Here is a 72,089-nt window from a genome sequence, read left to right as displayed (position 1 = left end):
ACATGAAGAGCCTGAAAAGGTGTGAAAAATACGAAGAGCTTCAAAAGGTGTGAAAAATATGATGAGCTTCAAAAGGTGTCAAAAATGAGAGGAGCATGAAACGGTGTGAAAAATAAGAGGAGCATGAAGCTGTGTTGAAAAACATGAAGAGCCTGAAAAGGTGTGAACAATTTGAAGAGCTTCAAAAGGTGTCAAATATATGAGGAGCATGAAATGGTCTGAAAAATAGGAGGAGCATGAAGCGGTGTTGAAAAACATTAAGAGTGTGAAAAGGTTTTCAAAAACATGAAGAACCTGAAAATGTGTGAAAAATATGAAGAGCTTCAAAACTTGTGAAAAATAAGAGGAGCATGAAACAGTTTGAAAAATAGGAGAAGCATAAAGCGGTGTTCAAAAACATGAAGAGCCTGAAATGTTGTGAAAAATATGAAGAGCTTCAAAAGGTGTCAAAAATATGAGGAGCATGAAACGGTCTGAAAAAACGGAGGAGCATGAAGCGGTGTTGAAAAACATGAAGAGCCTGAAAAGGTGTGAAAAATACGAAGAGCTTCAAAAGGTGTGAAAAATATGAGGAGCATGAAACGGTCTGCAAAGCTGGAGGAGCATGAAGCGGTGTTGAAAAACATGAAAAGCCTGAAAAGGTGTGAAAAATATGAAGAGCTTCAAAAGGTCTCAAAAATATGAGGAGCATGAAACGGTCTGAAAAATAGGAGTCGCAAGAAGCGGTGTTGAAAACATGAAGAGCCTGAAAACGTGTGAAAAATATGAAGAGCTTCAAAAGTTGTGAAAAATATGAAGAGCTTTAAAACGTGTCAAAAATGAGATGAGCATGAAACGGTCTGAAAAATAGGAGGAGCAAGAAGCGTTTTTGAAAAACATGAAGAGACTGAAAAGCTGTGAAAAATATGAAAAGCTTCAAAAGATGTCAAAAATATGAGGAGCATGAAACGGTCTGAAATATAGCAGGAGCATGAAGCGGTGTTCAAAAACATGAAGAGCCTGAAAAGGTGAGAAAAATATGAAGAGCTTCAAAAGGTGTCAAAAATATGAGGAGCATGAAACGGTCTGAAAAAGAGGAGGAGCATGAAGCGGTGTTCAAAAACATGAAAAGCCTGAAAAGGTGTGAAAAATATGAAGAGCTTCAAAAGGTGTGAAAAATATGAGGAGCATGAAACGGTCTGCAAACCTGGAGGAGCTTGAAGTGGTGTTGAAAAACATGAAGAGCCTGAGAAGGTGTGAAAAATCTGAAAAGCTTCAAAAGGTGTCAAAATGTGATGAGCAGGAAACGGTCTGAAAAATAGGAGGAGCATGAAGTGGTGTTCAAAAAATGAAGAGCCTGAAAAGGAGTGATATATATGAAGAGTTTCAAAAGGTGTCAAAAATATGAGGAGCATGAAACGGTCTGAAAAATACGAGCAGCATGATGTGGTCTTGAAAAACATGAAGAACCTGAAAGGTGTGAAAAATATGAAAAGCTTCACAAGGTGTCAAAAAAGGAGGAGCATGATACGGTTTGAAAAATAGGAGTAGCATAAATTGGTATTGAAAACATGAATAGCCTGGAAAGGCGTGAAATATTTGAAGAGCTTCAAAAGGTGTGAAAAATATGAAAAGCTTCAAAAGGAGTGAAATAAATGACGAGCATAAAACTCTCTGAAAAATATGGGGAGCATGAAGTGGTGTTGAAAAACGTGAATAGCCTGTAAAGGTGTGAATATATGAAGAGCTTCAAAAGGTGTCAAAACTATGAGGAGCATGAAATGGGCTGAAAAATAGGAGGAGCATGAAGCGGTGTTGAACAAAATGAAGAGCTTGAAAAGGTGTGAAAAATATGAAGAGCTACAAAAGGTGTCAAAAATATAGGAGAATGAAACGGTCTGAAAAATAGGAGGAGCATGAAACGGTGTTCAAAACATGAAGAGCTGAAAAGGTGTGAAAAATATGAAGAGCTTCAAAAGGTTTCAAAAATATGAGGAGTATGAAACGGTCTGAAAAATAGCAGGAGCATGAAGCGGTGGTGAAAAACATGAAGAGTCTGAAAACGTGTGAAAAATATGAAGAGCTTCAAAAATGTGAAAAATATGAAGAGTTTTAAAGGTGTGAAAAATATGAGGAGCATGCCACGGTCTCAAAAATAGGAGGAGCATGAAGCGGTGTTGAAAAACATGAAGAGCCTGAAAAGGTGTGAAAAATATGAAGAGCTTCAAAAGGTGTCAAAAATATGAGGAGCATGAAATGTTCTGAAAAATAGGAGGAGCATGAAGCAGTGTTGAAAAACATGAAGAGCCAGAGAAGGTGTGAAAAATAAGAAGAGCTTCAAAAGGTATGAAAAATATGAAGAGCTTCAAAATATGTCAAATATGAGATGAGCATGAAACGGTCTGAACAATAGGAGGAGCATGAAGTGGTCGTGAAAATCATTAAGTGCCTGAAAAGGTGTGAAATATATGAAGAGCTTCAAAACTTGTGAAAAAATGAGGAGGTTCAAAAGGTGTCAAAAATATGAGGAGCATGAAATGGTCTGAAAAATAGGAGGAGCATGAAACGGTGTTCAAAAACATGAAGAGCCTGAAAAGGTGTGAAAAATATGAAGAGCTGAAAAGGTGTGAAATACATGAGGAGCCTTAAGCGGTCTGAAAAATAGGAGGAGCATGAAACGGTTTTGAAAAACATGAAGAGCCTGAAAAGGTGTGAAAAATAGGAAGATCTTCACAAGGTGTCAAATATATGAGGAGCATGAAACGGTCTGAAAAATAGGAGGAGCATGAAGCAGTCATCCAATACATGAAGAACCTGAAAAGTTTTGAAAAATATGAAGAGCTTCAAAAGGTGTGAAAAATATGAGGAACATGAAACGGTCTGAAAAATAGGAGGAGCATGAAACGGTCTTAAAAATAGGAGGAGCATGAAACGGTGTTGAAAAACATGAAGAGCCTGAAAAGGTGTGAAAAATAGGAAGAGCTTCACAAGGTGTCAAATATATAAGGAGCATGAAACGGTCTGAAAAATAGGAGGAGCATGAAGCAGTCGTCAAAAACATGAAGAACTTGAAAAGTTTTGAAAAATATGAAGAGCTTCAAAAGGTGTGAAAAATATGAGGAACATGAAACGGTCTGAAAAATAGGAGGAGCCTGAAACGGTCTGAAAAATAGGGGCAGCATGAAACAGTGTTGACAGACATGAAGAGCTTCTAAGGTGTCAAAAATATGAGGAGCATGAAACGGTCTGAAAAATAAGAGGATCATGAAATGGTCGGAAAAATAGGAGCAGCATGAAACGGTGTTGAAAGACATAAAGAGCTTCAAAAGGTGTCAAAAATATGAGGAGAATGAAACGGTTTGAAAATAGGAGTAGCATGAAACGGTCTGAAAAATAGAGGCAGCATGGAATGGTGTGGAAAAACATGAGGATCTTCAAAAGTTGTGAAAAAATGAGGAGGTTCAAAAGGTGTCAAAAATATGAGGAGCATGAAACGGTCTGAAAAATAGGAGGGGCTTGAAACGGTGTTCCAAAACATGAAGAGCCTGAAAAGATGTGAAAAATATGAACAGCTTCAAAAGCTGTGAAAAATATGAGGAGCATGAAACAGTTTGAAAAATAGGAGAAGCATGAAACAGTGTTGAAAACATGAAGAGCATGACAAGTGTGAAAAATATAAAGAGCATTAAAAGGTGTCAAAAATATGAGGAGCATGAAACGGTCTGAAAAAAAGGAGGAGCATGAAGCGGTGTTGAAAACATGAAAAGACTGAAAATGTGTGAAAAATATGAAGAGCTTCCAAAGGTGTGAAAAATATGAAGAGCTTCGAAATGTGTCAATAATGAGAGGAGCATGAAACGGTGTGAAAAATAGGAGGAGCATGAAGCGGTGTGCAAAAACATGAAGAGCCTGAAAAGGTGTGAAAAATATGAAGAGCTTCAAAAGGTGTTAAAAATATGAGGAGCATGAAACGGTCTGAAAAATAGGAGGAGCATGAAACGGTGTTGAAAACATGAAGAGCCTGAAAAGCTGTGAAAAATATGAAGAGCTTCAAAATGTCAAAAATATGAGGAGCATGATGCGGTCCGAAAAATAGGATCAGCATGAAGCGGTGTTGAAAACATTAAGAGCCTGAAAAGGGGGGAAATATATAAAGAGCTTGAAAAGGTGTCAAAAATATGAGGAGCATGAAACGGTGTGAAAAATAGGAGAAGCATGAAGTGATGTTGAGAAAACTGAAGAGACTTAAAAGGTGTGAAAAAAATGAAGAGCTACAAAAGATGTGAAACATATGAGGAGCAAGAAATGATGTGAAAAATAGGAGGAGCATGAAATGGTGTTGAAAAACATGAAGAGCCTGAAGAGCTGTGAAAATTATGAAGACCTTCAAAATGTGTCAAAAAAAAAGAGGAGCATGAAATGGTGTTCAAAAACATGAAGAGCCTGAAAAAGTGTGAAAAATATTAAGATCTTCAAAAGGTGTCAAAAATATGAGGAGCATGAAACGGTCTGAAAAATAGGAGGAACATGAAGCACGGTTGAAAAACATGAAGAGCCTGAAAAGGTGTGAAAAATATGAAGAGCATTAAAAGGTGTCAAAATTATGAGGAGCATGAAACGGTCTGTAAAAAATGAGGAGTATGAAGCGGTGTTGAAAACATGAAAAGCCTGAAAATGTGTGAAAAATATGAAGAGCTTCCAAAGGTGTGAAAAATATGAATAGCTTCGAAATGTGTCAATATTGAGAGGAGCATGAAACGGTGTGAAAAATAGGAGGAGCATGAAGCGGTGTGCAAAAAGATAAAGAGCCTGAAAATGTGTGAAATATATGAAGAGCTTCAAAAGGTGTCAAATATATGAGGAGAATGAAACGGTCTGAAAAATAGGAGGAGCATGAAGTGGTGTTGACAAACATGAAGAGCTGCAAAGCTGTGAAAAATATGAAGAGCTTTAAAAGGTCTCAAATATATGTGGAGCATGAAATTTTCTGAAAAATAGGAGGAGCATGAAACGTTGTTCAAAACATGAAGAGCCTCAAAAGGTGTGAAAAATATAAAGAGCTTCAAAACCTGTCAAACATTGAGGAGCATGAAACGATCTGAAAAATAGGAAGAGCATGACTCAGTGTTGAAAAATATGAAGAGGCTGAAAAGTTGTGAAAAATATGAAGAACTTCAAAATGTGTCAAAAATATGAGGAGATTGAAACGGTCTGAAAAATATGAGGAGCATGAAACGGTGTTGAAAAACATGAAGAGCCTTAAAAAATGTGAAAAATATGAAGAGCTTCAAAACGTGTCAAAAATATGAGGAGATTGAAACGGTCTGAAAAATATGAGGAGCATGAAACGGTGTTGAAAAACATGAAGAGCCTTAAAAAATGTGAAAAATATGAAGAGCTTCCAAATGTGTCAAAAACAGGAGGAGATGAAACGGTGTTCAAAATCATGAAGAGCCTGAAAAATTGTGAACAATATGAAGAGCTTCAAAATGTGTCAAAAATATGAGGAGCATGAAAACGTCTGAAAAAGAGGAGGAGCATAAAGTGGTGTTGAAAAACATGAAGAGCATGAAAAGGTTTTCAAAAACATGAAGAGCCTGAAAAGGTGTGAAAAATATGAAGAGCTTCAAAATGTGTCAAAATATGAGGAGCATCAAACGGTCTGAAAAAACGGAGGAGCATGAAGCGGTGTTGAAACATGAAGAGCCTGATAAGGTGTGAAAAATATGAAGAGCTTCAAAAGGTGTCAAAATATGAGGAGCATGAAACGGTCTGAAAAATATGAGGAGCATGAAGCGGTGTTGAAAAACATTAATAGTCTGAAAAGATGTGAAAAATATGAAGAGCTTCAAAAGGTGTGAAAAATATGAAGAGCTTCAAAAGGTGTCAAAAATGAGAGGAGCATGAAACGGTGTGAAAAATAAGAGGAGCATGAAGCTGTGTTGAAAAACATGAAGAGCCTGAAAAGGTGTGAACAATTTGAAGAGCTTCAAAAGGTGTCAAATATATGAGGAGCATGAAATGGTCTGAAAAATAGGAGGAGCATGAAGCGGTGTTGAAAAACATTAAGAGTGTGAAAAGGTTTTCAAAAACATGAAGAACCTGAAAATGTGTGAAAAATATGAAGAGCTTCAAAACGTGTGAAAAATAAGAGGAGCATGAAACAGTTTGAAAAATAGGAGAAGCATAAAGCGGTGTTCAAAAACATGAAGAGCCTGAAATGTTGTGAAAAATATGAAGAGCTTCAAAAGGTGTCAAAAATATGAGGAGCATGAAACGGTCTGAAAAAACGGAGGAGCATGAAGCGGTGTTGAAAAACATGAAGAGCCTGAAAAGGTGTGAAAAATATGAAGAGCTTCAAAAGGTCTCAAAAATATGAGGAGCATGAAACGGTCTGAAAAATAGGAGTCGCAAGAAGCGGTGTTGAAAACATGAAGAGCCTGAAAACGTGTGAAAAATATGAAGAGCTTCAAAAGTTGTGAAAAATATGAAGAGCTTTAAAACGTGTCAAAAATGAGATGAGCATGAAACGGTCTGAAAAATAGGAGGAGCAAGAAGCGTTTTTGAAAAACATGAAGAGACTGAAAAGCTGTGAAAAATATGAAAAGCTTCAAAAGATGTCAAAAATATGAGGAGCATGAAACGGTCTGAAATATAGCAGGAGCATGAAGTGGTGTTCAAACACATGAAGAGCCTGAAAAGGTGAGAAAAATATGAAGAGCTTCAAAAGGTGTCAAAAATATGAGGAGCATGAAACGGTCTGAAAAAGAGGAGGAGCATGAAGCGGTGTTCAAAAACATGAAAAGCCTGAAAAGGTGTGAAAAAGATGAAGAGCTTCAAAAGGTGTGAAAAATATGAGGAGCATGAAACGGTCTGCAAACCTGGAGGAGCTTGAAGTGGTGTTGAAAAACATGAAGAGCCTGAGAAGGTGTGAAAAATCTGAAAAGCTTCAAAAGGTGTCAAAATGTGATGAGCAGGAAACGGTCTGAAAAATAGGAGGAGCATGAAGTGGTGTTCAAAAAATGAAGAGCCTGAAAAGGAGTGATATATATGAAGAGTTTCAAAAGGTGTCAAAAATATGAGGAGCATGAAACGGTCTGAAAAATACGAGCAGCATGATGTGGTCTTGAAAAACATGAAGAACCTGAAAGGTGTGAAAAATATGAAAAGCTTCACAAGGTGTCAAAAAAGGAGGAGCATGATACGGTTTGAAAAATAGGAGTAGCATAAATTGGTATTGAAAACATGAATAGCCTGGAAAGGCGTGAAATATATGAAGAGCTTCAAAAGGTGTGAAAAATATGAAAAGCTTCAAAAGGAGTGAAATAAATGACGAGCATAAAACTCTCTGAAAAATATGGGGAGCATGAAGTGGTGTTGAAAAACGTGAATAGCCTGTAAAGGTGTGAATATATGAAGAGCTTCAAAAGGTGTCAAAACTATGAGGAGCATGAAATGGGCTGAAAAATAGGAGGAGCATGAAGCGGTGTTGAAAAAAATGAAGAGCTTGAAAAGGTGTGAAAAATATGAAGAGCTACAAAAGGTGTCAAAAATATAGGAGAATGAAACGGTCTGAAAAATAGGAGGAGCATGAAACGGTGTTCAAAACATGAAGAGCTGAAAAGGTGTGAAAAATATGAAGAGCTTCAAAAGGTTTCAAAAATATGAGGAGTATGAAACGGTCTGAAAAATAGCAGGAGCATGAAGCGGTGGTGAAAAACATGAAGAGTCTGAAAACGTGTGAAAAATATGAAGAGCTTCAAAAATGTGAAAAATATGAAGAGTTTTAAAGGTGTGAAAAATATGAGGAGCATGCCACGGTCTCAAAAATAGGAGGAGCATGAAGCGGTGTTGAAAAACATGAAGAGCCTGAAAAGGTGTGAAAAATATGAAGAGCTTCAAAAGGTGTCAAAAATATGAGGAGCATGAAATGTTCTGAAAAATAGGAGGAGCATGAAGCAGTGTTGAAAAACATGAAGAGCCAGAGAAGGTGTGAAAAATAAGAAGAGCTTCAAAAGGTATGAAAAATATGAAGAGCTTCAAAATATGTCAAAAATGAGATGAGCATGAAACGGTCTGAACAATAGGAGGAGCATGAAGTGGTCGTGAAAATCATTAAGTGCCTGAAAAGGTGTGAAATATATGAAGAGCTTCAAAACTTGTGAAAAAATGAGGAGGTTCAAAAGGTGTCAAAAATATGAGGAGCATGAAATGGTCTGAAAAATAGGAGGAGCATGAAACGGTGTTCAAAAACATGAAGAGCCTGAAAAGGTGTGAAAAATATGAAGAGCTGAAAAGGTGTGAAATACATGAGGAGCCTTAAGCGGTCTGAAAAATAGGAGGAGCATGAAACGGTTTTGAAAAACATGAAGAGCCTGAAAAGGTGTGAAAAATAGGAAGATCTTCACAAGGTGTCAAATATATGAGGAGCATGAAACGGTCTGAAAAATAGGAGGAGCATGAAGCAGTCATCCAATACATGAAGAACCTGAAAAGTTTTGAAAAATATGAAGAGCTTCAAAAGGTGTGAAAAATATGAGGAACATGAAACGGTCTGAAAAATAGGAGGAGCATGAAACGGTCTTAAAAATAGGAGGAGCATGAAACGGTGTTGAAAAACATGAAGAGCCTGAAAAGGTGTGAAAAATAGGAAGAGCTTCACAAGGTGTCAAATATATAAGGAGCATGAAACGGTCTGAAAAATAGGAGGAGCATGAAGCAGTCGTCAAAAACATGAAGAACTTGAAAAGTTTTGAAAAATATGAAGAGCTTCAAAAGGTGTGAAAAATATGAGGAACATGAAACGGTCTGAAAAATAGGAGGAGCCTGAAACGGTCTGAAAAATAGGGGCAGCATGAAACAGTGTTGACAGACATGAAGAGCTTCTAAGGTGTCAAAAATATGAGGAGCATGAAACGGTCTGAAAAATAAGAGGATCATGAAATGGTCGGAAAAATAGGAGCAGCATGAAACGGTGTTGAAAGACATAAAGAGCTTCAAAAGGTGTCAAAAATATGAGGAGAATGAAACGGTTTGAAAATAGGAGTAGCATGAAACGGTCTGAAAAATAGAGGCAGCATGGAATGGTGTGGAAAAACATGAGGATCTTCAAAAGTTGTGAAAAAATGAGGAGGTTCAAAAGGTGTCAAAAATATGAGGAGCATGAAACGGTCTGAAAAATAGGAGGGGCTTGAAACGGTGTTCCAAAACATGAAGAGCCTGAAAAGATGTGAAAAATATGAACAGCTTCAAAAGCTGTGAAAAATATGAGGAGCATGAAACAGTTTGAAAAATAGGAGAAGCATGAAACAGTGTTGAAAACATGAAGAGCATGACAAGTGTGAAAAATATAAAGAGCATTAAAAGGTGTCAAAAATATGAGGAGCATGAAACGGTCTGAAAAAAAGGAGGAGCATGAAGCGGTGTTGAAAACATGAAAAGACTGAAAATGTGTGAAAAATATGAAGAGCTTCCAAAGGTGTGAAAAATATGAAGAGCTTCGAAATGTGTCAATAATGAGAGGAGCATGAAACGGTGTGAAAAATAGGAGGAGCATGAAGCGGTGTGCAAAAACATGAAGAGACTGAAAAGGTGTGAAAAATATGAAGAGCTTCAAAAGGTGTTAAAAATATGAGGAGCATGAAACGGTCTGAAAAATAGGAGGAGCATGAAACGGTGTTGAAAACATGAAGAGCCTGAAAAGCTGTGAAAAATATGAAGAGCTTCAAAATGTCAAAAATATGAGGAGCATGATGCGGTCCGAAAAATAGGATCAGCATGAAGCGGTGTTGAAAACATTAAGAGCCTGAAAAGGGGGGAAATATATAAAGAGCTTGAAAAGGTGTCAAAAATATGAGGAGCATGAAACGGTGTGAAAAATAGGAGAAGCATGAAGTGATGTTGAGAAAACTGAAGAGACTTAAAAGGTGTGAAAAAAATGAAGAGCTATAAAAGATGTGAAACATATGAGGAGCAAGAAATGATGTGAAAAATAGGAGGAGCATGAAATGGTGTTGAAAAACATGAAGAGCCTGAAGAGCTGTGAAAATTATGAAGACCTTCAAAATGTGTCAAAAAAAAAGAGGAGCATGAAATGGTGTTCAAAAACATGAAGAGCCTGAAAAAGTGTGAAAAATATTAAGATCTTCAAAAGGTGTCAAAAATATGAGGAGCATGAAACGGTCTGAAAAATAGGAGGAACATGAAGCACGGTTGAAAAACATGAAGAGCCTGAAAAGGTGTGAAAAATATGAAGAGCATTAAAAGGTGTCAAAATTATGAGGAGCATGAAACGGTCTGTAAAAAATGAGGAGTATGAAGCGGTGTTGAAAACATGAAAAGCCTGAAAATGTGTGAAAAATATGAAGAGCTTCCAAAGGTGTGAAAAATATGAATAGCTTCGAAATGTGTCAATATTGAGAGGAGCATGAAACGGTGTGAAAAATAGGAGGAGCATGAAGCGGTGTGCAAAAAGATAAAGAGCCTGAAAATGTGTGAAATATATGAAGAGCTTCAAAAGGTGTCAAATATATGAGGAGAATGAAACGGTCTGAAAAATAGGAGGAGCATGAAGTGGTGTTGACAAACATGAAGAGCTGCAAAGCTGTGAAAAATATGAAGAGCTTTAAAAGGTCTCAAATATATGTGGAGCATGAAATTTTCTGAAAAATAGGAGGAGCATGAAACGTTGTTCAAAACATGAAGAGCCTCAAAAGGTGTGAAAAATATAAAGAGCTTCAAAACCTGTCAAACATTGAGGAGCATGAAACGATCTGAAAAATAGGAAGAGCATGACTCAGTGTTGAAAAATATGAAGAGGCTGAAAAGTTGTGAAAAATATGAAGAACTTCAAAATGTGTCAAAAATATGAGGAGATTGAAACGGTCTGAAAAATATGAGGAGCATGAAACGGTGTTGAAAAACATGAAGAGCCTTAAAAAATGTGAAAAATATGAAGAGCTTCAAAACGTGTCAAAAATATGAGGAGATTGAAACGGTCTGAAAAATATGAGGAGCATGAAACGGTGTTGAAAAACATGAAGAGCCTTAAAAAATGTGAAAAATATGAAGAGCTTCCAAATGTGTCAAAAACAGGAGGAGATGAAACGGTGTTCAAAATCATGAAGAGCCTGAAAAATTGTGAACAATATGAAGAGCTTCAAAATGTGTCAAAAATATGAGGAGCATGAAAACGTCTGAAAAAGAGGAGGAGCATAAAGTGGTGTTGAAAAACATGAAGAGCATGAAAAGGTTTTCAAAAACATGAAGAGCCTGAAAAGGTGTGAAAAATATGAAGAGCTTCAAAATGTGTCAAAATATGAGGAGCATCAAACGGTCTGAAAAAACGGAGGAGCATGAAGCGGTGTTGAAACATGAAGAGCCTGATAAGGTGTGAAAAATATGAAGAGCTTCAAAAGGTGTCAAAATATGAGGAGCATGAAACGGTCTGAAAAATATGAGGAGCATGAAGCGGTGTTGAAAAACATTAATAGTCTGAAAAGATGTGAAAAATATGAAGAGCTTCAAAAGGTGTGAAAAATATGAAGAGCTTCAAAAGGTGTCAAAAATGAGAGGAGCATGAAACGGTGTGAAAAATAAGAGGAGCATGAAGCTGTGTTGAAAAACATGAAGAGCCTGAAAAGGTGTGAACAATTTGAAGAGCTTCAAAAGGTGTCAAATATATGAGGAGCATGAAATGGTCTGAAAAATAGGAGGAGCATGAAGCGGTGTTGAAAAACATTAAGAGTGTGAAAAGGTTTTCAAAAACATGAAGAACCTGAAAATGTGTGAAAAATATGAAGAGCTTCAAAACGTGTGAAAAATAAGAGGAGCATGAAACAGTTTGAAAAATAGGAGAAGCATAAAGCGGTGTTCAAAAACATGAAGAGCCTGAAATGTTGTGAAAAATATGAAGAGCTTCAAAAGGTGTCAAAAATATGAGGAGCATGAAACGGTCTGAAAAAACGGAGGAGCATGAAGCGGTGTTGAAAAACATGAAGAGCCTGAAAAGGTGTGAAAAATATGAAGAGCTTCAAAAGGTCTCAAAAATATGAGGAGCATGAAACGGTCTGAAAAATAGGAGTCGCAAGAAGCGGTGTTGAAAACATGAAGAGCCTGAAAACGTGTGAAAAATATGAAGAGCTTCAAAAGTTGTGAAAAATATGAAGAGCTTTAAAACGTGTCAAAAATGAGATGAGCATGAAACGGTCTGAAAAATAGGAGGAGCAAGAAGCGTTTTTGAAAAACATGAAGAGACTGAAAAGCTGTGAAAAATATGAAAAGCTTCAAAAGATGTCAAAAATATGAGGAGCATGAAACGGTCTGAAATATAGCAGGAGCATGAAGTGGTGTTCAAAAACATGAAGAGCCTGAAAAGGTGAGAAAAATATGAAGAGCTTCAAAAGGTGTCAAAAATATGAGGAGCATGAAACGGTCTGAAAAAGAGGAGGAGCATGAAGCGGTGTTCAAAAACATGAAAAGCCTGAAAAGGTGTGAAAAAGATGAAGAGCTTCAAAAGGTGTGAAAAATATGAGGAGCATGAAACGGTCTGCAAACCTGGAGGAGCTTGAAGTGGTGTTGAAAAACATGAAGAGCCTGAGAAGGTGTGAAAAATCTGAAAAGCTTCAAAAGGTGTCAAAATGTGATGAGCAGGAAACGGTCTGAAAAATAGGAGGAGCATGAAGTGGTGTTCAAAAAATGAAGAGCCTGAAAAGGAGTGATATATATGAAGAGTTTCAAAAGGTGTCAAAAATATGAGGAGCATGAAACGGTCTGAAAAATACGAGCAGCATGATGTGGTCTTGAAAAACATGAAGAACCTGAAAGGTGTGAAAAATATGAAAAGCTTCACAAGGTGTCAAAAAAGGAGGAGCATGATACGGTTTGAAAAATAGGAGTAGCATAAATTGGTATTGAAAACATGAATAGCCTGGAAAGGCGTGAAATATATGAAGAGCTTCAAAAGGTGTGAAAAATATGAAAAGCTTCAAAAGGAGTGAAATAAATGACGAGCATAAAACTCTCTGAAAAATATGGGGAGCATGAAGTGGTGTTGAAAAACGTGAATAGCCTGTAAAGGTGTGAATATATGAAGAGCTTCAAAAGGTGTCAAAACTATGAGGAGCATGAAATGGGCTGAAAAATAGGAGGAGCATGAAGCGGTGTTGAAAAAAATGAAGAGCTTGAAAAGGTGTGAAAAATATGAAGAGCTACAAAAGGTGTCAAAAATATAGGAGAATGAAACGGTCTGAAAAATAGGAGGAGCATGAAACGGTGTTCAAAACATGAAGAGCTGAAAAGGTGTGAAAAATATGAAGAGCTTCAAAAGGTTTCAAAAATATGAGGAGTATGAAACGGTCTGAAAAATAGCAGGAGCATGAAGCGGTGGTGAAAAACATGAAGAGTCTGAAAACGTGTGAAAAATATGAAGAGCTTCAAAAATGTGAAAAATATGAAGAGTTTTAAAGGTGTGAAAAATATGAGGAGCATGCCACGGTCTCAAAAATAGGAGGAGCATGAAGCGGTGTTGAAAAACATGAAGAGCCTGAAAAGGTGTGAAAAATATGAAGAGCTTCAAAAGGTGTCAAAAATATGAGGAGCATGAAATGTTCTGAAAAATAGGAGGAGCATGAAGCAGTGTTGAAAAACATGAAGAGCCAGAGAAGGTGTGAAAAATAAGAAGAGCTTCAAAAGGTATGAAAAATATGAAGAGCTTCAAAATATGTCAAAAATGAGATGAGCATGAAACGGTCTGAACAATAGGAGGAGCATGAAGTGGTCGTGAAAATCATTAAGTGCCTGAAAAGGTGTGAAATATATGAAGAGCTTCAAAACTTGTGAAAAAATGAGGAGGTTCAAAAGGTGTCAAAAATATGAGGAGCATGAAATGGTCTGAAAAATAGGAGGAGCATGAAACGGTGTTCAAAAACATGAAGAGCCTGAAAAGGTGTGAAAAATATGAAGAGCTGAAAAGGTGTGAAATACATGAGGAGCCTTAAGCGGTCTGAAAAATAGGAGGAGCATGAAACGGTTTTGAAAAACATGAAGAGCCTGAAAAGGTGTGAAAAATAGGAAGAACTTCACAAGGTGTCAAATATATGAGGAGCATGAAACGGTCTGAAAAATAGGAGGAGCATGAAGCAGTCATCCAATACATGAAGAACCTGAAAAGTTTTGAAAAATATGAAGAGCTTCAAAAGGTGTGAAAAATATGAGGAACATGAAACGGTCTGAAAAATAGGAGGAGCATGAAACGGTCTTAAAAATAGGAGGAGCATGAAACGGTGTTGAAAAACATGAAGAGCCTGAAAAGGTGTGAAAAATAGGAAGAGCTTCACAAGGTGTCAAATATATAAGGAGCATGAAACGGTCTGAAAAATAGGAGGAGCATGAAGCAGTCGTCAAAAACATGAAGAACTTGAAAAGTTTTGAAAAATATGAAGAGCTTCAAAAGGTGTGAAAAATATGAGGAACATGAAACGGTCTGAAAAATAGGAGGAGCCTGAAACGGTCTGAAAAATAGGGGCAGCATGAAACAGTGTTGACAGACATGAAGAGCTTCTAAGGTGTCAAAAATATGAGGAGCATGAAACGGTCTGAAAAATAAGAGGATCATGAAATGGTCGGAAAAATAGGAGCAGCATGAAACGGTGTTGAAAGACATAAAGAGCTTCAAAAGGTGTCAAAAATATGAGGAGAATGAAACGGTTTGAAAATAGGAGTAGCATGAAACGGTCTGAAAAATAGAGGCAGCATGGAATGGTGTGGAAAAACATGAGGATCTTCAAAAGTTGTGAAAAAATGAGGAGGTTCAAAAGGTGTCAAAAATATGAGGAGCATGAAACGGTCTGAAAAATAGGAGGAGCATGAAGCGGTGTTGAAAACATGAAAAGACTGAAAATGTGTGAAAAATATGAAGAGCTTCCAAAGGTGTGAAAAATATGAAGAGCTTCGAAATGTGTCAATAATGAGAGGAGCATGAAACGGTGTGAAAAATAGGAGGAGCATGAAGCGGTGTGCAAAAACATGAAGAGCCTGAAAAGGTGTGAAAAATATGAAGAGCTTCAAAAGGTGTTAAAAATATGAGGAGCATGAAACGGTCTGAAAAATAGGAGGAGCATGAAACGGTGTTGAAAACATGAAGAGCCTGAAAAGCTGTGAAAAATATGAAGAGCTTCAAAATGTCAAAAATATGAGGAGCATGATGCGGTCCGAAAAATAGGATCAGCATGAAGCGGTGTTGAAAACATTAAGAGCCTGAAAAGGGGGGAAATATATAAAGAGCTTGAAAAGGTGTCAAAAATATGAGGAGCATGAAACGGTGTGAAAAATAGGAGAAGCATGAAGTGATGTTGAGAAAACTGAAGAGACTTAAAAGGTGTGAAAAAAATGAAGAGCTATAAAAGATGTGAAACATATGAGGAGCAAGAAATGATGTGAAAAATAGGAGGAGCATGAAATGGTGTTGAAAAACATGAAGAGCCTGAAGAGCTGTGAAAATTATGAAGACCTTCAAAATGTGTCAAAAAAAAAGAGGAGCATGAAATGGTGTTCAAAAACATGAAGAGCCTGAAAAAGTGTGAAAAATATTAAGATCTTCAAAAGGTGTCAAAAATATGAGGAGCATGAAACGGTCTGAAAAATAGGAGGAACATGAAGCACGGTTGAAAAACATGAAGAGCCTGAAAAGGTGTGAAAAATATGAAGAGCATTAAAAGGTGTCAAAATTATGAGGAGCATGAAACGGTCTGTAAAAAATGAGGAGTATGAAGCGGTGTTGAAAACATGAAAAGCCTGAAAATGTGTGAAAAATATGAAGAGCTTCCAAAGGTGTGAAAAATATGAATAGCTTCGAAATGTGTCAATATTGAGAGGAGCATGAAACGGTGTGAAAAATAGGAGGAGCATGAAGCGGTGTGCAAAAAGATAAAGAGCCTGAAAATGTGTGAAATATATGAAGAGCTTCAAAAGGTGTCAAATATATGAGGAGAATGAAACGGTCTGAAAAATAGGAGGAGCATGAAGTGGTGTTGACAAACATGAAGAGCTGCAAAGCTGTGAAAAATATGAAGAGCTTTAAAAGGTCTCAAATATATGTGGAGCATGAAATTTTCTGAAAAATAGGAGGAGCATGAAACGTTGTTCAAAACATGAAGAGCCTCAAAAGGTGTGAAAAATATAAAGAGCTTCAAAACCTGTCAAACATTGAGGAGCATGAAACGATCTGAAAAATAGGAAGAGCATGACTCAGTGTTGAAAAATATGAAGAGGCTGAAAAGTTGTGAAAAATATGAAGAACTTCAAAATGTGTCAAAAATATGAGGAGATTGAAACGGTCTGAAAAATATGAGGAGCATGAAACGGTGTTGAAAAACATGAAGAGCCTTAAAAAATGTGAAAAATATGAAGAGCTTCAAAACGTGTCAAAAATATGAGGAGATTGAAACGGTCTGAAAAATATGAGGAGCATGAAACGGTGTTGAAAAACATGAAGAGCCTTAAAAAATGTGAAAAATATGAAGAGCTTCCAAATGTGTCAAAAACAGGAGGAGATGAAACGGTGTTCAAAATCATGAAGAGCCTGAAAAATTGTGAACAATATGAAGAGCTTCAAAATGTGTCAAAAATATGAGGAGCATGAAAACGTCTGAAAAAGAGGAGGAGCATAAAGTGGTGTTGAAAAACATGAAGAGCATGAAAAGGTTTTCAAAAACATGAAGAGCCTGAAAAGGTGTGAAAAATATGAAGAGCTTCAAAATGTGTCAAAATATGAGGAGCATCAAACGGTCTGAAAAAACGGAGGAGCATGAAGCGGTGTTGAAACATGAAGAGCCTGATAAGGTGTGAAAAATATGAAGAGCTTCAAAAGGTGTCAAAATATGAGGAGCATGAAACGGTCTGAAAAATATGAGGAGCATGAAGCGGTGTTGAAAAACATTAATAGTCTGAAAAGATGTGAAAAATATGAAGAGCTTCAAAAGGTGTGAAAAATATGAAGAGCTTCAAAAGGTGTCAAAAATGAGAGGAGCATGAAACGGTGTGAAAAATAAGAGGAGCATGAAGCTGTGTTGAAAAACATGAAGAGCCTGAAAAGGTGTGAACAATTTGAAGAGCTTCAAAAGGTGTCAAATATATGAGGAGCATGAAATGGTCTGAAAAATAGGAGGAGCATGAAGCGGTGTTGAAAAACATTAAGAGTGTGAAAAGGTTTTCAAAAACATGAAGAACCTGAAAATGTGTGAAAAATATGAAGAGCTTCAAAACGTGTGAAAAATAAGAGGAGCATGAAACAGTTTGAAAAATAGGAGAAGCATAAAGCGGTGTTCAAAAACATGAAGAGCCTGAAATGTTGTGAAAAATATGAAGAGCTTCAAAAGGTGTCAAAAATATGAGGAGCATGAAACGGTCTGAAAAAACGGAGGAGCATGAAGCGGTGTTGAAAAACATGAAGAGCCTGAAAAGGTGTGAAAAATATGAAGAGCTTCAAAAGGTCTCAAAAATATGAGGAGCATGAAACGGTCTGAAAAATAGGAGTCGCAAGAAGCGGTGTTGAAAACATGAAGAGCCTGAAAACGTGTGAAAAATATGAAGAGCTTCAAAAGTTGTGAAAAATATGAAGAGCTTTAAAACGTGTCAAAAATGAGATGAGCATGAAACGGTCTGAAAAATAGGAGGAGCAAGAAGCGTTTTTGAAAAACATGAAGAGACTGAAAAGCTGTGAAAAATATGAAAAGCTTCAAAAGATGTCAAAAATATGAGGAGCATGAAACGGTCTGAAATATAGCAGGAGCATGAAGTGGTGTTCAAAAACATGAAGAGCCTGAAAAGGTGAGAAAAATATGAAGAGCTTCAAAAGGTGTCAAAAATATGAGGAGCATGAAACGGTCTGAAAAAGAGGAGGAGCATGAAGCGGTGTTCAAAAACATGAAAAGCCTGAAAAGGTGTGAAAAAGATGAAGAGCTTCAAAAGGTGTGAAAAATATGAGGAGCATGAAACGGTCTGCAAACCTGGAGGAGCTTGAAGTGGTGTTGAAAAACATGAAGAGCCTGAGAAGGTGTGAAAAATCTGAAAAGCTTCAAAAGGTGTCAAAATGTGATGAGCATGAAACGGTCTGAAAAATAGGAGGAGCATGAAGTGGTGTTCAAAAAATGAAGAGCCTGAAAAGGAGTGATATATATGAAGAGTTTCAAAAGGTGTCAAAAATATGAGGAGCATGAAACGGTCTGAAAAATACGAGCAGCATGATGTGGTCTTGAAAAACATGAAGAACCTGAAAGGTGTGAAAAATATGAAAAGCTTCACAAGGTGTCAAAAAAGGAGGAGCATGATACGGTTTGAAAAATAGGAGTAGCATAAATTGGTATTGAAAACATGAATAGCCTGGAAAGGCGTGAAATATATGAAGAGCTTCAAAAGGTGTGAAAAATATGAAAAGCTTCAAAAGGAGTGAAATAAATGACGAGCATAAAACTCTCTGAAAAATATGGGGAGCATGAAGTGGTGTTGAAAAACGTGAATAGCCTGTAAAGGTGTGAATATATGAAGAGCTTCAAAAGGTGTCAAAACTATGAGGAGCATGAAATGGGCTGAAAAATAGGAGGAGCATGAAGCGGTGTTGAAAAAAATGAAGAGCTTGAAAAGGTGTGAAAAATATGAAGAGCTACAAAAGGTGTCAAAAATATAGGAGAATGAAACGGTCTGAAAAATAGGAGGAGCATGAAACGGTGTTCAAAACATGAAGAGCTGAAAAGGTGTGAAAAATATGAAGAGCTTCAAAAGGTTTCAAAAATATGAGGAGTATGAAACGGTCTGAAAAATAGCAGGAGCATGAAGCGGTGGTGAAAAACATGAAGAGTCTGAAAACGTGTGAAAAATATGAAGAGCTTCAAAAATGTGAAAAATATGAAGAGTTTTAAAGGTGTGAAAAATATGAGGAGCATGCCACGGTCTCAAAAATAGGAGGAGCATGAAGCGGTGTTGAAAAACATGAAGAGCCTGAAAAGGTGTGAAAAATATGAAGAGCTTCAAAAGGTGTCAAAAATATGAGGAGCATGAATCGGTCTGAAAAATAGGAGGAGCATGAAGCGGGGTTGAAAAACATGAAGAGCCTGAGAAGGTGTGAAAAATAAGAAGAGCTTCAAAAGGTATGAAAAATATGAAGAGCTTCAAAATATGTCAAAAATGAGATGAGCATGAAACGGTCTGAACAATAGGAGGAGCATGAAGTGGTCGTGAAAATCATTAAGTGCCTGAAAAGGTGTGAAATATATGAAGAGCTTCAAAACTTGTGAAAAAATGAGGAGGTTCAAAAGGTGTCAAAAATATGAGGAGCATGAAACGGTCTGAAAAATAGGAGGAGCATGAAACGGTGTTCAAAAACATGAAGAGCCTGAAAAGGTGTGAAAAATATGAAGAGCTGAAAAGGTGTGAAATACATGAGGAGCCTTAAGCGGTCTGAAAAATAGGAGGAGCATGAAACGGTTTTGAAAAACATGAAGAGCCTGAAAAGGTGTGAAAAATAGGAAGAACTTCACAAGGTGTCAAATATATGAGGAGCATGAAACGGTCTGAAAAATAGGAGAAGCATGAAACAGTGTTGAAAACATGAAGAGCATGACAAGTGTGAAAAATATAAAGAGCATTAAAAGGTGTCAAAAATATGAGGAGCATGAAACGGTCTGAAAAAAAGGAGGAGCATGAAGCGGTGTTGAAAACATGAAAAGACTGAAAATGTGTGAAAAATATGAAGAGCTTCCAAAGGTGTGAAAAATATGAAGAGCTTCGAAATGTGTCAATAATGAGAGGAGCATGAAACGGTGTGAAAAATAGGAGGAGCATGAAGCGGTGTGCAAAAACATGAAGAGCCTGAAAAGGTGTGAAAAATATGAAGAGCTTCAAAAGGTGTTAAAAATATGAGGAGCATGAAACGGTCTGAAAAATAGGAGGAGCATGAAACGGTGTTGAAAACATGAAGAGCCTGAAAAGCTGTGAAAAATATGAAGAGCTTCAAAATGGCAAAAATATGAGGAGCATGATGCGGTCCGAAAAATAGGATCAGCATGAAGCGGTGTTGAAAACATTAAGAGCCTGAAAAGGGGGGAAATATATAAAGAGCTTGAAAAGGTGTCAAAAATATGAGGAGCATGAAACGGTGTGAAAAATAGGAGAAGCATGAAGTGATGTTGAGAAAACTGAAGAGACTTAAAAGGTGTGAAAAAAATGAAGAGCTATAAAAGATGTGAAACATATGAGGAGCAAGAAATGATGTGAAAAATAGGAGGAGCATGAAATGGTGTTGAAAAACATGAAGAGCCTGAAGAGCTGTGAAAATTATGAAGACCTTCAAAATGTGTCAAAAAAAAAGAGGAGCATGAAATGGTGTTCAAAAACATGAAGAGCCTGAAAAAGTGTGAAAAATATTAAGATCTTCAAAAGGTGTCAAAAATATGAGGAGCATGAAACGGTCTGAAAAATAGGAGGAACATGAAGCACGGTTGAAAAACATGAAGAGCCTGAAAAGGTGTGAAAAATATGAAGAGCATTAAAAGGTGTCAAAATTATGAGGAGCATGAAACGGTCTGTAAAAAATGAGGAGTATGAAGCGGTGTTGAAAACATGAAAAGCCTGAAAATGTGTGAAAAATATGAAGAGCTTCCAAAGGTGTGAAAAATATGAATAGCTTCGAAATGTGTCAATATTGAGAGGAGCATGAAACGGTGTGAAAAATAGGAGGAGCATGAAGCGGTGTGCAAAAAGATAAAGAGCCTGAAAATGTGTGAAATATATGAAGAGCTTCAAAAGGTGTCAAATATATGAGGAGAATGAAACGGTCTGAAAAATAGGAGGAGCATGAAGTGGTGTTGACAAACATGAAGAGCTGCAAAGCTGTGAAAAATATGAAGAGCTTTAAAAGGTCTCAAATATATGTGGAGCATGAAATTTTCTGAAAAATAGGAGGAGCATGAAACGTTGTTCAAAACATGAAGAGCCTCAAAAGGTGTGAAAAATATAAAGAGCTTCAAAACCTGTCAAACATTGAGGAGCATGAAACGATCTGAAAAATAGGAAGAGCATGACTCAGTGTTGAAAAATATGAAGAGGCTGAAAAGTTGTGAAAAATATGAAGAACTTCAAAATGTGTCAAAAATATGAGGAGATTGAAACGGTCTGAAAAATATGAGGAGCATGAAACGGTGTTGAAAAACATGAAGAGCCTTAAAAAATGTGAAAAATATGAAGAGCTTCAAAACGTGTCAAAAATATGAGGAGATTGAAACGGTCTGAAAAATATGAGGAGCATGAAACGGTGTTGAAAAACATGAAGAGCCTTAAAAAATGTGAAAAATATGAAGAGCTTCCAAATGTGTCAAAAACAGGAGGAGATGAAACGGTGTTCAAAATCATGAAGAGCCTGAAAAATTGTGAACAATATGAAGAGCTTCAAAATGTGTCAAAAATATGAGGAGCATGAAAACGTCTGAAAAAGAGGAGGAGCATAAAGTGGTGTTGAAAAACATGAAGAGCATGAAAAGGTTTTCAAAAACATGAAGAGCCTGAAAAGGTGTGAAAAATATGAAGAGCTTCAAAATGTGTCAAAATATGAGGAGCATCAAACGGTCTGAAAAAACGGAGGAGCATGAAGCGGTGTTGAAACATGAAGAGCCTGATAAGGTGTGAAAAATATGAAGAGCTTCAAAAGGTGTCAAAATATGAGGAGCATGAAACGGTCTGAAAAATATGAGGAGCATGAAGCGGTGTTGAAAAACATTAATAGTCTGAAAAGATGTGAAAAATATGAAGAGCTTCAAAAGGTGTGAAAAATATGAAGAGCTTCAAAAGGTGTCAAAAATGAGAGGAGCATGAAACGGTGTGAAAAATAAGAGGAGCATGAAGCTGTGTTGAAAAACATGAAGAGCCTGAAAAGGTGTGAACAATTTGAAGAGCTTCAAAAGGTGTCAAATATATGAGGAGCATGAAATGGTCTGAAAAATAGGAGGAGCATGAAGCGGTGTTGAAAAACATTAAGAGTGTGAAAAGGTTTTCAAAAACATGAAGAACCTGAAAATGTGTGAAAAATATGAAGAGCTTCAAAACGTGTGAAAAATAAGAGGAGCATGAAACAGTTTGAAAAATAGGAGAAGCATAAAGCGGTGTTCAAAAACATGAAGAGCCTGAAATGTTGTGAAAAATATGAAGAGCTTCAAAAGGTGTCAAAAATATGAGGAGCATGAAACGGTCTGAAAAAACGGAGGAGCATGAAGCGGTGTTGAAAAACATGAAGAGCCTGAAAAGGTGTGAAAAATATGAAGAGCTTCAAAAGGTCTCAAAAATATGAGGAGCATGAAACGGTCTGAAAAATAGGAGTCGCAAGAAGCGGTGTTGAAAACATGAAGAGCCTGAAAACGTGTGAAAAATATGAAGAGCTTCAAAAGTTGTGAAAAATATGAAGAGCTTTAAAACGTGTCAAAAATGAGATGAGCATGAAACGGTCTGAAAAATAGGAGGAGCAAGAAGCGTTTTTGAAAAACATGAAGAGACTGAAAAGCTGTGAAAAATATGAAAAGCTTCAAAAGATGTCAAAAATATGAGGAGCATGAAACGGTCTGAAATATAGCAGGAGCATGAAGTGGTGTTCAAAAACATGAAGAGCCTGAAAAGGTGAGAAAAATATGAAGAGCTTCAAAAGGTGTCAAAAATATGAGGAGCATGAAACGGTCTGAAAAAGAGGAGGAGCATGAAGCGGTGTTCAAAAACATGAAAAGCCTGAAAAGGTGTGAAAAAGATGAAGAGCTTCAAAAGGTGTGAAAAATATGAGGAGCATGAAACGGTCTGCAAACCTGGAGGAGCTTGAAGTGGTGTTGAAAAACATGAAGAGCCTGAGAAGGTGTGAAAAATCTGAAAAGCTTCAAAAGGTGTCAAAATGTGATGAGCATGAAACGGTCTGAAAAATAGGAGGAGCATGAAGTGGTGTTCAAAAAATGAAGAGCCTGAAAAGGAGTGATATATATGAAGAGTTTCAAAAGGTGTCAAAAATATGAGGAGCATGAAACGGTCTGAAAAATACGAGCAGCATGATGTGGTCTTGAAAAACATGAAGAACCTGAAAGGTGTGAAAAATATGAAAAGCTTCACAAGGTGTCAAAAAAGGAGGAGCATGATACGGTTTGAAAAATAGGAGTAGCATAAATTGGTATTGAAAACATGAATAGCCTGGAAAGGCGTGAAATATATGAAGAGCTTCAAAAGGTGTGAAAAATATGAAAAGCTTCAAAAGGAGTGAAATAAATGACGAGCATAAAACTCTCTGAAAAATATGGGGAGCATGAAGTGGTGTTGAAAAACGTGAATAGCCTGTAAAGGTGTGAATATATGAAGAGCTTCAAAAGGTGTCAAAACTATGAGGAGCATGAAATGGGCTGAAAAATAGGAGGAGCATGAAGCGGTGTTGAAAAAAATGAAGAGCTTGAAAAGGTGTGAAAAATATGAAGAGCTACAAAAGGTGTCAAAAATATAGGAGAATGAAACGGTCTGAAAAATAGGAGGAGCATGAAACGGTGTTCAAAACATGAAGAGCTGAAAAGGTGTGAAAAATATGAAGAGCTTCAAAAGGTTTCAAAAATATGAGGAGTATGAAACGGTCTGAAAAATAGCAGGAGCATGAAGCGGTGGTGAAAAACATGAAGAGTCTGAAAACGTGTGAAAAATATGAAGAGCTTCAAAAATGTGAAAAATATGAAGAGTTTTAAAGGTGTGAAAAATATGAGGAGCATGCCACGGTCTCAAAAATAGGAGGAGCATGAAGCGGTGTTGAAAAACATGAAGAGCCTGAAAAGGTGTGAAAAATATGAAGAGCTTCAAAAGGTGTCAAAAATATGAGGAGCATGAATCGGTCTGAAAAATAGGAGGAGCATGAAGCGGGGTTGAAAAACATGAAGAGCCTGAGAAGGTGTGAAAAATAAGAAGAGCTTCAAAAGGTATGAAAAATATGAAGAGCTTCAAAATATGTCAAAAATGAGATGAGCATGAAACGGTCTGAACAATAGGAGGAGCATGAAGTGGTCGTGAAAATCATTAAGTGCCTGAAAAGGTGTGAAATATATGAAGAGCTTCAAAACTTGTGAAAAAATGAGGAGGTTCAAAAGGTGTCAAAAATATGAGGAGCATGAAACGGTCTGAAAAATAGGAGGAGCATGAAACGGTGTTCAAAAACATGAAGAGCCTGAAAAGGTGTGAAAAATATGAAGAGCTGAAAAGGTGTGAAATACATGAGGAGCCTTAAGCGGTCTGAAAAATAGGAGGAGCATGAAACGGTTTTGAAAAACATGAAGAGCCTGAAAAGGTGTGAAAAATAGGAAGAACTTCACAAGGTGTCAAATATATGAGGAGCATGAAACGGTCTGAAAAATAGGAGGAGCATGAAGCAGTCATCCAATACATGAAGAACCTGAAAAGTTTTGAAAAATATGAAGAGCTTCAAAAGGTGTGAAAAATATGAGGAACATGAAACGGTCTGAAAAATAGGAGGAGCATGAAACGGTCTTAAAAATAGGAGGAGCATGAAACGGTGTTGAAAATCATGAAGAGCCTGAAAAGGTGTGAAAAATAGGAAGAGCTTCACAAGGTGTCAAATATATAAGGAGCATGAAACGGTCTGAAAAATAGGAGGAGCATGAAGCAGTCGTCAAAAACATGAAGAACTTGAAAAGTTTTGAAAAATATGAAGAGCTTCAAAAGGTGTGAAAAATATGAGGAACATGAAACGGTCTGAAAAATAGGAGGAGCCTGAAACGGTCTGAAAAATAGGGCCAGCATGAAACAGTGTTGACAGACATGAAGAGCTTCTAAGGTGTCAAAAATATGAGGAGCATGAAACAGTCTGAAAAATAAGAGGATCATGAAACGGTCGGAAAAATAGGAGCAGCATGAAACGGTGTTGAAAGACATAAAGAGCTTCAAAAGGTGTCAAAAATATGAGGAGAATGAAACGGTTTGAAAATAGGAGTAGCATGAAACGGTCTGAAAAATAGAGGCAGCATGGAATGGTGTGGAAAAACATGAGGATCTTCAAAAGTTGTGAAAAAATGAGGAGGTTCAAAAGGTGTCAAAAATATGAGGAGCATGAAACGGTCTGAAAAATAGGAGGGGCTTGAAACGGTGTTCCAAAACATGAAGAGCCTGAAAAGATGTGAAAAATATGAACAGCTTCAAAAGCTGTGAAAAATATGAGGAGCATGAAACAGTTTGAAAAATAGGAGAAGCATGAAACAGTGTTGAAAACATGAAGAGCATGACAAGTGTGAAAAATATAAAGAGCATTAAAAGGTGTCAAAAATATGAGGAGCATGAAACGGTCTGAAAAAAAGGAGGAGCATGAAGCGGTGTTGAAAACATGAAAAGACTGAAAATGTGTGAAAAATATGAAGAGCTTCCAAAGGTGTGAAAAATATGAAGAGCTTCGAAATGTGTCAATAATGAGAGGAGCATGAAACGGTGTGAAAAATAGGAGGAGCATGAAGCGGTGTGCAAAAACATGAAGAGCCTGAAAAGGTGTGAAAAATATGAAGAGCTTCAAAAGGTGTTAAAAATATGAGGAGCATGAAACGGTCTGAAAAATAGGAGGAGCATGAAACGGTGTTGAAAACATGAAGAGCCTGAAAAGCTGTGAAAAATATGAAGAGCTTCAAAATGTCAAAAATATGAGGAGCATGATGCGGTCCGAAAAATAGGATCAGCATGAAGCGGTGTTGAAAACATTAAGAGCCTGAAAAGGGGGGAAATATATAAAGAGCTTGAAAAGGTGTCAAAAATATGAGGAGCATGAAACGGTGTGAAAAATAGGAGAAGCATGAAGTGATGTTGAGAAAACTGAAGAGACTTAAAAGGTGTGAAAAAAATGAAGAGCTACAAAAGATGTGAAATATATGAGGAGCAAGAAATGATCTGAAAAATAGGAGGAGCATGAAATGGTGTTGAAAAACATGAAGAGCCTGAAGAGCTGTGAAAATTATGAAGACCTTCAAAATGTGTCAAAAAAAAGGAGGAGCATGAAATGGTGTTCAAAAACATGAAGAGCCTGAAAAAGTGTGAAAAATATTAAGATCTTCAAAAGGTGTCAAAAATATGAGGAGCATGAAACGGTCTGAAAAATAGGAGGAACATGAAGCACGGTTGAAAAACATGAAGAGCCTGAAAAGGTGTGAAAAATATGAAGAGCTACAAAAGGTGTCAAAAATATAGGAGAATGAAACGGTCTGAAAAATAGGAGGAGCATTAAACGGTGTTCAAAACATGAAGAGCTGAAAAGGTGTGAAAAATATGAAGAGCTTCAAAAGGTTTCAAAAATATGAGGAGTATGAAACGGTCTGAAAAATAGCAGGAGCATGAAGCGGTGGTGAAAAACATGAAGAGTCTGAAAACGTGTGAAAAATATGAAGAGCTTCAAAAATGTGAAAAATATGAAGAGTTTTAAAGGTGTGAAAAATATGAGGAGCATGCCACGGTCTCAAAAATAGGAGGAGCATGAAGCGGTGTTGAAAAACATGAAGAGCCTGAAAAGGTGTGAAAAATATGAAGAGCTTCAAAAGGTGTCAAAAATATGAGGAGCATGAAATGTTCTGAAAAATAGGAGGAGCATGAAGCAGTGTTGAAAAACATGAAGAGCCTGAGAAGGTGTGAAAAATAAGAAGAGCTTCAAAAGGTATGAAAAATATGAAGAGCTTCAAAATATGTCAAAAATGAGATGAGCATGAAACGGTCTGAACAATAGGAGGAGCATGAAGTGGTCGTGAAAATCATTAAGTGCCTGAAAAGGTGTGAAATATATGAAGAGCTTCAAAACTTGTGAAAAAATGAGGAGGTTCAAAAGGTGTCAAAAATATGAGGAGCATGAAACGGTCTGAAAAATAGGAGGAGCATGAAACGGTGTTCAAAAACATGAAGAGCCTGAAAAGGTGTGAAAAATATGAAGAGCTGAAAAGGTGTGAAATACATGAGGAGCCTTAAGCGGTCTGAAAAATAGGAGGAGCATGAAACGGTTTTGAAAAACATGAAGAGCCTGAAAAGGTGTGAAAAATAGGAAGAACTTCACAAGGTGTCAAATATATGAGGAGCATGAAACGGTCTGAAAAATAGGAGGAGCATGAAGCAGTCATCCAATACATGAAGAACCTGAAAAGTTTTGAAAAATATGAAGAGCTTCAAAAGGTGTGAAAAATATGAGGAACATGAAACGGTCTGAAAAATAGGAGGAGCATGAAACGGTCTTAAAAATAGGAGGAGCATGAAACGGTGTTGAAAATCATGAAGAGCCTGAAAAGGTGTGAAAAATAGGAAGAGCTTCACAAGGTGTCAAATATATAAGGAGCATGAAACGGTCTGAAAAATAGGAGGAGCATGAAGCAGTCGTCAAAAACATGAAGAACTTGAAAAGTTTTGAAAAATATGAAGAGCTTCAAAAGGTGTGAAAAATATGAGGAACATGAAACGGTCTGAAAAATAGGAGGAGCCTGAAACGGTCTGAAAAATAGGGCCAGCATGAAACAGTGTTGACAGACATGAAGAGCTTCTAAGGTGTCAAAAATATGAGGAGCATGAAACAGTCTGAAAAATAAGAGGATCATGAAACGGTCGGAAAAATAGGAGCAGCATGAAACGGTGTTGAAAGACATAAAGAGCTTCAAAAGGTGTCAAAAATATGAGGAGAATGAAACGGTTTGAAAATAGGAGTAGCATGAAACGGTCTGAAAAATAGAGGCAGCATGGAATGGTGTGGAAAAACATGAGGATCTTCAAAAGTTGTGAAAAAATGAGGAGGTTCAAAAGGTGTCAAAAATATGAGGAGCATGAAACGGTCTGAAAAATAGGAGGGGCTTGAAACGGTGTTCCAAAACATGAAGAGCCTGAAAAGATGTGAAAAATATGAACAGCTTCAAAAGCTGTGAAAAATATGAGGAGCATGAAACAGTTTGAAAAATAGGAGAAGCATGAAACAGTGTTGAAAACATGAAGAGCATGACAAGTGTGAAAAATATAAAGAGCATTAAAAGGTGTCAAAAATATGAGGAGCATGAAACGGTCTGAAAAAAAGGAGGAGCATGAAGCGGTGTTGAAAACATGAAAAGACTGAAAATGTGTGAAAAATATGAAGAGCTTCCAAAGGTGTGAAAAATATGAAGAGCTTCGAAATGTGTCAATAATGAGAGGAGCATGAAACGGTGTGAAAAATAGGAGGAGCATGAAGCGGTGTGCAAAAACATGAAGAGCCTGAAAAGGTGTGAAAAATATGAAGAGCTTCAAAAGGTGTTAAAAATATGAGGAGCATGAAACGGTCTGAAAAATAGGAGGAGCATGAAACGGTGTTGAAAACATGAAGAGCCTGAAAAGCTGTGAAAAATATGAAGAGCTTCAAAATGTCAAAAATATGAGGAGCATGATGCGGTCCGAAAAATAGGATCAGCATGAAGCGGTGTTGAAAACATTAAGAGCCTGAAAAGGGGGGAAATATATAAAGAGCTTGAAAAGGTGTCAAAAATATGAGGAGCATGAAACGGTGTGAAAAATAGGAGAAGCATGAAGTGATGTTGAGAAAACTGAAGAGACTTAAAAGGTGTGAAAAAAATGAAGAGCTACAAAAGATGTGAAATATATGAGGAGCAAGAAATGATCTGAAAAATAGGAGGAGCATGAAATGGTGTTGAAAAACATGAAGAGCCTGAAGAGCTGTGAAAATTATGAAGACCTTCAAAATGTGTCAAAAAAAAGGAGGAGCATGAAATGGTGTTCAAAAACATGAAGAGCCTGAAAAAGTGTGAAAAATATTAAGATCTTCAAAAGGTGTCAAAAATATGAGGAGCATGAAACGGTCTGAAAAATAGGAGGAACATGAAGCACGGTTGAAAAACATGAAGAGCCTGAAAAGGTGTGAAAAATATGAAGAGCTACAAAAGGTGTCAAAAATATAGGAGAATGAAACGGTCTGAAAAATAGGAGGAGCATTAAACGGTGTTCAAAACATGAAGAGCTGAAAAGGTGTGAAAAATATGAAGAGCTTCAAAAGGTTTCAAAAATATGAGGAGTATGAAACGGTCTGAAAAATAGCAGGAGCATGAAGCGGTGGTGAAAAACATGAAGAGTCTGAAAACGTGTGAAAAATATGAAGAGCTTCAAAAATGTGAAAAATATGAAGAGTTTTAAAGGTGTGAAAAATATGAGGAGCATGCCACGGTCTCAAAAATAGGAGGAGCATGAAGCGGTGTTGAAAAACATGAAGAGCCTGAAAAGGTGTGAAAAATATGAAGAGCTTCAAAAGGTGTCAAAAATATGAGGAGCATGAAATGTTCTGAAAAATAGGAGGAGCATGAAGCAGTGTTGAAAAACATGAAGAGCCTGAGAAGGTGTGAAAAATAAGAAGAGCTTCAAAAGGTATGAAAAATATGAAGAGCTTCAAAATATGTCAAAAATGAGATGAGCATGAAACGGTCTGAACAATAGGAGGAGCATGAAGTGGTCGTGAAAATCATTAAGTGCCTGAAAAGGTGTGAAATATATGAAGAGCTTCAAAACTTGTGAAAAAATGAGGAGGTTCAAAAGGTGTCAAAAATATGAGGAGCATGAAACGGTCTGAAAAATAGGAGGAGCATGAAACGGTGTTCAAAAACATGAAGAGCCTGAAAAGGTGTGAAAAATATGAAGAGCTGAAAAGGTGTGAAATACATGAGGAGCCTTAAGCCGTCTGAAAAATAGGAGAAGCATGAAACGGTTTTGAAAAACATGAAGAGCCTGAAAAGGTGTGAAAAATAGGAAGAACTTCACAAGGTGTCAAATATATGAGGAGCATGAAACGGTCTGAAAAATAGGAGGAGCATGAAGCAGTCATCCAATACATGAAGAACCTGAAAAGTTTTGAAAAATATGAAGAGCTTCAAAAGGTGTGAAAAATATGAGGAACATGAAACGGTCTGAAAAATAGGAGGAGCATGAAACGGTCTTAAAAATAGGAGGAGCATGAAACGGTGTTGAAAAACATGAAGAGCCTGAAAAGGTGTGAAAAATAGGAAGAGCTTCACAAGGTGTCAAATATATAAGGAGCATGAAACGGTCTGAAAAATAGGAGGAGCATGAAGCAGTCGTCAAAAACATGAAGAACTTGAAAAGTTTTGAAAAATATGAAGAGCTTCAAAAGGTGTGAAAAATATGAGGAACATGAAACGGTCTGAAAAATAGGAGGAGCCTGAAACGGTCTGAAAAATAGGGCCAGCATGAAACAGTGTTGACAGACATGAAGAGCTTCTAAGGTGTCAAAAATATGAGGAGCATGAAACAGTCTGAAAAATAAGAGGATCATGAAACGGTCGGAAAAATAGGAGCAGCATGAAACGGTGTTGAAAGACATAAAGAGCTTCAAAAGGTGTCAAAAATATGAGGAGAATGAAACGGTTTGAAAATAGGAGTAGCATGAAACGGTCTGAAAAATAGAGGCAGCATGGAATGGTGTGGAAAAACATGAGGATCTTCAAAAGTTGTGAAAAAATGAGGAGGTTCAAAAGGTGTCAAGAATATGAGGAGCATGAAACGGTCTGAAAAATAGGAGGGGCTTGAAACGGTGTTCCAAAACATGAAGAGCCTGAAAAGATGTGAAAAATATGAACAGCTTCAAAAGCTGTGAAAAATATGAGGAGCATGAAACAGTTTGAAAAATAGGAGAAGCATGAAACAGTGTTGAAAACAAGAAGAGCATGACAAGTGTGAAAAATATAAAGAGCATTAAAAGGTGTCAAAAATATGAGGAGCATGAAACGGTCTGAAAAAAAGGAGGAGCATGAAGCGGTGTTGAAAACATGAAAAGACTGAAAATGTGTGAAAAATATGAAGAGCTTCCAAAGGTGTGAAAAATATGAAGAGTTCGAAATGTGTCAATAATGAGAGGAGCATGAAACGGTGTGAAAAATAGGAGGAGCATGAAGCGGTGTGCAAAAACATGAAGAGCCTGAAAAGGTGTGAGAAATATGAAGAGCTTCAAAAGGTGTTAAAAATATGAGGAGCATGAAACGGTCTGAAAAATAGGAGGAGCATGAAACGGTGTTGAAAACATGAAGAGCCTGAAAAGCTGTGAAAAATATGAAGAGCTTCAAAATGTCAAAAATATGAGGAGCATGATGCGGTCCGAAAAATAGGATCAGCATGAAGCGGTGTTGAAAACATTAAGAGCCTGAAAAGGGGGGAAATATATAAAGAGCTTGAAAAGGTGTCAAAAATATGAGGAGCATGAAACGGTGTGAAAAATAGGAGAAGCATGAAGTGATGTTGAGAAAACTGAAGAGACTTAAAAGGTGTGAAAAAAATGAAGAGCTACAAAAGATGTGAAATATATGAGGAGCAAGAAATGATCTGAAAAATAGGAGGAGCATGAAATGGTGTTGAAAAACATGAAGAGCCTGAAGAGCTGTGAAAATTATGAAGACCTTCAAAATGTGTCCAAAAAAAGGAGGAGCATGAAATGGTGTTCAAAAACATGAAGAGCCTGAAAAAGTGTGAAAAATATTAAGATCTTCAAAAGGTGTCAAAAATATGAGGAGCATGAAACGGTCTGAAAAATAGGAGGAACATGAAGCACGGTTGAAAAACATGAACAGCCTGAAAAGGTGTGAAAAATATGAAGAGCTTCAAAAGGTGTCAAAAATATGAGGAGCATGAAACAGTCTGAAAAATAGGAGGAGCATGAAGTGGTGTTGAAAAACATGAAGAGCCTGAAAAGGTGTGAAAAATATGAAGAGCATTAAAAGGTGTCAAAATTATGAGGAGCATGAAACGGTCTGTAAAAAATGAGGAGTATGAAGCGGTGTTGAAAACATGAAAAGCCTGAAAATGTGTGAAAAATATGAAGAGCTTCCAAAGGTGTGAAAAATATGAATAGCTTCGAAATGTGTCAATATTGAGAGGAGCATGAAACGGTGTGAAAAATAGGAGGAGCATGAAGCGGTGTGCAAAAAGATAAAGAGCCTGAAAATGTGTGAAATATATGAAGAGCTTCAAAAGGTGTCAAATATATGAAGAGAATGAAACGGTCTGAAAAATAGGAGGAGCATGAAGTGGTGTTGACAAATATGAAGAGCTGAAAAGCTGTGAAAAATATGAAGAGCTTTAAAAGGTCTCAAATATATGCGGAGCATGAAATTTTCTGAAAAATAGGAGGAGCATGAAACGTTGTTCAAAACATGAAGAGCCTCAAAAGGTGTGAAAAATATAAAGAGCTTCAAAACCTGTCAAACATTGAGGAGCATGAAACGATCTGAAAAATAGGAAGAGCATGACTCAGTGTTGAAAAATATGAAGAGGCTGAAAAGTTGTGAAAAATATGAAGAACTTCAAAATGTGTCAAAAATATGAGGAGATTGAAACGGTCTGAAAAATATGAGGAGCATGAAACGGTGTTGAAAAACATGAAGAGCCTTAAAAAATGTGAAAAATATGAAGAGCTTCAAAACGTGTCAAAAATATGAGGAGATTGAAACGGTCTGAAAAATATGAGGAGCATGAAACGGTGTTGAAAAACATGAAGAGCCTTAAAAAATGTGAAAAATATGAAGAGCTTCCAAATGTGTCAAAAACAGGAGGAGATGAAACGGTGTTCAAAATCATGAAGAGCCTGAAAAATTGTGAACAATATGAAGAGCTTCAAAATGTGTCAAAAATATGAGGAGCATGAAAACGTCTGAAAAAGAGGAGGAGCATAAAGTGGTGTTGAAAAACATGAAGAGCATGAAAAGGTTTTCAAAAACATGAAGAGCCTGAAAAGGTGTGAAAAATATGAAGAGCTTCAAAATGTGTCAAAATATGAGGAGCATGAAACGGTCTGAAAAATATGAGGAGCATGAAGCGGTGTTGAAAAACATTAATAGTCTGAAAAGATGTGAAAAATATGAAGAGCTTCAAAAGGTGTGAAAAATATGAAGAGCTTCAAAAGGTGTCAAAAATGAGAGGAGCATGAAACGGTGTGAAAAATAAGAGGAGCATGAAGCTGTGTTGAAAAACATGAAGAGCCTGAAAAGGTGTGAACAATTTGAAGAGCTTCAAAAGGTGTCAAATATATGAGGAGCATGAAATAGTCTGAAAAATAGGAGGAGCATGAAGCGGTGTTGAAACATGAAGAGCCTGATAAGGTGTGAAAAATATGAAGAGCTTCAAAAGGTGTCAAAATATGAGGAGCATGAAACGGTCTGAAAAATATGAGGAGCATGAAGCGGTGTTGAAAAACATTAATAGTCTGAAAAGATGTGAAAAATATGAAGAGCTTCAAAAGGTGTGAAAAATATGAAGAGCTTCAAAAGGTGTCAAAAATGAGAGGAGCATGAAAAGGTGTGAAAAATAAGAGGAGCATGAAGCTGTGTTGAAAAACATGAAGAGCCTGAAAAGGTGTGAACAATTTGAAGAGCTTCAAAAGGTGTCAAATATATGAGGAGCATGAAATGGTCTGAAAAATAGGAGGAGCATGAAGCGGTGTTGAAAAACATTAAGAGTGTGAAAAGGTTTTCAAAAACATGAAGAACCTGAAAATGTGTGAAAAATATGAAGAGCTTCAAAACGTGTGAAAAATAAGAGGAGCATGAAACAGTTTGAAAAATAGGAGAAGCATAAAGCGGTGTTCAAAAACATGAAGAGCCTGAAATGTTGTGAAAAATATGAAGAGCTTCAAAAGGTGTCAAAAATATGAGGAGCATGAAACGGTCTGAAAAAACGGAGGAGCATGAAGCGGTGTTGAAAAACATGAAAAGCCTGAAAAGGTGTGAAAAATACGAAGAGCTTCAAAAGGTGTGAAAAATATGAGGAGCATGAAATGGTCTGCAAAGCTGGAGGAGCATGAAGCGGTGTTGAAAAACATGAAAAGCCTGAAAAGGTGTGAAAAATATGAAGAGCTTCAAAAGGTCTCAAAAATATGAGGAGCATGAAACGGTCTGAAAAATAGGAGTGGCAAGAAGCGGTGTTGAAAACATGAAGAGCCTGAAAACGTGTGAAAAATATGAAGAGCTTCAAAAGTTGTGAAAAATATGAAGAGCTTTAAAACGTGTCAAAAATGAGATGAGCATGAAACGGTCTGAAAAATAGGAGGAGCAAGAAGCGTTTTTGAAAAACATGAAGAGACTGAAAAGCTGTGAAAAATATGAAAAGCTTCAAAAGATGTTCAAAAATATGAGGAGCATGAAACGGTCTGAAATATAGCAGGAGCATGAAGCGGTGTTCAAAAACATGAAGAGCCTGAAAAGGTGAGAAAAATATGAAGAGCTTCAAAAGGTGTCAAAAATATGAGGAGCATGAAACGGTCTGAAAAAGAGGAGGAGCATGAAGCGGTGTTCAAAAACATGAAAAGCCTGAAAAGGTGTGAAAAATATGAAGAGCTTCAAAAGGTGTGAAAAATATGAGGAGCATGAAACGGTCTGCAAACCTGGAGGAGCTTGAAGTGGTGTTGAAAAACATGAAGAGCCTGAGAAGGTGTGAAAAATCTGAAAAGCTTCAAAAGGTGTCAAAATGTGATGAGCATGAAACGGTCTGAAAAATAGGAGGAGCATGAAGTGGTGTTCAAAAAATGAAGAGCCTGAAAAGGAGTGATATATATGAAGAGTTTCAAAAGGTGTCAAAAATATGAGGAGCATGAAACGGTCTGAAAAATACGAGCAGCATGATGTGGTCTTGAAAAACATGAAGAACCTGAAAGGTGTGAAAAATATGAAAAGCTTCACAAGGTGTCAAAAAAGGAGGAGCATGATACGGTTTGAAAAATAGGAGTAGCATAAATTGGTATTGAAAACATGAATAGCCTGGAAAGGCGTGAAATATATGAAGAGCTTCAAAAGATGTGAAAAATATGAAAAGCTTCAAAAGGAGTGAAATAAATGACGAGCATAAAACTCTCTGAAAAATATGGGGAGCATGAAGTGGTGTTGAAAAACGTGAATAGCCTGTAAAGGTGTGAATATATGAAGAGCTTCAAAAGGTGTCAAAACTATGAGGAGCATGAAATGGGCTGAAAAATAGGAGGAGCATGAAGCGGTGTTGAACAAAATGAAGAGCTTGAAAAGGTGTGAAAAATATGAAGAGCTACAAAAGGTGTCAAAAATATAGGAGAATGAAACGGTCTGAAAAATAGGAGGAGCATGAAACGGTGTTCAAAACATGAAGAGCTGAAAAGGTGTGAAAAATATGAAGAGCTTCAAAAGGTTTCAAAAATATGAGGAGTATGAAACGGTCTGAAAAATAGCAGGAGCATGAAGCGGTGGTGAAAAACATGAAGAGTCTGAAAACGTGTGAAAAATATGAAGAGCTTCAAAAATGTGAAAAATATGAAGAGTTTTAAAGGTGTGAAAAATATGAGGAGCATGCCACGGTCTCAAAAATAGGAGGAGCATGAAGCGGTGTTGAAAAACATGAAGAGCCTGAAAAGGTGTGAAAAATATGAAGAGCTTCAAAAGGTGTCAAAAATATGAGGAGCATGAAATGTTCTGAAAAATAGGAGGAGCATGAAGCAGTGTTGAAAAACATGAAGAGCCTGAGAAGGTGTGAAAAATAAGAAGAGCTTCAAAAGGTATGAAAAATACGAAGAGCTTCAAAATATGTCAAAAATGAGATGAGCATGAAACGGTCTGAAAAATAGGACGAGCATGAAGCGGTGTTGAAAAAAATGAAGAGCCTGAAAAGGTGTGAAATATATGAAGAACTTCTAAAGGTGTGAAACATATGAGGAGCATGAAACTCTATGAAAAATAGGAGGAGCATGAAGTGTTGTTCAAAAACATGAAGAGCCTGAAAAGTTGTGAAATATCTGAAAAGCTTCAAAAGGTGTCAAAAATGAGATGAAAATGAAACGGTCTAAAAAATTGGAGGAGCATGAAGTGGTGTTCAAAAAATGAAGAGCCTGAACAGGTGTGATTTATATGAAGAGTTTCAAAAGTTGTCAAAAATATGAGGAGCATGAAACGGTCTGAAAGGTAGGAGGAGCATAAAGCGGTTAGGAAAAACATAAGAGCCTGAAAAGGTGTGAAATATAAGAAGAGCTTCAAAACTTGTCAAATATGAGGAGCATGAAATGGTCTGAAAATTAGGAGGAGCATGAAGCCGTGTTGAAAAACATGAAGTGCCTGAAAAGGTGTGAAATATATGAACAGCTTCAAAACGTGTCAAATATGAGGAGAATGAAACGGTCTGAAAAATAGGAGGAGCAAGAAGACATGTTCAAAAACATGAAGAGCCTGAAAAGGTGTGAAAAAAATGAAGAGCTTCAAAAGCTGTGAAAAAATGAGGAGTATGAAAGGGTCTGAAACCTAGGAAATGCTGTTGAAAAATATGAAGAGCTGAAAAGTTCTGAAAAATAGGAAGAGCTTCAAAAGGTGTGAAATATATGCGGAGCATGAAACGGTCTGAAATATAGGAGGATCAAGAAGCGGTGTTCAAAACATGAAGAGACTGAAAAGGTGTGAAAAATATGAAGAGCTTAAAGGTGTGAAAAATATGAGGAGCATGGAACGGTCTGAAAAATAGGAGGAGCATGAAGCGGTGTTCAAAAACATGAAGAGCCTGAAAAGGTGTGAAAAATATGAAGAGCTTCAAAAGGTGTGAGAAATATGAAGAGCTTCAACAGGTGTCAAAAATGAGATGAGCATGAAATGGTCTGAAAAACAGGAGGAGTATGAAGTGGTGTTGATAAACATGAAGAGCATGAAAAGTTGTGAAATATATGAAGAGCTTCAAAAGGTGTCAAATATATGAGGAGTATGAAACGGTCTGAAAACGAAGAGGAGCATGAAGGGGTGTTCAAAAACATGAAGAGCCTGAAAAGCTGTGAAAAATATGAAGAGCTTCAAAAGGTGTCAAAAATATGAGAAGTATGAAACGTTCTGAAAAACAGGAGGAGCATGAAGCGGTTTTGAAAAACATGAAGAGCCTGAAAACGTGTGAAAAATATGAAGAGCTACAAAAGGTGTCAAAATATGAGGAGCATGAAACGGTCTGAAAAATAGGAGGAGAATGAAGCACTGTTGAAAAACATGAAGAGCCTGAAAAGGTGAGAAAAAAATGAAGAGTTTCAAAACGTGTCAAAAATATGAGGAGCATGAAACGGTCTGAAATAGGAGGAGCATGAAACGGTGTTGAGAAACATGAAGAGCCTGAAAAGGTTTGAAAAATATGAAGAGTTTGAAAAGGTGTCAAAATTATGGGGAGCATTAAACGATCTAAACATAGGAGGAGCATGAAGTGGTGTTGAAAAATATGAAGAGCCAGAAAAGGTGTGAAAAATATGAAGAGCATGGAACGTTCTGAAAAATAGGAGGAGCATGAAACGATGTTCAAAAACCTGAAGAGCCTGAAAAGCTGTGAAATATATGAAGAGATTCAAAAGGTGTCAAAAATATGAGGAGCATGAAACTGTCTGAAAAATATGAAGAGTTTCAATAGTTGTCAAAATATGAGGAGCATGAAATGGTGTTCAAAAACATGAAGAGCCTGAAAAGGTGTTAAAATACGAAGAGCTTCAAAAGGTGTCAAAAATAACAGGAGCATGAAACGGTCTGAAATATAGGAGGAGCATGAAGTGGTGTTCAAAAACATGATGAGCCTTAAAAGGTGTGAAAAATATGAAGAGCTTTAAAGGTGTGAAAATTACGTGGAGCATGAAACCGTCTGAAAAATTGAAGGAGCATGACACGGTGTTGAAAAACATGAAGATCATGAAAAGTTGTGAAAAATATGAAGAGATTCAAAAGCTGATAAAAATATGAGGAGCCTGAAACGGTCTGAGAAATAGGAGGAGCATGAAGTGGTGTTGAAAAAGATGAAGAGCCTGAAAAGGTGTGAAAAATATGAAGAGCTTCAAAAGGTGTCAAAAATATGAAGATCATGAAATGATCTGAAAAATATGAGGAAAATGAAATGGTCTGAAAAATAGGAGGAGCATGAAACGGTGTTCAGAATCATGAAGAGCCTGAAAAGGTGTGAAAAATATGAAGAGCTTCAAAATGTGTGAAATACATGAGGAGCATGAAACGCTCTGAAAAATAGGAGTAGCATGAAGCGTTTTTTAAAAACATGAAGAGCCTGAAAAGGTTTGAAAAATATGAAGAGCTTCAAAAGGTGTCAAAAATATGAGGAGTATGAAACGGTCTGAAAAATAGGAGCAGCATGAAACGGTGTTCAAAAACATGAAGAGCCTGAAAAGGTGTGAAAAATATGAAAAGCTCCAAACGGTGTGAAATACATGACGAGCTTGAAACGGTCTGAAAATAGTAGGAGCATGAAGCGTTGTTCAAAAACATGAAAAGCCTGAAAAGGTGTGAAAAATATGAAGAGCTTCAAAAGTGAAAAATAGGAGGAGCATGAAGCGTTGTTGAAAAACATGAAGAGCATGAAAATGTGTGAAAAATATGAAGAGCTTCAAAAGGTGTGAAATATAGGAGGAACATGAAGCGGTGTTCAAAAACATGAAGAGCCTGAAAAGGTGTGAAAAATATAAAGAGCTTCAAAAGGTGTCAAAAATATGAGGAGCTAGAAACGGTCTGAAAAATAGGAGGAGCATGAAACGGTATTCAGAATCATGAAGAGGCTGTAAAGGTGTGAAAAATATGAAGAGCTTCAAAAGCTGTCAAAAATGAGATGAGCATGACACGGTCTGAGAAATAGGAGAACGATGAAGTGGTGTTGAACAACATGAAGAGCTTCAAAAAGTGTGAAATATAGGAAGAGCTTCAAAAGGTGTCAAAAATATGAGGAGCATGAAACGTTCTGAAAAATAGGAGGAGCATTGTAACATTGTTGAAAAACTTGAAGAGCCTGAAAAGGTGTGAAAAATATGAAGAGCTTCAAAAGGTGTCAAATATATAAGGAGCATGAAACGGTCTGAAAAATAGGAGGAGTATGAAGTGGTGTTGAAAAACATGAAGAGCCTGAAAAGGTTTGAAAAATATGAGGAGCTTCAAAAGGTGTCAAAATATGAGGAGCACGAAACGGTTTGAAAAATAGGAGGATCATGAAGTGGGGTTGAAAATCATGAAGAGCTGAAAAGGTGTGTAAAATATGAAGAGCTTCAAAAGGAGTGAAATACATGAGGAGCATGAAACCGTCTGAATTATAGGAGGAGCTTGAAGCCGTGTTCATAAACATGAGGAGCCTGAAATGTTGTGAAAAATATGAAGAGCTTCAAAAGGTGTAAAAATATGAAGAGTTTCAAAAGCTGTCGAAAATGAGATGAGCATGAAACGGTCTGAAAAATAGGAGGAGCATGAAGTGGTGTTGAAAAACATGAAGAGCCTGAAAACGTGTGAAAAATATGAAGAGCTTCAAAACGTGTCAAAAATATGAGGAGCATGAAACAGTCTGAAAAATTGGAGGAGCATGAAGCGGTGTTGAAAAACATGGAGAGCCTAAAAAGGTGTGAAAAATATGAAGACATTCAAACGTGTCAAAATTATGAGGAGCAAGAAACGGTCTGAAAATAGGAGGAGCATGAAACGGTGTTGAAAAACATGAAGAGCCTGAAAAGGTGTGAAAAATATGAAGAGCTACAAAAGGTGTCAAAAATATGAGGAGCATGAAACGGTCTGAAAAATAGGAAGAGCATGAAGCCGTGTTAAAAAACATGAAGAGCCTGGAAGGGTGTAAAAAATATGAAGAGCTTCAAAAGGTGTCAAAAACATAAGGAACATGAAACGGTCTGAAAAATAGGAGGAGCATGAAGTGGTGTTGAAAATCATGAAGAACCTGAAAAGGTGTGTAAAATATGAAGAGCCGCAAAATGTGTGAAATACATGAGGAGCATGAAACGGTCTGAAAAATAGGAGGAGCATGAAGCGGTGTTCAAAAATATGAAGAGCCTGAAAATTTGTGAAAACTATGAAGCGCTTCAAAAGCTGTCAAAAATGAGATGAGCATGAAACGGTCTGAGAAGTAGGAGAAGCATGAGGTGGTGCTGAAAAACATGAAGAGCTTGAAAAGTTGTCAAAAATATGAAGAGATTCAAATGGTGTCAAAAATATGAGGAGCATGAAACGGCCTGAAAAATAGGAGGAGCATGAAGCGGTGTTCAAAAACATGAAGAGACTGAAAAGGTGTGAAAAATATGAAGAGTTTCAAAAGGTGTCAAAACTATGGGGAGCATGAAACCGCCTGAAAAATAGGAGGAGCATGAAACGGTCTGAAAAATAGGAGGAGCATGAAGCGGTGTTGAAAAACCTGAAGAGCCTGAAAAGGCATGAAATATGAAGAGCTTCAAAAGGTGTCAACAATAGGAGGAGCATGAAACGGTCTGAAAAATAGGAGGAATATGAAGCGGTGTTGAAAAACCTGAAGAGCATGAAAAGGTGTGAAAAAATGAAGAGTTTCAAAAGGTGTCAAAACTATGAAGAGCATGAAACGGCCTGAAAAATAGGAGGAGCATGAAACGGCCTGAAAAATAGGAGGAGCATGAAACGGTCTGAAAAATAGGAGGAGCATGAAGCCGTGTTCAAAAACATGAAGAGCATGAAAAGGTGTGAAAACTATGAAGCGCTTCAAAAGCTGTCAAAAATGAGATGAGCATGAAACGGTCTGAGAAGTAGGAGAAGCATGAAATGGTGTTGAAAAACATGAAGAGCTTGAAAAGTTGTCAAAAATATGAAGAGATTCAAATGGTGTCAAAAATATGAGGAGCATGAAACGGCCTGAAAAATAGGAGGAGCATGAAGCGGTGTTCAAAAACATGAAGAGACTGAAAAGTTGTGAAAAATATGAAGAGTTTCAAAAGGTGTCAAAACTATGAGGAGCATGAAACCGCCTGAAAAATAGGAGGAGCATGAAACGGTCTGAAAAATAGGAGGAGCATGAAGCGGTGTTGAAAAACCTGAAGAGCCTGAAAAGGCATGAAATATGAAGAGCTTCAAAAGGTGTCAACAATAGGAGGAGCATGAAACGGTCTGAAAAATAGGAGGAATATGAAGCGGTGTTGAAAAACCTGAAGAGCATGAAAAGGTGTGAAAAAATGAAGAGTTTCAAAAGGTGTCAAAACTATGAAGAGCATGAAACGGCCTGAAAAATAGGAGGAGCATGAAACGGCCTGAAAAATAGGAGGAGCATGAAACGGTCTGAAAAATAGGAGGAGCATGAAGCCGTGTTCAAAAACATGAAGAGCATGAAAAGGTGTGAAAAATATGAAGAGTTTCAAAAGGTGTCAAAATATGAGGAGCATTAAATGGTCTGAAAAATAGGAGGAATATGAAGCGGTGTTGAAAAACCTGAAGAGCATGAAAAGGTGTGAAAATTATGAAGAGTTTCAAAAGGTGTCAAATCTATGAAGAGCATGAAACGGCCTGAAAAATAGGAGGAGCATGAAACGGCCTGAAAAATAGGAGGAGCATGAAATGGTATGAAAATTAGGAGGAGCATGAAACGGCCTGAAAAATAGGAGGAGCATGAAACGGTCTGAAAAATAGGAGGAGCATGAAACGGCCTGAAAAATAGGAGGAGCATGAAACGGTCTGAAAAATAGGAGGAGCACGAAGCGGTGTTGAAAAACCTGAAGGGCCTGAAAAAGTGTGAAAAATATGAAGAGCTTCAAAAGGTGTCAAAAATATGAGGAGCATGAAACGTTCTGAAAATTAGGAGGAGCATGATACGGCATTGAAAAACATAAAGAGCCTGAAAAGGTGTGAAAAATATGAAGAGCTTCAAAAGCGGTCAAAAATATGAGGAGCATGAAACGGTGTGAAAAATAGGAGAAACATGAAACAGTGTTCCAAAACATGAAGAGCCTGAAAAGCTGTGAAAAATATGAAGAGCTTCAAAAGGGGTCAAAAATATTAAGAGCATGAAGCGTTCTGAAAAAAAGGAGGAGCATGAAGCGGTGTTGAAAAACATGAAGAGCCTGAAAAAGTGTGAAAAATATGAAGAGCTTCAAAAGGTGTGAAAAATATGATTAGCATTAAAAGGCGTCAAAAATATGTGGAGCATGAAACGATCTGAAAAATAGGAGGAGCATGAAACGGTGTTGAAAAATATGAAGAGCCTGAAAAGGTGTAAAAAATATGAAGAGGTTCAAAAGGTGTCAAAAATATCAGGAGCATGAAACGTTCTGAAAAATAGGAGGAGCATGAAACGGTGTTCAAAAACATGAAGAGCCTCAAAAAGTACAAAAAATATGAAGAGCTTCAACACGTCTCAAATACATGAGGTGCATGAAACGGTCTGAAAAAAGGAGCATGAAACCGTGTTCAACAACGTGAAGAGCCTGAAAGGTGAGAAAAATATGAAGAGCTTCAAAACGTGTCAAAAATATGAGTAGCATGAAAAGTTCTGTAAAATAGGAGGAGCATGAAGCGGTGTTCAAAAACCTGAAGAGCCTGAAAAGGTGTGAAAAATATGAAGAGATTCAAAAGGTGTCAAAAATATGAGGAACATGAAACGGTGTTCAAAAACATTAAGAGCCTGAAAAAGTGTGAAAAGTATGAAGAGCATGAAAATGTGTGAAAAAAATGACGAGAATGAAATGTGTTCAAAAACATGAAAATCCTGAAAAGGTGTGAAAAATATGAAGAGCTTCAAAACGTCTCAAAAAGATGAGGAGCATGAAACAGTCTGAAAATAGAAGGAGCATGAAGCAGTGTTCAAAAACATGAAGAGCCTGAAAAGGTGTGAAAAATATGAAGAGCTTCAAAAGGTGTCAAAAATATGAGGAGCATGAAACGGTCTGAAAAATAGGAGGAGCATGAAACGGTGTTGAAAACCATGAAGAGCCTCAAAAGATGTGAAAAATATGAAGAGGTTCAAAAGGTGTCAAAAATATGAGGAGCATGAAACGGTCTGAAAAATAGGAGGAGCATGAAACGGTGTTGAAAACCATGAAGAGCCTGAAAAGGTGTGAAAAATATGAAGAGCTTCAAAAGGTGTCAAAAATATGAGGAGCATGAAACGGGGTTCAAAAACATGTAAAGCCTGAAAAGGTGTGAAAAATATGATTAGCATTAAAAGGCGTCAAAAATATGTGGAGCATGAAACGATCTGAAAAATAGGAGGAGCATGAAACGGTGTTGAAAAATATGAAGAGCCTGAAAAGGTGTAAAAAATATGAAGAGGTTCAAAAGGTGTCAAAAATATCAGGAGCATGAAACGTTCTGAAAAATAGGAGGAGCATGAAACGGTGTTCAAAAACATGAAGAGCCTCAAAAAGTACAAAAAATATGAAGAGCTTCAACACGTCTCAAATACATGAGGTGCATGAAACGGTCTGAAAAAAGAAGCATGAAACCGTGTTCAACAACGTGAAGAGCCTGAAAGGTGAGAAAAATATGAAGAGCTTCAAAACGTGTCAAAAATATGAGTAGCATGAAAAGTTCTGTAAAATAGGAGGAGCATGAAGCGGTGTTCAAAAACCTGAAGAGCCTGAAAAGGTGTGAAAAATATGAAGAGATTCAAAAGGTGTCAAAAATATGAGGAACATGAAACGGTGTTCAAAAACATTAAGAGCCTGAAAAAGTGTGAAAAATATGAAGAGCATGAAAATGTGTGAAAAAAATGACGAGAATGAAATGTGTTCAAAAACATGAAAATCCTGAAAAGGTGTGAAAAATATGAAGAGCTTCAAAACGTCTCAAAAAGATGAGGAGCATGAAACAGTCTGAAAATAGAAGGAGCATGAAGCAGTGTTCAAAAACATGAAGAGCCTGAAAAGGTGTGAAAAATATGAAGAGCTTCAAAAGGTGTCAAAAATATGAGGAGCATGAAACGGTCTGAAAAATAGGAGGAGCATGAAACGGTGTTGAAAACCATGAAGAGCCTCAAAAGATGTGAAAAATATGAAGAGGTTCAAAAGGTGTCAAAAATATGAGGAGCATGAAACGGTCTGAAAAATAGGAGGAGCATGAAACGGTGTTGAAAACCATGAAGAGCCTGAAAAGGTGTGAAAAATATGAAGAGCTTCAAAAGGTGTCAAAAATATGAGGAGCATGAAACAGTGTGAAAAATAGGAGGAGCATGAAGCGGTGTTGAAAAACATGAAGAGCCTGAAAAGGTGTGAAAAATATGAAGAGCATGAAAATGTTTGAAAAATATGAGGAGCATAAACTGTGTTCAAACATGAAGATCCAGAAAAGGTGTCAAAAATATGAAGAGCTTCTAAACGTGTCAAAAATATGAGGAGCATGAAACCTTCTTAAAATTGGAGGAGCATGAAGCGGTGTTCAAAAATCTAAAGAACATGAAAAGGTGTGAAAAATATGAAGAGCTTCAAAAGGTGTCAAAAATATGAGGAGCATGAAACGGTCTGAAATATAGGAGGAGCATGAAACGGAGTTCAATAACATGAAGAGCCTGAAAAGGTGTGAAAAATATGAAGAGCTTCAAAAGGTGTCAAAAATACGAGGAGCATGAAACAGTCTGAAAAATAGGAGGAGCATGAAACGGAGTTCAATAACATGAAGAGCCTGAAAAGGTGTGAAAAATATGAAGAGCTTCAAAAGATGTCAAAAATATGAGGATCAAGAAACGGTCTGAAAATTAGGAGGAGCATGAAGCGTTGTTTAAAAACATGAATAGCCTGAAAACGTGTGAAAAATGTGAAGAGCTTCAAAAGGTGTGACACATATGAGGAGCATGAAACGGTCTGAAAAATAGGAGGAGCATGAAGCGGTGTTGAAAAACATGTAGAGCCTGAAAAGGTGTGAAAATTGAAGAGTTTCAAAAGGTGTGAAAATATGAGGCGCATGAAACGGTCTGAAGAATAGGAGGAGGATTGTAGCGATGTTCAGTAACATGAAGAGCATGAAAATGTGTGAAAAATATGAAGCGCTTCAAAAGGTGTGAAATACAAGAGGAGCATGAAACGGCCTGAAAAATAGGAGGAGCATGAAGCCATGTTGAAAAACATGAAGAGCCTGAAACCGTGTGAAAAATATGAAGAGCTTCAAAAGGTGTGTAATATGTGAGGAGCATGAAACAGTCTGAAAAATAGGAGGAGCATGAAGCCATGTTGAAAAACATGAAGAGCCTGAAAAGGTGTAAAAAACATGAAGAGCTTCAAAACGTGTCAAAAATATAAGGAACATGAAACGGTCTGAAAAATAGGAGGAGCATGAAGTGGTATTGAAAATCATGAAGATCCTGAAAAGCTGTGTAAAATACGAAGAGCATCAAAAGGTGTGAAATACATGAGGAGCATGAAACGGTCTGAAAAATAGGAGGAGCATGAAGCGGTGGTCAAAAACATAAAGAGCCTGAAAAGGTGTGAAAAATATGAAGAGCTTCAAAAGGTGAGAAATATATGAGGAACATGAAACTGTCTTAAAAATAGGAAGAGCTTGAAGCTGTGTTCAAAAACATGAAGAGCCTGAAAAGGTGTGAAATATATGAAGAGATTCAAAAGGTGTCAAAAAAATGAGGAGCATGAAACGGTCTGAAAAACACGAGGAGAATGAAACGGTGTTCAAAACCAAGAAGAGCCTGAAAAGGTGTGAAAAATATGAAGAGCTTCAAAAAGTGGCAAGAACGAGATGAGCATGAAATGGTCTGACAAATAGGAGGAGCATGAAGCGGTGTAGAAAAACATTAAGAGCCTGAAATGGTGTGAAAAATATGAAGAGCTTCAAAAGGTGTGAAATATATGAGGAGCATGAAACGCTCTCAAAAACAGGAGGAGCATGAAGCGGTGTTCAAAAACATGAAGAGCCTGAAAAGGTGTGAAAAATATGAAGAGCTTCAAAAGGTGTCAAATATATGAGGAGCATGAAACGGTCTGAAAAATAGGAGGAGCATGAAGCGGTGTTCAAAAACATGAAGAGCCTGAAAAGGTGTGAAATATATGAAGAGCTTCAAAATGTGTCAAAAATAAGAGGAGCATGAAACAGTCTGAAAAATAGGAGGAGCATGAAGCAGTGTAGAAAAACATGAAGAGCCTGAAAAGGTGTGAAAAATATGAACAGCTTCAAAAGTTGTGAAAAATATGAAGACATTCAAACGTGTCAAAATTATGAGGAGCAAGAAACGGTCTGAAAATAGGAGGAGCATGAAACGGTGTTGAAAAACATGAAGAGCCTGAAAAGGTGTGAAAAATATGAAGAGCTACAAAAGGTGTCAAAAATATGAGGAGCATGAAACGGTCTGAAAAATAGGAAGACCATGAAGCCGTGTTAAAAAACATGAAGAGCCTGAAAGGGTGTAAAAAATATGAAGAGCTTCAAAAGGTGTCAAAAACATAAGGAACATGAAACGGTCTGAAAAATAGGAGGAGCATGAAGTGGTGTTGAAAATCATGAAGAACCTGAAAAGGTGTGTAAAATATGAAGAGCCGCAAAAAGTGTGAAATACATGAGGAGCATGAAACGGTCTGAAAATTAGGAGGAGCATGAAGCGGTGTTCAAAAATATGAAGAGCCTGAAAATTTGTGAAAACTATGAAGCGCTTCAAAAGCTGTCAAAAATGAGATGAGCATGAAACGGTCAGAGAAGTAGGAGAAGCATGAAGTGGTGTTGAAAAACATGAAGAGCTTGAAAAAGTGGGAAATATATGAAGAGCTGCAAAAGGTGTGAAAAATATGAAGAGCTTCAAAAGGTGTCAAAATATGAGGCGCATGAAACGGTCTGAAAAATAGTAGGAGCATGAAGCCGTTTTCAAAATCATGAAGAGCATGAAAAGGTGTGAAAAATATGAAGAGTTTCAAAAGGTGTCAAAACTATGAGGAGCATGAAACCGCCTGAAAAATAGGAGGAGCATGAAAATGTCTGAAAAATAGGAGGAGCATGAAGCAGTGGTGAAAAACCTGAAGAGCCTGAAAAGGCTTGAAATATATGAAAAGCTTCAAAAGGTGTCAAAAATATGAGGAGCAAGAAACCGTCTGGAAAATAGGAGAAGCATGAAGCGGTGTTGAAAAACATGAAGAGCATGAAAAGTTGTCAAAAATATGAAGAGATTCAAATGGTGTCAAAAATATGAGGAGCATGAAACGGCCTGAAAAATAGGAGGAGCATGAAGCAGTGTTCAAAAACATGAAGAGACTGAAAAGGTGTGAAAAATATGAAGAGTTTCAAAAGGTGTCAAAACTATGAGGAGCATGAAACCGCCTGAAAAATAGGAGGAGCATGAAACGGTCTGAAAAATAGGAGGAGCATGAAGCGGTGTTGAAAAACCTGAAGAGCCTGAAAAGGCATGAAATATATGAAGAACTTCAAAAGGTGTCAACAATAGGAGGAGCATGAAACGGTCTGAAAAATAGGAGGAATTTGAAGCGGTGTTGAAAAACCTGAAGAGCATGAAAAGGTGTGAAAAAATGAAGAGTTTCAAAAGGTGTCAAAACTATGAAGAGCATGAAACGGCCTGAAAAATAGGAGGAGCATGAAACGGCCTGAAAAATAGGAGGAGCATGAAACGGTCTGAAAAATAGGAGGAGCATGAAGCCGTGTTCAAAAACATGAAGAGCATGAAAAGGTGTGAAAAATATGAAGAGTTTCAAAAGGTGTCAAAATATGAGGAGCATTAAATGGTCTGAAAAATAGGAGGAATATGAAGCGGTGTTGAAAAACCTGAAGAGCATGAAAAGGTGTGAAAATTATGAAGAGTTTCAAAAGGTGTCAAATCTATGAAGAGCATGAAACGGCCTGAAAAATAGGAGGCGCATGAAACGGCCTGAAAAATAGGAGGAGCATGAAACGGTCTGAAAATTAGGAGGAGCATGAAACGGCCTGAAAAATAGGAGGAGCATGAAACGGCCTGAAAAATAGGAGGAGCATGAAACGGTCTGAAAAATAGGAGGAGCATGAAACGGCCTGAAAAATAGGAGGAGCATGAAACGGCCTGAAAAATAGGAGGAGCATGAAACGCTCTGAAAAATAGGAGGAGCATGAAGCGGTGTTGAAAACCTGAAGAGCCTGAAAAGGCGTGAAATATATGAAGAGCTTCAAAAGCGGTCAAAAATATGAAGAGCATGAAACGGTGTGAAAAATAGGAGAAACATGAAACGGTGTTCCAAAACATGAAGAGCCTGAAAAGCTGTGAAAAATATGAAGAGCTTCAAAAGGTGTCAAAAATATGAGGAGCATGAAACGTTCTGAAAATTAGGAGGAGCATGATACGGCATTGAAAAACATAAAGAGCCTGAAAAGGTGTGAAAAATATGAAGAGCTTCAAAAGCGGTCAAAAATATGAGGAGCATGAAACGGTGTGAAAAATAGGAGAAACATGAAACGGTGTTCCAAAACATGAAGAGCCTGAAAAGCTGTGAAAAATATGAAGAGCTTCAAAAGGGGTCAAAAATATTAAGAGCATGAAGCGTTCTGAAAAAAAGGAGGAGCATGAGCGGTGTTGAAAAACATGAAGAGACTGAAAAAGTGTGAAAAATATGAAGAGCTTCAAAAGGTGTCAAAAATATGAGGAGCATGAAACGGGGTTCAAAAACATGTAAAGCCTGAAAAGGTGTGAAAAATATGAAGAGGTTCAAAAGGTGTCAAAAATATCAGGAGCATGAAAAGGTCTGAAAAATAGGCGGAGCATGAAACGGTGTTGGGAAACATGAAGAGCATGAAAAGATGTGAAAAGTATGAAGAGCATGAAAAGGTGTGAAAAATATGAGGAGCATGAAACGGTGTTAAAAATATGAAGAGCCTGAAAAGTTTTGAAAAATATGAAGAGCTTCAAAAGGTGTCAAAAATATGAGGAGCATGAAACGGGGTTCAAAAACATGCAAAGCGTGAAAAGGTGTGAAAAATATGATTAGCTTCAAAAGGTGTCAAAAATATGAGGAGCATGAAACGGTCTGAAAAATAGAAGGAGCATGAAGTGGTGTTGAAAAACATGAATAGCCTGAAATTGTGTGAAGTATGTTAGGAGCTTCAAAAGGTGTCAAAAATATTAGGAGCATGAAATTGTCTGAAAAATAGAGGAGCATGAAATGGTGTTGAAAAACATGAAGAGCATGAAAAGACGTGAAAAATATGAAGAGCTTCAAAAGGTGTGAAAAATATGAGGAGCATGAAAAGGTCAGAAATATAGGAGGATCATGAAGCGGTGTTGAAAAACATAAAGAGCATGAAAAGCTGTGAAAAATATGAAGAGATTCAAAAGTGTCAAAAATATGGGAGCATGAAACGGTCTGAAAAATAGGAGGACCATGAAGCGCTGTTGAAAAACATGAAGACCTGAAAAGGTGTGAAAAATATGAAGAGCTTCAAAAGTGTCAAAAATATGGGAGCATGAAACGGTCTGAAAAATAGGAGGACCATGAAGCGGTGTTGAAAAACATGAAGAGCATGAAAAGCTGTGAAAAATATGAAGAACTTCAAAAGTGTCAAAAATATGGGAGCATGAAACGGTCTGAAATAGGAGGAGCATGAAGCGGTGTTCAAAAACATGAAGAGCCTCAAAAGTTGTGAAAATATGAAGAGCTTCAAAAGGTGTCAAAAATATGACAAGCATGAAATGGTATGAAAAATAGGAGGAGCATGTAACGGTGTTCAAAAACATGAAGAGCCTGAAAAGGTATGAAAAATATGCAGAGCTTCAAAACGTCTCAAAAACATGAGGAGCATGAAACGTTCTGAAAATAGAAGGAGCATGAAGCGGTGTTCAAAAACATGAAAAGCCTGAAAAGGTGTGAAAAATAAGAAGAGTTTCAAAACGTGTCAAAAATATGAGGAGCATGAAACGTTCTGAAAATTAGGAGGAGCATGAAGCGGTGTTGAAAAACCTGAAGAGCCTGAAAAGGTGTGAAATATATGAAGAGCTTCAAAAGGTGTCAAAAATATGAGGTGCATGAAAAGGTCTGAAAAATAGGCGGAGCATGAAACGGTGTTGGGAAACATGAAGAGCATGAAAAGATGTGAAACATATGAAGAGCATGAAAAGGTGTGAAAAATATGAGGAGCATGAAACTGTGTTCAAAAATATGAAGAGCCTGAAAAGTTGTGAAAAATATGAAGAGCTTCAAAAGGGGTCAAAAATATTAAGAGCATGAAGCGGTCTGAAAAAAAGGAGGAGCATGAAGCGGTGTTGAAAAACATGAAGAGCCTGAAAAAGTGTGAAAAATATGAAGAGCTTCAAAAGGTGTCAAAAATATGAGGAGCATGAAACGGGGTTCAAAAACATGCAAAGCGTGAAAAGGTGTGAAAAATATGATTAGCTTCAAAACGTGTCAATAATATGTGGAGCATGAAACGATCTGAAAAATAGGAGGAGCATGAAACGGTGTTGAAAAATATGAAGAGCCTGAAAAGGTGTAAAAAATATGAAGAGCTTCAAAACGTCTCAAAAAGATGAGGAGCATGAAACAGTCTGAAAATAGAAGGAGCATGAAGCAGTGTTCAAAAACATGAAGAGCCTGAAAAGGTGTGAAAAATATGAAGAGCTTCAAAAGGTGTCAAAAATATGAGGAGCATGAAACGGTCTGAAAAATAGGAGGAGCATGAAACGGTGTTGAAAACCATGAAGAGCCTCAAAAGATGTGAAAAATATGAAGAGGTTCAAAAGGTGTCAAAAATATGAGGAGCATGAAACGGTCTGAAAAATAGGAGGAGCATGAAACGGTGTTGAAAACCATGAAGAGCCTGAAAAGGTGTGAAAAATATGAAGAGCTTCAAAAGGTGTCAAAAATATGAGGAGCATGAAACGGGGTTCAAAAACATGTAAAGCCTGAAAAGGTGTGAAAAATATGATTAGCATTAAAAGGCGTCAAAAATATGTGGAGCATGAAACGATCTGAAAAATAGGAGGAGCATGAAACGGTGTTGAAAAATATGAAGAGCCTGAAAAGGTGTAAAAAATATGAAGAGGTTCAAAAGGTGTCAAAAATATCAGGAGCATGAAACGTTCTGAAAAATAGGAGGAGCATGAAACGGTGTTCAAAAACATGAAGAGCCTCAAAAAGTACAAAAATATGAAGAGCTTCAACACGTCTCAAATACATGAGGTGCATGAAACGGTCTGAAAAAAGAAGCATGAAACCGTGTTCAACAACGTGAAGAGCCTGAAAGGTGAGAAAAATATGAAGAGCTTCAAAACGTGTCAAAAATATGAGTAGCATGAAAAGTTCTGTAAAATAGGAGGAGCATGAAGCGGTGTTCAAAAACCTGAAGAGCCTGAAAAGGTGTGAAAAATATGAAGAGATTCAAAAGGTGTCAAAAATATGAGGAGCATGAAACGGTCTGAAAAATAGGAGGAGCATGAAACGGTGTTGAAAACCATGAAGAGCCTCAAAAGATGTGAAAAATATGAAGAGGTTCAAAAGGTGTCAAAAATATGAGGAGCATGAAACGGTCTGAAAAATAGGAGGAGCATGAAACGGTGTTGAAAACCATGAAGAGCCTGAAAAGGTGTGAAAAATATGAAGAGCTTCAAAAGGTGTCAAAAATATGAGGAGCATGAAACTGTCTGATAATAGGAGGAGCATGAAACGGTCTGAAAAATAGGAGGAGCATGATACGATGTTGAAATACATGAAGACATGAAAAGGTGTGAAATATATGAAGAGCTTCAAAAGGTGTCAAAATAATGAGTAGCATGAAACGGTCTGAAAAATAGGAGGAGCATGAAACGGTGTTGAAAAACATGAAGAGATTCAAAATGTGTCAGAAATATGAGGAGCATGAAACGGTCTGAAAAATAGGAGGAGCATGAAACGGTGTTGAGGAACATGAAGAGCATGAAGAGGTGTGAAAAATATGAAGAGCTTCAAAAGGTGGTCAAAATTTGAGGAGCATGAAACGGTCTGATACATATGAGGAGCATGAAACGGTCTGCCATATAGGAGGAGCATGAAACGGTGTTGAAAAACATGAAGAGCCTGAAAATTGTGAAAAATATGAAGAGCGTCAAAAGCTGCCAAAAATAGGAGGAGCATGAAACGGTCTGAAAAATATGAAGGAGCATGTAACGGTGTTGAAAAACATGAAGAGCTTCAAAAGGTGTCAAAATTATGAGGAGCATGAAACGGTCTGAAAAATGTGAAAGAGCATGAAACGGTTTGACAAATAGGAGGAGCATGAAACGTGGTGAAAAACATGAAGAGCTTCAAAAGGTGTCAAAAATAGGAGGAGCACGATACTGTCTGAAAAATAAGAGGAGCATGAAACAGTCTGAAAAATAGGAGGAGCATGATACTGTCTGAAAAAAAAGAGGAGCAGGAAACTGTCTGAAAAATAGGAGGAGCATGAAACGGTCTGAAAAATAGGAGGAGCATGAAACAGTGGAGAAATATATGAAGAGCTTCAAAAGGTGTCAAAAATATGAGGAGCATGAAACGGTCTGAAAAATAGGAGGAGCATGAAGCTGTAATGAAAAACATGAAGAGCCTGAAAAGGTGTGAAAATATGAAGAGCTTCAAAAGGTGTCAAAAATATGAGGAGCATGAAACGGTCTGAAAAATAGGAGAAACATGAAGCGGTGTGAAAAACATGAAGAGCCTGAAAAGGTGTGAAAAATATGAAGAGCTTCAAAAAGTGTCAAAAATATGAGGAGCATGAAACGGTCTGAAAAATAGGAGGAGCCTGAAGCGATGTGAAAAAGATGAAGAGCCTGAAAAGCTGTGAAATATAAGAAGAGCTTCAAAAGGTGTCAACAATATGAGGAGCATGAAACGGTCTGAAAAATAGGAGGAGCCTGAAGCATTGCTGAAAAACAAGAAGAGCCTGAAAAGATGTGAAAAACATGAAAAGCTTCAAAAGGTGTCAAAATTATGAGGAGCATGAAACGGTCTGAAAAATATGAAGGAGCATGAAACGGTTTGAAAAATAGGAGGAGCATGAAACGTGGTGAAAAACATGAAGAGCTTCAAAAGTTGTCAAAAATAGGAAGAGCACGATACTTTCTGAAAAATAAGAGGAGCATGAAACAGTCTGAAAAATAGGAGGAGCATGATACTGTCTGAAAAATAAGAGGAGCACAAAACGGTCTGAAAAATAGGGGGAGCACGAAACTGTTTGAAAAATAGGAGGAGCATGAAACGGTGTTGAAAAACATAAAGAGCAGGAAAAGGTGTGAAGAATATGAAGAGCTTCAAAAGGTGTCAAAAATATGAGGAGAAAGAAACGGTCAGAAAAATAGGAGGAGCATGAAACGGTGTTGAAAACATGAAGAGCATGAAAAGGTGTGAGAAATATGAATAGCTTCAAAATGTGTCAAAAATATGAGGAGCATGAAACGGTCTGAAAAATAGGAGGAGCATGAAAAGGTGTTGAGAACACAAAGAGCCTGAAAAGGTGTGAATAATATGAAGAGCTTCAAAAGATGTCAAAAATATGAGGAGGATGAAACGGTTTTAAATATAGGAGGAGCATGAAATGGTCTGAAAAATAGGAGGAGCATGAAACAGTCTGAAAAATAGGAGGAGCATGAAATTGTGTTGAAAAACATGAAGGGCATAAGAGGTGTGTAAAATATGAAGAGCTTCAAAAGGTTTCAATTATACGAGGAGCATGAAACGGTCTGAAAAATATGAGGAGCATGAAACTGTCTGAAAAATAGGAGGAGCATGAAACGGTCTGAAAAATAGGAGGAGCATGAAACAGTGGAGAAATATATGAAGAGCTTCAAAAGGTGTCAAAAATATGTGGAGCATGAAACGGTCTGAAAAATCGGAGGAGCATGAAACTATGTTGAAAAACATGAAGAGACTGAAAAGCTGTGAAAAATATGAAGAGCTTCAAAAAGTGTCCAAAATATGAGGTGCATGAAACTGTCTGATAATAGGAGGAGCATGAAACGGTCTGAAAAATAGGAGGAGCATGAAACAGGGGAGAAATATATGAAGAGCTTCAAAAGGTGTCAAAAATTTGAGGAGGATGAAACGGTCTGAAAAATAGGAGGAGCATGAAGGTGTAATGAAAAACATGAAGAGCCTGAAAAGGTGTGAAAATATGAAGAGCTTCAAAAGGTGTCAAAAATATGAGGAGCATGAAACGGTCTGAAAAATAGGACGAGCATGAAACGGTGTTGGAAAACATGAAGAGATTGAAAATGTGTCAGAAATATGAGGAGCTTGAAACGGTCTGAAAAATCGGAGGAGCATGAAACGGTGTTGAGAAACATGAAGAGCATGAAGAGGTGTGAAAAATATGAAGAGCTTCAAAAGGTGGCCAAAATTTGAGGAGCATGAAACGGTCTGATACATATGAGGAGCATGAAACGGTCTGCCATATAGGAGGAGCATGAAACGGTGTTGAAAAACATGAAGAGCCTGAAAATTGTGAAAAATATGAAGAGCATCAAAAGCTGCCAAAAATAGGAGGAGCATGAAACGGTCTGAAAAATATGAAAGAGCATGAAACGGTTTGACAAATAGGAGGAGCATGAAACGTGGTGAAAAACATGAAGAGCTTCAAAAGGTGTCAAAAATAGGAGGAGCACGATACTGTCTGAAAAATAAGAGGAGCATGAAACAATCTGAAAAATAGGAGGAGCATGATACTGTCTGAAAAATAAGAGGAGCAGGAAACTGTCTGAAAAATAGAAGGAGCATGAAACGGTCTGAAAAATAGGAGGAGCCTGAAACGGTGTGAAAAATAAGGGGAGCATGAAACGGTGTTGAAAAATATGAAGAGCATGAAAAGGAGTGAAAAATATGAAGAGCTTCAAAAGGTGTTAAAAATATGAGGAGTATGAAACGGTCTGAAAAATATGAAGAGCATGAAATGGTCTGCAAAATAGGAGGAGCATGTACGGTGTTGAAAATCTTGAAGAGCTTCAAAAGGTGTCAAAAATATGAGGAAGACGAAATGGTCTGAAAAATAGGACGAGCATGAAGCGGTGTTGAAAAACATGAAGAGCCTGACATGGTGTGAAAAATATGAAGAGCTTCAAAAGGTTTCAAAAATATGAGGAGCATGAAACCGTCTAAAAATATGAGGAGCATGAAATGGTGTTGAAAAACATGAAGAGCCTCAAAAGGTGTGAAAAATATGAAGAGCTTCAAAAGGTGTCAAAAAATGAGGAGCATGAAACGGTCTGAAAAATAGGAGGAGCATGATACGATGTTGAAATACATGAAGACATGAAAAGGTGTGAAATATATGAAGAGCTTCAAAAGGTGTCAAAATAATGAGTAGCATGAAACGGTCTGAAAAATAGGAGGAGCATGAAACGGTGTTGAAAAACATGAAGAGATTCAAAATGTGTCAGAAATATGGGGAGCATGAAACGGTCTGAAAAATAGGAGGAGCATGAAACGGTGTTGAGGAACATGAAGAGCATGAAGAGGTGTGAAAAATATGAAGAGCTTCAAAAGGTGGTCAAAATTTGAGGAGCATGAAACGGTCTGATACATATGAGGAGCATGAAACGGTCTGCCATATAGGAGGAGCATGAAACGGTGTTGAAAAACATGAAGAGCCTGAAAATTGTGAAAAATATGAAGAGCGTCAAAAGCTGCCAAAAATAGGAGGAGCATGAAACGGTCTGAAAAATATGAAGGAGCATGTAACGGTGTTGAAAAACATGAAGAGCTTCAAAAGGTGTCAAAATTATGAGGAGCATGAAACGGTCTGAAAAATATGAAAGAGCATGAAACGGTTTGACAAATAGGAGGAGCATGAAACGTGGTGAAAAACATGAAGAGCTTCAAAAGGTGTCAAAAATAGGAGGAGCACGATACTGTCTGAAAAATAAGAGGAGCATGAAACAGTCTGAAAAATAGGAGGAGCATGATACTGTCTGAAAAAAAAGAGGAGCAGGAAACTGTCTGAAAAATAGGAGGAGCATGAAACGGTCTGAAAAATAGGAGGAGCATGAAACAGTGGAGAAATATATGAAGAGCTTCAAAAGGTGTCAAAAATATGAGGAGCATGAAACGGTCTGAAAAATAGGAGGAGCATGAAGCTGTAATGAAAAACATGAAGAGCCTGAAAAGGTGTGAAAATATGAAGAGCTTCAAAAGGTGTCAAAAATATGAGGAGCATGAAACGGTCTGAAAAATAGGAGAAACATGAAGCGGTGTGAAAAACATGAAGAGCCTGAAAAGGTGTGAAAAATATGAAGAGCTTCAAAAAGTGTCAAAAATATGAGGAGCATGAAACGGTCTGAAAAATAGGAGGAGCCTGAAGCGATGTGAAAAAGATGAAGAGCCTGAAAAGCTGTGAAATATAAGAAGAGCTTCAAAAGGTGTCAACAATATGAGGAGCATGAAACGGTCTGAAAAATAGGAGGAGCCTGAAGCATTGCTGAAAAACAAGAAGAGCCTGAAAAGATGTGAAAAACATGAAAAGCTTCAAAAGGTGTCAAAATTATGAGGAGCATGAAACGGTCTGAAAAATATGAAGGAGCATGAAACGGTTTGAAAAATAGGAGGAGCATGAAACGTGGTGAAAAACATGAAGAGCTTCAAAAGTTGTCAAAAATAGGAAGAGCACGATACTTTCTGAAAAATAAGAGGAGCATGAAACAGTCTGAAAAATAGGAGGAGCATGATACTGTCTGAAAAATAAGAGGAGCACAAAACGGTCTGAAAAATAGGGGGAGCACGAAACTGTTTGAAAAATAGGAGGAGCATGAAACGGTGTTGAAAAACATAAAGAGCAGGAAAAGGTGTGAAGAATATGAAGAGCTTCAAAAGGTGTCAAAAATATGAGGAGAAAGAAACGGTCAGAAAAATAGGAGGAGCATGAAACGGTGTTGAAAACATGAAGAGCATGAAAAGGTGTGAGAAATATGAATAGCTTCAAAATGTGTCAAAAATATGAGGAGCATGAAACGGTCTGAAAAATAGGAGGAGCATGAAAAGGTGTTGAGAACACAAAGAGCCTGAAAAGGTGTGAATAATATGAAGAGCTTCAAAAGATGTCAAAAATATGAGGAGGATGAAACGGTTTTAAATATAGGAGGAGCATGAAATGGTCTGAAAAATAGGAGGAGCATGAAACAGTCTGAAAAATAGGAGGAGCATGAAATTGTGTTGAAAAACATGAAGGGCATAAGAGGTGTGTAAAATATGAAGAGCTTCAAAAGGTTTCAATTATACGAGGAGCATGAAACGGTCTGAAAAATATGAGGAGCATGAAACTGTCTGAAAAATAGGAGGAGCATGAAACGGTCTGAAAAATAGGAGGAGCATGAAACAGTGGAGAAATATATGAAGAGCTTCAAAAGGTGTCAAAAATATGTGGAGCATGAAACGGTCTGAAAAATCGGAGGAGCATGAAACTATGTTGAAAAACATGAAGAGACTGAAAAGCTGTGAAAAATATGAAGAGCTTCAAAAAGTGTCCAAAATATGAGGTGCATGAAACTGTCTGATAATAGGAGGAGCATGAAACGGTCTGAAAAATAGGAGGAGCATGAAACAGGGGAGAAATATATGAAGAGCTTCAAAAGGTGTCAAAAATTTGAGGAGGATGAAACGGTCTGAAAAATAGGAGGAGCATGAAGGTGTAATGAAAAACATGAAGAGCCTGAAAAGGTGTGAAAATATGAAGAGCTTCAAAAGGTGTCAAAAATATGAGGAGCATGAAACGGTCTGAAAAATAGGACGAGCATGAAACGGTGTTGGAAAACATGAAGAGATTGAAAATGTGTCAGAAATATGAGGAGCTTGAAACGGTCTGAAAAATCGGAGGAGCATGAAACGGTGTTGAGAAACATGAAGAGCATGAAGAGGTGTGAAAAATATGAAGAGCTTCAAAAGGTGGCCAAAATTTGAGGAGCATGAAACGGTCTGATACATATGAGGAGCATGAAACGGTCTGCCATATAGGAGGAGCATGAAACGGTGTTGAAAAACATGAAGAGCCTGAAAATTGTGAAAAATATGAAGAGCATCAAAAGCTGCCAAAAATAGGAGGAGCATGAAACGGTCTGAAAAATATGAAAGAGCATGAAACGGTTTGACAAATAGGAGGAGCATGAAACGTGGTGAAAAACATGAAGAGCTTCAAAAGGTGTCAAAAATAGGAGGAGCACGATACTGTCTGAAAAATAAGAGGAGCATGAAACAATCTGAAAAATAGGAGGAGCATGATACTGTCTGAAAAATAAGAGGAGCAGGAAACTGTCTGAAAAATAGAAGGAGCATGAAACGGTCTGAAAAATAGGAGGAGCCTGAAACGGTGTGAAAAATAAGGGGAGCATGAAACGGTGTTGAAAAATATGAAGAGCATGAAAAGGAGTGAAAAATATGAAGAGCTTCAAAAGGTGTTAAAAATATGAGGAGTATGAAACGGTCTGAAAAATATGAAGAGCATGAAATGGTCTGCAAAATAGGAGGAGCATGTACGGTGTTGAAAATCTTGAAGAGCTTCAAAAGGTGTCAAAAATATGAGGAAGACGAAATGGTCTGAAAAATAGGACGAGCATGAAGCGGTGTTGAAAAACATGAAGAGCCTGACATGGTGTGAAAAATATGAAGAGCTTCAAAAGGTTTCAAAAATATGAGGAGCATGAAACCGTCTAAAAATATGAGGAGCATGAAATGGTGTTGAAAAACATGAAGAGCCTCAAAAGGTGTGAAAAATATGAAGAGCTTCAAAAGGTGTCAAAAAATGAGGAGCATGAAACGGTCTGAAAAATAGGAGGAGCATGATACGATGTTGAAATACATGAAGACATGAAAAGGTGTGAAATATATGAAGAGCTTCAAAAGGTGTCAAAATAATGAGTAGCATGAAACGGTCTGAAAAATAGGAGGAGCATGAAACGGTGTTGAAAAACATGAAGAGATTCAAAATGTGTCAGAAATATGGGGAGCATGAAACGGTCTGAAAAATAGGAGGAGCATGAAACGGTGTTGAGGAACATGAAGAGCATGAAGAGGTGTGAAAAATATGAAGAGCTTCAAAAGGTGGTCAAAATTTGAGGAGCATGAAACGGTCTGATACATATGAGGAGCATGAAACGGTCTGCCATATAGGAGGAGCATGAAACGGTGTTGAAAAACATGAAGAGCCTGAAAATTGTGAAAAATATGAAGAGCGTCAAAAGCTGCCAAAAATAGGAGGAGCATGAAACGGTCTGAAAAATATGAAGGAGCATGTAACGGTGTTGAAAAACATGAAGAGCTTCAAAAGGTGTCAAAATTATGAGGAGCATGAAACGGTCTGAAAAATATGAAAGAGCATGAAACGGTTTGACAAATAGGAGGAGCATGAAACGTGGTGAAAAACATGAAGAGCTTCAAAAGGTGTCAAAAATAGGAGGAGCACGATACTGTCTGAAAAATAAGAGGAGCATGAAACAGTCTGAAAAATAGGAGGAGCATGATACTGTCTGTAAAATAAGAGGAGCAGGAAACTGTCTGAAAAATAGGAGGAGCATGAAACGGTCTGAAAAATAGGAGGAGCATGAAACAGTGGAGAAATATATGAAGAGCTTCAAAAGGTGTCAAAAATATGAGGAGCATGAAACGGTCTGAAAAATAGGAGGAGCATGAAGCTGTAATGAAAAACATGAAGAGCCTGAAAAGGTGTGAAAATATGAAGAGCTTCAAAAAGTGTCAAAAATATGAGGAGCATGAAACGGTCTGAAAAATAGGAGGAGCCTGAAGCGATGTGAAAAAGATGAAGAGCCTGAAAAGCTGTGAAATATAAGAAGAGCTTCAAAAAGTGTCAACAATATGAGGAGCATGAAACGGTCTGAAAAATAGGAGGAGCCTGAAGCATTGCTGAAAAACCTGAAGAGCCTGAAAAGCTGTGAAATATATGAAGAGATTCAAAAGGTGTCAAAAATATGAGGAGCATGAAACTGTCTGAAAAATATGAAGAGTTTCAATAGTTGTCAAAATATGAGGAGCATGAAATGGTGTTCAAAAACATGAAGAGCCTGAAAAGGTGTTAAAATACGAAGAGCTTCAAAAGGTGTCAAAAATAACAGGAGCATGAAACGGTCTGAAATATAGGAGGAGCATGAAGTGGTGTTCAAAAACATGATGAGCCTTAAAAGGTGTGAAAAATATGAAGAGCTTTAAAGGTGTGAAAATTACGTGGAGCATGAAACCGTCTGAAAAATTGAAGGAGCATGACACGGTGTTGAAAAACATGAAGATCATGAAAAGTTGTGAAAAATATGAAGAGATTCAAAAGCTGATAAAAATATGAGGAGCCTGAAACGGTCTGAGAAATAGGAGGAGCATGAAGTGGTGTTGAAAAAGATGAAGAGCCTGAAAAGGTGTGAAAAATATGAAGAGCTTCAAAAGGTGTCAAAAATATGAAGATCATGAAATGATCTGAAAAATATGAGGAAAATGAAATGGTCTGAAAAATAGGAGGAGCATGAAACGGTGTTCAGAATCATGAAGAGCCTGAAAAGGTGTGAAAAATATGAAGAGCTTCAAAATGTGTGAAATACATGAGGAGCATGAAACGCTCTGAAAAATAGGAGTAGCATGAAGCGTTTTTTAAAAACATGAAGAGCCTGAAAAGGTTTGAAAAATATGAAGAGCTTCAAAAGGTGTCAAAAATATGAGGAGTATGAAACGGTCTGAAAAATAGGAGCAGCATGAAACGGTGTTCAAAAACATGAAGAGCCTGAAAAGGTGTGAAAAATATGAAAAGCTCCAAACGGTGTGAAATACATGACGAGCTTGAAACGGTCTGAAAATAGTAGGAGCATGAAGCGTTGTTCAAAAACATGAAAAGCCTGAAAAGGTGTGAAAAATATGAAGAGCTTCAAAAGTGAAAAATAGGAGGAGCATGAAGCGTTGTTGAAAAACATGAAGAGCATGAAAATGTGTGAAAAATATGAAGAGCTTCAAAAGGTGTGAAATATAGGAGGAACATGAAGCGGTGTTCAAAAACATGAAGAGCCTGAAAAGGTGTGAAAAATATAAAGAGCTTCAAAAGGTGTCAAAAATATGAGGAGCTAGAAACGGTCTGAAAAATAGGAGGAGCATGAAACGGTATTCAGAATCATGAAGAGGCTGTAAAGGTGTGAAAAATATGAAGAGCTTCAAAAGCTGTCAAAAATGAGATGAGCATGACACGGTCTGAGAAATAGGAGAACGATGAAGTGGTGTTGAAAAACATGAAGAGCTTCAAAAAGTGTGAAATATAGGAAGAGCTTCAAAAGGTGTCAAAAATATGAGGAGCATGAAACGTTCTGAAAAATAGGAGGAGCATTGTAACATTGTTGAAAAACTTGAAGAGCCTGAAAAGGTGTGAAAAATATGAAGAGCTTCAAAAGGTGTCAAATATATAAGGAGCATGAAACGGTCTGAAAAATAGGAGGAGTATGAAGTGGTGTTGAAAAACATGAAGAGCCTGAAAAGGTTTGAAAAATATGAGGAGCTTCAAAAGGTGTCAAAATATGAGGAGCACGAAACGGTTTGAAAAATAGGAGGATCATGAAGTGGGGTTGAAAATCATGAAGAGCTGAAAAGGTGTGTAAAATATGAAGAGCTTCAAAAGGAGTGAAATACATGAGGAGCATGAAACCGTCTGAATTATAGGAGGAGCTTGAAGCCGTGTTCATAAACATGAGGAGCCTGAAATGTTGTGAAAAATATGAAGAGCTTCAAAAGGTGTAAAAATATGAAGAGTTTCAAAAGCTGTCGAAAATGAGATGAGCATGAAACGGTCTGAAAAATAGGAGGAGCATGAAGTGGTGTTGAAAAACATGAAGAGCCTGAAAACGTGTGAAAAATATGAAGAGCTTCAAAACGTGTCAAAAATATGAGGAGCATGAAACAGTCTGAAAAATTGGAGGAGCATGAAGCGGTGTTGAAAAACATGGAGAGCCTGAAAAGGTGTGAAAAATATGAAGACATTCAAACGTGTCAAAATTATGAGGAGCAAGAAACGGTCTGAAAATAGGAGGAGCATGAAACGGTGTTGAAAAACATGAAGAGCCTGAAAAGGTGTGAAAAATATGAAGAGCTACAAAAGGTGTCAAAAATATGAGGAGCATGAAACGGTCTGAAAAATAGGAAGAGCATGAAGCCGTGTTAAAAAACATGAAGAGCCTGGAAGGGTGTAAAAAATATGAAGAGCTTCAAAAGGTGTCAAAAACATAAGGAACATGAAACGGTCTGAAAAATAGGAGGAGCATGAAGTGGTGTTGAAAATCATGAAGAACCTGAAAAGGTGTGTAAAATATGAAGAGCCGCAAAATGTGTGAAATACATGAGGAGCATGAAACGGTCTGAAAAATAGGAGGAGCATGAAACGGTCTGAAAAATAGGAGGAGCATGAAGCCGTGTTCAAAAACATGAAGAGCATGAAAAGGTGTGAAAACTATGAAGCGCTTCAAAAGCTGTCAAAAATGAGATGAGCATGAAACGGTCTGAGAAGTAGGAGAAGCATGAAATGGTGTTGAAAAACATGAAGAGCTTGAAAAGTTGTCAAAAATATGAAGAGATTCAAATGGTGTCAAAAATATGAGGAGCATGAAACGGCCTGAAAAATAGGAGGAGCATGAAGCGGTGTTCAAAAACATGAAGAGACTGAAAAGTTGTGAAAAATATGAAGAGTTTCAAAAGGTGTCAAAACTATGAGGAGCATGAAACCGCCTGAAAAATAGGAGGAGCATGAAACGGTCTGAAAAATAGGAGGAGCATGAAGCGGTGTTGAAAAACCTGAAGAGCCTGAAAAGGCATGAAATATGAAGAGCTTCAAAAGGTGTCAACAATAGGAGGAGCATGAAACGGTCTGAAAAATAGGAGGAATATGAAGCGGTGTTGAAAAACCTGAAGAGCATGAAAAGGTGTGAAAAAATGAAGAGTTTCAAAAGGTGTCAAAACTATGAAGAGCATGAAACGGCCTGAAAAATAGGAGGAGCATGAAACGGCCTGAAAAATAGGAGGAGCATGAAACGGTCTGAAAAATAGGAGGAGCATGAAGCCGTGTTCAAAAACATGAAGAGCATGAAAAGGTGTGAAAACTATGAAGCGCTTCAAAAGCTGTCAAAAATGAGATGAGCATGAAACGGTCTGAGAAGTAGGAGAAGCATGAAATGGTGTTGAAAAACATGAAGAGCTTGAAAAGTTGTCAAAAATATGAAGAGATTCAAATGGTGTCAAAAATATGAGGAGCATGAAACGGCCTGAAAAATAGGAGGAGCATGAAGCGGTGTTCAAAAACATGAAGAGACTGAAAAGTTGTGAAAAATATGAAGAGTTTCAAAAGGTGTCAAAACTATGAGGAGCATGAAACCGCCTGAAAAATAGGAGGAGCATGAAACGGTCTGAAAAATAGGAGGAGCATGAAGCGGTGTTGAAAAACCTGAAGAGCCTGAAAAGGCATGAAATATGAAGAGCTTCAAAAGGTGTCAACAATAGGAGGAGCATGAAACGGTCTGAAAAATAGGAGGAATATGAAGCGGTGTTGAAAAACCTGAAGAGCATGAAAAGGTGTGAAAAAATGAAGAGTTTCAAAAGGTGTCAAAACTATGAAGAGCATGAAACGGCCTGAAAAATAGGAGGAGCATGAAACGGCCTGAAAAATAGGAGGAGCATGAAACGGTCTGAAAAATAGGAGGAGCATGAAGCCGTGTTCAAAAACATGAAGAGCATGAAAAGGTGTGAAAAATATGAAGAGTTTCAAAAGGTGTCAAAATATGAGGAGCATTAAATGGTCTGAAAAATAGGAGGAATATGAAGCGGTGTTGAAAAACCTGAAGAGCATGAAAAGGTGTGAAAATTATGAAGAGTTTCAAAAGGTGTCAAATCTATGAAGAGCATGAAACGGCCTGAAAAATAGGAGGAGCATGAAACGGCCTGAAAAATAGGAGGAGCATGAAATGGTATGAAAATTAGGAGGAGCATGAAACGGCCTGAAAAATAGGAGGAGCATGAAACGGTCTGAAAAATAGGAGGAGCATGAAACGGCCTGAAAAATAGGAGGAGCATGAAACGGTCTGAAAAATAGGAGGAGCATGAAGCGGTGTTGAAAAACCTGAAGGGCCTGAAAAAGTGTGAAAAATATGAAGAGCTTCAAAAGGTGTCAAAAATATGAGGAGCATGAAACGTTCTGAAAATTAGGAGGAGCATGATACGGCATTGAAAAACATAAAGAGCCTGAAAAGGTGTGAAAAATATGAAGAGCTTCAAAAGCGGTCAAAAATATGAGGAGCATGAAACGGTGTGAAAAATAGGAGAAACATGAAACAGTGTTCCAAAACATGAAGAGCCTGAAAAGCTGTGAAAAATATGAAGAGCTTCAAAAGGGGTCAAAAATATTAAGAGCATGAAGCGTTCTGAAAAAAAGGAGGAGCATGAAGCGGTGTTGAAAAACATGAAGAGCCTGAAAAAGTGTGAAAAATATGAAGAGCTTCAAAAGGTGTGAAAAATATGATTAGCATTAAAAGGCGTCAAAAATATGTGGAGCATGAAACGATCTGAAAAATAGGAGGAGCATGAAACGGTGTTGAAAAATATGAAGAGCCTGAAAAGGTGTAAAAAATATGAAGAGGTTCAAAAGGTGTCAAAAATATCAGGAGCATGAAACGTTCTGAAAAATAGGAGGAGCATGAAACGGTGTTCAAAAACATGAAGAGCCTCAAAAAGTACAAAAAATATGAAGAGCTTCAACACGTCTCAAATACATGAGGTGCATGAAACGGTCTGAAAAAAGGAGCATGAAACCGTGTTCAACAACGTGAAGAGCCTGAAAGGTGAGAAAAATATGAAGAGCTTCAAAACGTGTCAAAAATATGAGTAGCATGAAAAGTTCTGTAAAATAGGAGGAGCATGAAGCGGTGTTCAAAAACCTGAAGAGCCTGAAAAGGTGTGAAAAATATGAAGAGATTCAAAAGGTGTCAAAAATATGAGGAACATGAAACGGTGTTCAAAAACATTAAGAGCCTGAAAAAGTGTGAAAAGTATGAAGAGCATGAAAATGTGTGAAAAAAATGACGAGAATGAAATGTGTTCAAAAACATGAAAATCCTGAAAAGGTGTGAAAAATATGAAGAGCTTCAAAACGTCTCAAAAAGATGAGGAGCATGAAACAGTCTGAAAATAGAAGGAGCATGAAGCAGTGTTCAAAAACATGAAGAGCCTGAAAAGGTGTGAAAAATATGAAGAGCTTCAAAAGGTGTCAAAAATATGAGGAGCATGAAACGGTCTGAAAAATAGGAGGAGCATGAAACGGTGTTGAAAACCATGAAGAGCCTCAAAAGATGTGAAAAATATGAAGAGGTTCAAAAGGTGTCAAAAATATGAGGAGCATGAAACGGTCTGAAAAATAGGAGGAGCATGAAACGGTGTTGAAAACCATGAAGAGCCTGAAAAGGTGTGAAAAATATGAAGAGCTTCAAAAGGTGTCAAAAATATGAGGAGCATGAAACGGGGTTCAAAAACATGTAAAGCCTGAAAAGGTGTGAAAAATATGATTAGCATTAAAAGGCGTCAAAAATATGTGGAGCATGAAACGATCTGAAAAATAGGAGGAGCATGAAACGGTGTTGAAAAATATGAAGAGCCTGAAAAGGTGTAAAAAATATGAAGAGGTTCAAAAGGTGTCAAAAATATCAGGAGCATGAAACGTTCTGAAAAATAGGAGGAGCATGAAACGGTGTTCAAAAACATGAAGAGCCTCAAAAAGTACAAAAAATATGAAGAGCTTCAACACGTCTCAAATACATGAGGTGCATGAAACGGTCTGAAAAAAGAAGCATGAAACCGTGTTCAACAACGTGAAGAGCCTGAAAGGTGAGAAAAATATGAAGAGCTTCAAAACGTGTCAAAAATATGAGTAGCATGAAAAGTTCTGTAAAATAGGAGGAGCATGAAGCGGTGTTCAAAAACCTGAAGAGCCTGAAAAGGTGTGAAAAATATGAAGAGATTCAAAAGGTGTCAAAAATATGAGGAACATGAAACGGTGTTCAAAAACATTAAGAGCCTGAAAAAGTGTGAAAAATATGAAGAGCATGAAAATGTGTGAAAAAAATGACGAGAATGAAATGTGTTCAAAAACATGAAAATCCTGAAAAGGTGTGAAAAATATGAAGAGCTTCAAAACGTCTCAAAAAGATGAGGAGCATGAAACAGTCTGAAAATAGAAGGAGCATGAAGCAGTGTTCAAAAACATGAAGAGCCTGAAAAGGTGTGAAAAATATGAAGAGCTTCAAAAGGTGTCAAAAATATGAGGAGCATGAAACGGTCTGAAAAATAGGAGGAGCATGAAACGGTGTTGAAAACCATGAAGAGCCTCAAAAGATGTGAAAAATATGAAGAGGTTCAAAAGGTGTCAAAAATATGAGGAGCATGAAACGGTCTGAAAAATAGGAGGAGCATGAAACGGTGTTGAAAACCATGAAGAGCCTGAAAAGGTGTGAAAAATATGAAGAGCTTCAAAAGGTGTCAAAAATATGAGGAGCATGAAACAGTGTGAAAAATAGGAGGAGCATGAAGCGGTGTTGAAAAACATGAAGAGCCTGAAAAGGTGTGAAAAATATGAAGAGCATGAAAATGTTTGAAAAATATGAGGAGCATAAACTGTGTTCAAACATGAAGATCCAGAAAAGGTGTCAAAAATATGAAGAGCTTCTAAACGTGTCAAAAATATGAGGAGCATGAAACCTTCTTAAAATTGGAGGAGCATGAAGCGGTGTTCAAAAATCTAAAGAACATGAAAAGGTGTGAAAAATATGAAGAGCTTCAAAAGGTGTCAAAAATATGAGGAGCATGAAACGGTCTGAAATATAGGAGGAGCATGAAACGGAGTTCAATAACATGAAGAGCCTGAAAAGGTGTGAAAAATATGAAGAGCTTCAAAAGGTGTCAAAAATACGAGGAGCATGAAACAGTCTGAAAAATAGGAGGAGCATGAAACGGAGTTCAATAACATGAAGAGCCTGAAAAGGTGTGAAAAATATGAAGAGCTTCAAAAGATGTCAAAAATATGAGGATCAAGAAACGGTCTGAAAATTAGGAGGAGCATGAAGCGTTGTTTAAAAACATGAATAGCCTGAAAACGTGTGAAAAATGTGAAGAGCTTCAAAAGGTGTGACACATATGAGGAGCATGAAACGGTCTGAAAAATAGGAGGAGCATGAAGCGGTGTTGAAAAACATGTAGAGCCTGAAAAGGTGTGAAAATTGAAGAGTTTCAAAAGGTGTGAAAATATGAGGCGCATGAAACGGTCTGAAGAATAGGAGGAGGATTGTAGCGATGTTCAGTAACATGAAGAGCATGAAAATGTGTGAAAAATATGAAGCGCTTCAAAAGGTGTGAAATACAAGAGGAGCATGAAACGGCCTGAAAAATAGGAGGAGCATGAAGCCATGTTGAAAAACATGAAGAGCCTGAAACCGTGTGAAAAATATGAAGAGCTTCAAAAGGTGTGTAATATGTGAGGAGCATGAAACAGTCTGAAAAATAGGAGGAGCATGAAGCCATGTTGAAAAACATGAAGAGCCTGAAAAGGTGTAAAAAACATGAAGAGCTTCAAAACGTGTCAAAAATATAAGGAACATGAAACGGTCTGAAAAATAGGAGGAGCATGAAGTGGTATTGAAAATCATGAAGATCCTGAAAAGCTGTGTAAAATACGAAGAGCATCAAAAGGTGTGAAATACATGAGGAGCATGAAACGGTCTGAAAAATAGGAGGAGCATGAAGCGGTGGTCAAAAACATAAAGAGCCTGAAAAGGTGTGAAAAATATGAAGAGCTTCAAAAGGTGAGAAATATATGAGGAACATGAAACTGTCTTAAAAATAGGAAGAGCTTGAAGCTGTGTTCAAAAACATGAAGAGCCTGAAAAGGTGTGAAATATATGAAGAGATTCAAAAGGTGTCAAAAAAATGAGGAGCATGAAACGGTCTGAAAAACACGAGGAGAATGAAACGGTGTTCAAAACCAAGAAGAGCCTGAAAAGGTGTGAAAAATATGAAGAGCTTCAAAAAGTGGCAAGAACGAGATGAGCATGAAATGGTCTGACAAATAGGAGGAGCATGAAGCGGTGTAGAAAAACATTAAGAGCCTGAAATGGTGTGAAAAATATGAAGAGCTTCAAAAGGTGTGAAATATATGAGGAGCATGAAACGCTCTCAAAAACAGGAGGAGCATGAAGCGGTGTTCAAAAACATGAAGAGCCTGAAAAGGTGTGAAAAATATGAAGAGCTTCAAAAGGTGTCAAATATATGAGGAGCATGAAACGGTCTGAAAAATAGGAGGAGCATGAAGCGGTGTTCAAAAACATGAAGAGCCTGAAAAGGTGTGAAATATATGAAGAGCTTCAAAATGTGTCAAAAATAAGAGGAGCATGAAACAGTCTGAAAAATAGGAGGAGCATGAAGCAGTGTAGAAAAACATGAAGAGCCTGAAAAGGTGTGAAAAATATGAACAGCTTCAAAAGTTGTGAAAAATATGAAGACATTCAAACGTGTCAAAATTATGAGGAGCAAGAAACGGTCTGAAAATAGGAGGAGCATGAAACGGTGTTGAAAAACATGAAGAGCCTGAAAAGGTGTGAAAAATATGAAGAGCTACAAAAGGTGTCAAAAATATGAGGAGCATGAAACGGTCTGAAAAATAGGAAGACCATGAAGCCGTGTTAAAAAACATGAAGAGCCTGAAAGGGTGTAAAAAATATGAAGAGCTTCAAAAGGTGTCAAAAACATAAGGAACATGAAACGGTCTGAAAAATAGGAGGAGCATGAAGTGGTGTTGAAAATCATGAAGAACCTGAAAAGGTGTGTAAAATATGAAGAGCCGCAAAAAGTGTGAAATACATGAGGAGCATGAAACGGTCTGAAAATTAGGAGGAGCATGAAGCGGTGTTCAAAAATATGAAGAGCCTGAAAAATTGTGAAAACTATGAAGCGCTTCAAAAGCTGTCAAAAATGAGATGAGCATGAAACGGTCAGAGAAGTAGGAGAAGCATGAAGTGGTGTTGAAAAACATGAAGAGCTTGAAAAAGTGGGAAATATATGAAGAGCTGCAAAAGGTGTGAAAAATATGAAGAGCTTCAAAAGGTGTCAAAATATGAGGCGCATGAAACGGTCTGAAAAATAGTAGGAGCATGAAGCCGTTTTCAAAATCATGAAGAGCATGAAAAGGTGTGAAAAATATGAAGAGTTTCAAAAGGTGTCAAAACTATGAGGAGCATGAAACCGCCTGAAAAATAGGAGGAGCATGAAAATGTCTGAAAAATAGGAGGAGCATGAAGCAGTGGTGAAAAACCTGAAGAGCCTGAAAAGGCTTGAAATATATGAAAAGCTTCAAAAGGTGTCAAAAATATGAGGAGCAAGAAACCGTCTGGAAAATAGGAGAAGCATGAAGCGGTGTTGAAAAACATGAAGAGCATGAAAAGTTGTCAAAAATATGAAGAGATTCAAATGGTGTCAAAAATATGAGGAGCATGAAACGGCCTGAAAAATAGGAGGAGCATGAAGCAGTGTTCAAAAACATGAAGAGACTGAAAAGGTGTGAAAAATATGAAGAGTTTCAAAAGGTGTCAAAACTATGAGGAGCATGAAACCGCCTGAAAAATAGGAGGAGCATGAAACGGTCTGAAAAATAGGAGGAGCATGAAGCGGTGTTGAAAAACCTGAAGAGCCTGAAAAGGCATGAAATATATGAAGAACTTCAAAAGGTGTCAACAATAGGAGGAGCATGAAACGGTCTGAAAAATAGGAGGAATTTGAAGCGGTGTTGAAAAACCTGAAGAGCATGAAAAGGTGTGAAAAAATGAAGAGTTTCAAAAGGTGTCAAAACTATGAAGAGCATGAAACGGCCTGAAAAATAGGAGGAGCATGAAACGGCCTGAAAAATAGGAGGAGCATGAAACGGTCTGAAAAATAGGAGGAGCATGAAGCCGTGTTCAAAAACATGAAGAGCATGAAAAGGTGTGAAAAATATGAAGAGTTTCAAAAGGTGTCAAAATATGAGGAGCATTAAATGGTCTGAAAAATAGGAGGAATATGAAGCGGTGTTGAAAAACCTGAAGAGCATGAAAAGGTGTGAAAATTATGAAGAGTTTCAAAAGGTGTCAAATCTATGAAGAGCATGAAACGGCCTGAAAAATAGGAGGCGCATGAAACGGCCTGAAAAATAGGAGGAGCATGAAACGGTCTGAAAATTAGGAGGAGCATGAAACGGCCTGAAAAATAGGAGGAGCATGAAACGGCCTGAAAAATAGGAGGAGCATGAAACGGTCTGAAAAATAGGAGGAGCATGAAACGGCCTGAAAAATAGGAGGAGCATGAAACGGCCTGAAAAATAGGAGGAGCATGAAACGCTCTGAAAAATAGGAGGAGCATGAAGCGGTGTTGAAAACCTGAAGAGCCTGAAAAGGCGTGAAATATATGAAGAGCTTCAAAAGCGGTCAAAAATATGAAGAGCATGAAACGGTGTGAAAAATAGGAGAAACATGAAACGGTGTTCCAAAACATGAAGAGCCTGAAAAGCTGTGAAAAATATGAAGAGCTTCAAAAGGTGTCAAAAATATGAGGAGCATGAAACGTTCTGAAAATTAGGAGGAGCATGATACGGCATTGAAAAACATAAAGAGCCTGAAAAGGTGTGAAAAATATGAAGAGCTTCAAAAGCGGTCAAAAATATGAGGAGCATGAAACGGTGTGAAAAATAGGAGAAACATGAAACGGTGTTCCAAAACATGAAGAGCCTGAAAAGCTGTGAAAAATATGAAGAGCTTCAAAAGGGGTCAAAAATATTAAGAGCATGAAGCGTTCTGAAAAAAAGGAGGAGCATGAGCGGTGTTGAAAAACATGAAGAGACTGAAAAAGTGTGAAAAATATGAAGAGCTTCAAAAGGTGTCAAAAATATGAGGAGCATGAAACGGGGTTCAAAAACATGTAAAGCCTGAAAAGGTGTGAAAAATATGAAGAGGTTCAAAAGGTGTCAAAAATATCAGGAGCATGAAAAGGTCTGAAAAATAGGCGGAGCATGAAACGGTGTTGGGAAACATGAAGAGCATGAAAAGATGTGAAAAGTATGAAGAGCATGAAAAGGTGTGAAAAATATGAGGAGCATGAAACGGTGTTAAAAATATGAAGAGCCTGAAAAGTTTTGAAAAATATGAAGAGCTTCAAAAGGTGTCAAAAATATGAGGAGCATGAAACGGGGTTCAAAAACATGCAAAGCGTGAAAAGGTGTGAAAAATATGATTAGCTTCAAAAGGTGTCAAAAATATGAGGAGCATGAAACGGTCTGAAAAATAGAAGGAGCATGAAGTGGTGTTGAAAAACATGAATAGCCTGAAATTGTGTGAAGTATGTTAGGAGCTTCAAAAGGTGTCAAAAATATTAGGAGCATGAAATTGTCTGAAAAATAGAGGAGCATGAAATGGTGTTGAAAAACATGAAGAGCATGAAAAGACGTGAAAAATATGAAGAGCTTCAAAAGGTGTGAAAAATATGAGGAGCATGAAAAGGTCAGAAATATAGGAGGATCATGAAGCGGTGTTGAAAAACATAAAGAGCATGAAAAGCTGTGAAAAATATGAAGAGATTCAAAAGTGTCAAAAATATGGGAGCATGAAACGGTCTGAAAAATAGGAGGACCATGAAGCGCTGTTGAAAAACATGAAGACCTGAAAAGGTGTGAAAAATATGAAGAGCTTCAAAAGTGTCAAAAATATGGGAGCATGAAACGGTCTGAAAAATAGGAGGACCATGAAGCGGTGTTGAAAAACATGAAGAGCATGAAAAGCTGTGAAAAATATGAAGAACTTCAAAAGTGTCAAAAATATGGGAGCATGAAACGGTCTGAAATAGGAGGAGCATGAAGCGGTGTTCAAAAACATGAAGAGCCTCAAAAGTTGTGAAAATATGAAGAGCTTCAAAAGGTGTCAAAAATATGACAAGCATGAAATGGTATGAAAAATAGGAGGAGCATGTAACGGTGTTCAAAAACATGAAGAGCCTGAAAAGGTATGAAAAATATGCAGAGCTTCAAAACGTCTCAAAAACATGAGGAGCATGAAACGTTCTGAAAATAGAAGGAGCATGAAGCGGTGTTCAAAAACATGAAAAGCCTGAAAAGGTGTGAAAAATAAGAAGAGTTTCAAAACGTGTCAAAAATATGAGGAGCATGAAACGTTCTGAAAATTAGGAGGAGCATGAAGCGGTGTTGAAAAACCTGAAGAGCCTGAAAAGGTGTGAAATATATGAAGAGCTTCAAAAGGTGTCAAAAATATGAGGTGCATGAAAAGGTCTGAAAAATAGGCGGAGCATGAAACGGTGTTGGGAAACATGAAGAGCATGAAAAGATGTGAAACATATGAAGAGCATGAAAAGGTGTGAA

Source organism: Dama dama, chromosome 8, assembly GCF_033118175.1.
Source record: "Dama dama isolate Ldn47 chromosome 8, ASM3311817v1, whole genome shotgun sequence".
In the NCBI taxonomy this organism is placed as follows: Eukaryota; Metazoa; Chordata; class Mammalia; order Artiodactyla; family Cervidae; genus Dama; species Dama dama.
Note: the sequence above shows the minus strand (reverse complement) of the source record.